The 63,585-nt window shown below is 37.9% G+C and overlaps 1 protein-coding gene and 1 pseudogene across 1 annotated transcript; both read right to left on the bottom strand.

Annotated features, from left to right (window-relative positions):
- Positions 1–22,375: 22,375 nt before the first annotated feature.
- On the bottom strand, positions 22,376–30,504 carry LOC139718355 (echinoidin-like; annotated as a pseudogene).
- Positions 30,505–38,749: 8,245 nt separating this feature from the next.
- On the bottom strand, positions 38,750–58,181 carry LOC139718383 (melanotransferrin-like). Its single transcript, XM_071629853.1, has 13 exons — positions 57,901–58,181; positions 55,730–55,863; positions 52,768–52,888; positions 51,779–51,994; positions 50,487–50,613; positions 48,957–49,137; positions 47,914–47,997; positions 46,527–46,686; positions 45,251–45,415; positions 42,512–42,799; positions 42,103–42,265; positions 39,610–39,877; positions 38,750–39,203 (listed from the first exon to the last, which is right to left on the bottom strand). Exons 1-13 carry the CDS (start codon positions 57,989–57,991, stop codon positions 38,925–38,927), a joined length of 2,277 nt encoding a protein of 758 aa, XP_071485954.1. The 5' UTR covers positions 57,992–58,181; the 3' UTR covers positions 38,750–38,924.
- Positions 58,182–63,585: the final 5,404 nt, after the last annotated feature.

Genomic DNA, 63,585 nt, shown 5'->3' with positions numbered 1-63,585 from the left:
CCCCCATTTGTTTGTTTTTGTTGTGTTTTCAGTGTTCTGGTCACTCAATAAAATAATGTTCTTGCTTTACTGCTTATTTTTCTCCCAAAGATCCCCGTAAGGTGTGGGCGAGGGATGACCAAAGCCTAAATCATAAAACAAACGATGCAAGGGATCCATTTGCATAAAATCGTAGGGAAAGGGATCTGATTGGACTAGGAGCTCTGATGAGTGAAAAGTATTTATAATGACGTTAATGACGTCATCTGCCGAGTGTCCCCGAATGATGTCACTGCCGTTATTTTGGGGAGTGGATTTCTTGTGGCGATTTCCATGCTCATTATAGGCGTCCAGATATCTTGTCATCATGCTTCGAACAGTTAGGAGTCCACTTTCCTTCTGCGCGAACGAAAATTCTTGTTCTTTTAATTTTTCTGCATCAGGTGTATTGTGTGACCGTACCTCCCTCCTCCGAGACCGTCTCTTTTTCGTCTTTTCCCCTGCTACTTCTCTTTCAATCTCTCCTTCTTGTCTTTCCTCGTCACTTATCTGCTTTGTTGGAGAGTCTGAGCTAGAGATCTCCTTCTCTTTCCGAGCCTTCATCTTCCTTCTCCGATGTCGATGATGACTCGCGTCTCCTGACTCGTTCTCGATTTCAGTCTCGTGCATCTCTCGTGAAGGACGTGGAGGAGGAAGAGTTGTGAGAGTTTGGCATTCTTTCTTGGTTGAGGAGTTTAAACACCTCGCCTGTTTATTCTGTCTCTCAGATTTATTCCCCTGTTTAGAAATGTTGGACTTTTGACGGTTCTTCCGATAATTGATTGTATTTTCATCGGAGTATCTGTCATTATCAACAGTCCGTTGCCTGGGATGGCGCTGTTGATGAAGATGAAAACAGAAATTGATAAATGTTGTGTGATTATTTTTAATTTCACTTTATTTACTTTTTTGACCTCTGAAGGTCTCTATTACATTGATGACTTTCGAAAAAAAATTCAATCATCACTGCAATACCGGTACTTGTTCTAAAGCTGTAACACAGTAATACAATAATATTTTCAAATCATTTTACACACGGCGTTAGGTATAATTATTACATGAAGCGATTTTGATGTGATACAATAATCAATTTCATGGAAAGGTTACATAACTTATAACCAGATTAATGGAAGTATAGGTCTCTGCGCAAAGGACTGATATTTTTTTTCTCTTTCTCTTTCATGCATTTTACCTTATATTCTTTCCTGTCTTTGCATTTCTGAATTTCCAAAGAATTGGTTTTTTTCGGCAAAACATCAGTTGGCCAGTCCAGCTCTGCTACTTTTCTCAGACTGTTGAACAAACAGAAGAAAGGGGAAGAAACTTAATGAGCATAATGCACAAAAATAGGCAGATGCTATAAGTCTATTGGTCCTATGAAAGCAACGAGTTATGAGCTCCTTCATCTATACCAATGCAAATTATGAAAATAAACAAAACACGAAATATATCTTCCGTGATTCTTACCTCTCTTCAATCTCCTTCTTGGTCAGGGCTACCGGGTCTCCAAGCTCGGCCTGCACCGTCTTGGCCCAGCTAATGGCGCCCAACTCTGTTGAGATCGGCGCATCGAAGTCGATGATGGCGTTAAAATCGACTGGCGGCAGTACGCCGGATCCAGTGCTTGGTAGAGGATTTGTCTCATCAGTTGGTAAATTGGTTGCGGTTTTATTCGGTCGAGAAATTTTGGACTGTTTTTGGGCCTTCTGACTGATGATCTCATTTTGATGGGAGTAAGTGTTATTATCAGGAGCCCGATGACGGGGAGGGCGCTGTTGATGAAGATGTAAAACAACGGGTAATGTGGTGAATTTCATTTATAGTTGTTTCAACTAATATCATGTCTTGAAAGTGTTCTCAGTGTGATACAGGTTATCTCTTACTTATTAATATTTAATTTTCGTTACAAACTCAATAGAGCAAAACAATATCAATTTAATTCACTTTTTCCTTCGGTTTCCTTCGGTTTCAAAGGCATACTCTGAACTCCGACACACTATGAACTCAATACAAGACATTATGCAAGGATATCTAATTTTAGGCAGTTATTACAGTAGGCCTATGACATGATGCAATTATTAAGGATTTCAATGTCGGCATTGGCAGAGTGAAAAAGAAACAGATTAAGTAACTTTGGTTTACAATGATGAAGTGTTCTTGCACCTTATTTCAATGTCAGTGTGTTTAAAGCCTGTTGAATGCTTTACCTTTTGCTGTTTCCTGCATTTCCGTTTCTGAATTTCGGAAGAAGGGAAATCTTTTTGCGCGACCCTGATCGGCCAGTCTATCTCTGCAAGCTTTCTCAGACTGTTGGATATAATGAAATGACATGGAAATCTGTTTTAACTCTGTCCAGATGGCATGTGCAAGACATCACAAAAATAAAAAGTAACATTAATATCAAGATGAAATTATATATGGAGAAGACCAAAAAAAAAACAAAAAAAAAACACAAACAAAAACAACAACAACAACATATAAGATAGTAATGAAAAGAAATAAAATAAAATGGCTGCTTCCACTGGTTTGAACCATTATTTTTCTTGTCTTGCAATCATATTTGGATATTTACAAGTTAGGGCTTATACATGTATTGGAAATATCTGTCCCTGTGTATCTAGCTGCATGTCTGGCAGTGCAAGATAATGTGAAATTCACCACATTTGTATCCACTATTTGTCTGAGCAGTGGAGTGTAAAAGGACAAATTATCTCAAAGGCAGCATGATAATAGATTCATGTATAAACCAAATGTAAACACATTGTTGTTTTAATTTAATGTTTACAAACTAGCACAAAACGATCTATTTCTTAGTCTTCAAGTAATTACAGCATACTACACTGATTTCTTACCTCTCTTCAATCTCCCGCTCTGTCAAGGGTGCCGGGTCACCAAGCTCGGCTTGGACCGTTTCGGCCCAGCTAATCGCGCCGAACTCTCCTACGATCGGCGCATCGAAATTGATGATGGTGTCGAAATCGAGTGGCGGCAGCATCCGGGATCCAGTGCTCGATGTAGGATCTGTTTCATATCCGAGATTAAACAGAAAGTAAGATTATTATTATGTCAGTATTATAGATAAAAATCGAAGGAAGCAGGCAGGATGATAAGCGACTATAGACACAAGACGAAGGAGAATGAGATAAGAGACAAGATATAAGAGAGTGAGTGATATACTAGAGTAAGCAGGGATCTAAGGAATCGCGCATACTGCAGACTGTGGGTAGATAATGTGCATTGAACTCGCGTGTAGGCCCTATACAATAACATGTGTTATAACCAGATATTTCAGCTAAGTTTGGCATATTGACTATTCATGTAGTTTTCACGACTTCCACATCTCACCCTTTGTCGCTCCTCGTGAACTAGTCAATGTGATGACTTCCATTTTCGTCGGTTTGTCGATTCGAAATCGAAAACAATGTTGACCATCAGAGTCGAATATCACTCTGACATTCAACGTGCACATGAGCAAGAGATTTCTATGTTGCTATCTCTGGTTGCTATAAACAAAGGGAACTGTAGAGCGCATGTGCCGTTGTGGAAGGAGGCGCTGACGCAACAATAATTGGAAGCGCGTAAACGCGCCTGCTGTGAAAGAGTGCAACGCGGCTGTTGTCAACGAATTTGACCTTCCGAATGAACTTTTTACGAAGAGTGAAATTTCTATTAGTCATCTGATTCAGTGGATCAGTAAAATGTCATTATCAATTTGACATCTATAAGCTCAAGTGAACAGCTGCATGTGTCTTACCTCTCAAGTTGTCGGTAATGTTTATTTGCAACAATTCTCTGTTTTGCAATAATGCACTGGTGTATAAGATCTGAATAAAAGCTTTCTCCATTGGCCTCATTCCAAAACTGTACCAAAGGTACTTATCTGTTATTACAAAAAACATATGGGAACCTATTACAAAGTACTTCAGAAGTTACAAGTGCACTGCATTCGAATTGTAACAATCAACTGAAATATATGGAGATAATGTGATTGATCAGAAAAATAAGTAGGCCCTACAAAATTGATAGGATTGATTTGCAAATCTAAATATTTGGTTACTATAGATCATAATCATTAGAGAAATGTCTACAGGTTTGTTGGTGTAAGTGTATTTAAAGCGATTGCAAAAGTCGGCAATACAACTATTGATTTGGGCGTTGTCAAAATTTCATGTATGATAGTTATATACTTGAGCTTGGCTGCAAGTTGCTGTGGAGAATGATGACAGTTCCGGTAGAAAACACAATTTACCTGGAAGAAAGATATTCCGTCCTGAAGAGCGAACATTTTGCCTCATTTTATATTATCGATGTTATAAGCGGTTCTTTGAATTTTAGCTGGAAAGACTTAAACATACATGCATAAAGATGTTTTTTAAGGAGTCTTTATGTTTGAAGTGATTTAATTGGAAACCAAAGTTGATTTATTTGGAAGGTTTTTCTTTTATTGTATGTGAAAACATTGATTATTGTAATGATTTTCTTTTTCGACGTTTTCATCTTGACAAAGTTCAAATTCTAATTTATTTTAAATTATTTACCGAGTTGGAGAGTTACAAACAAATCAAGCATTTTATTTTTCTTAAAAGAATTAAGAATTACCACCGTCCCCTTAATGGTGTTCGACAGATTAATCTCGTACACGCCAAACATGGTTGAACCAAGCAGGTAATCATAACAGACCTAACCAACGGTATTTAGTGTATATACTTCAAGTTTTTCTCAGCAGTTAGAAACGTTATGGATTATGTCCTCCATAAACATTATAACTATAAGATCGTGTACAGGCCTAGATATGTTTACTATTTTCAGTTTATTCAGGTTGAAAGCATAAACAATCTAATATTTGGACACTCCTAACAATTGCCTAAAGTGTCAATTTCCCTATCAAATCCTTCTTCTGATTATGGAAAGTGATTAGTACTCATGAAAATTCTATGACGGCAGCCGTTCAGAACAGATTGGAGACAATCTTCAGAAGGACCAGGGGTAGACGAATGGACACTGCAATGGGGAGGTTTTCATCTGCTTCATACAAACTTGCTCCAATCAGCCCACGAAAGCCACAACCCTCTAGCGTCAACCTATAATCCTCATCCCTCTCTCCCCTCTCTCTCACTCTCCCCCTTCCTCTCTTTCTCCAGTCATTCTCTAATTCTTATCCCTTACAAGTTTACTTTTCAACAAACCATCAGTATTCTCTCTATTCATAAAAACCATACCATTATACATTGAAATTGTTTACATTCAGGATGTCGGCTTAATGATACAAAATAACCAAAGGACAGTAACGAATTCGGGGAAGACGTCGCACACGTCAATGATCACGACGCCGTCAAGGAGAGGCAAACTATAGGTAGATCAGTGATAATAATATAATAATATTAAGGTCTTATTTACCCAGGGTAGCCTCTTCAGTGTTACCACTGCTCTACCAGAGGGCCCTGCTATTATTATTACCCTAGTATTGCCAGGTACCCATTTGTACACCGAGAGGGACATAGTGGGTAAAAACATCTTGTTCAAGGAAGTAAGCACTGGGCGGGATTCGAACTCGGGTCCTCCGCTCGGGAGTCTTATCCACCAGTGCCGTACAACCTTGCCGTATATAAAGAGAGTCTGGCCAACTCGGTTTTCGGCTCATGAGTTTTGAAGCCTGTGATTGGTCAAAACGGGTCCCGTGATCTTTGTGGAGCCATGTCGTTACTAAAGTGCGCTCATACGCAGTGCTCATTGTTAACTACCCCTTTGTATTTGGCTCGGTTATTTTGTTACGTCTGAGCGTACACGCTAACCCTGTAACGCGTAATACGCGCGGTAACGACATGGCGTCCAATTTAGTAGTTGGCCAGACTCTCTTTATACGGCACTGTTATCCACCAGTGCCGTATATTAATATACGGCACTGTTATTCACTATGTCACAGCGCCCCCAAATACAAGGTTGAAATCACAACAAATCAGAAATCATAACTCTCTTGTCCTCATCAAAGTTTGATGTGACCCCGAGAAATAATCTCGTCTTCTGTCTCGAGTGGCTAAGAGTAATACATTATCGCTTACTAGTAATTTGCAGAAAACACAATGTAGTGCAACATGCACTCGGCTTCGCCTCGTGCATGTTTCACAATTGTAAATACCCTTGAGTACGCTACATCTCCACTAACGCACTCTATCCTGTGCATCATTTGTATAGTAATACCCTTGGCCTTGATGAATTGCCACATGATATAATTTTGAAAATGAAGTGATAAAACAGGTTTATTCTGTTAGATTTCTTGGTGTAACTGTAGACAGTAAGTTTTCTTGGAAACAGCATATAGATTGTATATGCCGCACAATTTCTAGTAACATTTAAAAAAAAAAAAACGTTTCCGCAAATATCCTGTGCTTTGCGGTAAATGATTCAATTCAATCATAGTTTATTTCCAATCAACGAAAATCAAAAACATAGTACAATGTATACATGTCATTAAATGATATTGTTCAAACGCTTGCAAAAGATTCATGTAATATACGAGACAAATAATAGAACAACATATATGTACAATAATAAAGAGGAACACTGCACAAATACTACGTGGGCGAGCGGAAAATAAATTCGATCATGGAAAATAGTGATCCACTAAAAAGCAAAGCTTGTCGGACGTGGATCGCTAGATAAATAATGAGTGAATGATATACTATTCTATAACAATATACATGTAGTTATTTTGAGATACACAGGTCGGGAAAAAAATATAGAATACCAATGCTATAGTGCCCGGACACTGTTCATTGAACCACGTGTACCGGGGAAATATGACAAGGACAATACATTCGTACACACATTCAATTACCCACACGCATATACACTGTTGGACGCGAGACAGTACCGAGAGGAGAGAAGACGGTAACAATATACAAGTCTACGAAGAACAATAGACGGGAAAGGAAAAGGAGAGAAGAAAGAAGAGAGGTCTGCACACAGAACACGCCAAGTGCTGCGACATCAGGACAGGTGAAAGCTCAAACATAAATTATAGCAATTTAAATTATCTAAGATTATAAGTAGAAAGTAAATGTTTTCTGAGTTTATATTCAAATGTGACAAATTTGGGGGAATCTTTTAAACTATTATCTAAATTATTCCAAAGTCTGGGTCCGGTATAAAGAAATGTATTTTGGGCATGTGCGGTTCTCATTAACGGAAGATGGAATTCGTCGGATCGTCGCGTGGGATAGTTATGAACATGACTGTTTCGATGAAATAAATCGTGGAATATTTTAGGTAAAAAGGTACTATTGTAATTAAACATAAACTGACCAAGTTGAAACACATACAAATCATTTACTTTTAATATTTTATGGTCAGAAAACAAAGCATCTGTATGTTCTCGGGTATGTAAATTAAAAACAATTCTAAGCGCTTTCTTTTGCAATAAAAGAAGTTTATCAAGTAACATCTGATATGTATTACCCCAAGCAAGAATCCCGTAGTTTAAATAAGGGAGTATCAAACTAGAATAAAGAGTTAATAATGCAGATGAAGGAAGATAATATTTCAATCTATTCATTACGCCAATGTTACGTGAAATAATTTTACATATGTTATCAATATGATTCCTCCATGAAAGCTTGTTATCAACGCAAACACCAAGAAATTTAAAAGAAGAAACCTCTTCTAAGGGAGTAGCATCAAATGTTATATTGCCTGGGAGGCTATCTAAAGAATTACTAAAAAGCATAACTTTTGTTTTTTGAATATTTAATGACAATTTGTTTGCGTATATCCATTGTAAAACCTTTATCAATTCTTCATTGACTGTTCTTATTAAGATATTTGGGTCAGGGTGGGAAAAAAAAAGATTAGAGTCATCCGCGAATAATATGAATGATAGTTTCTCCGAGGATCTATGAAAATCATTAATATAAATAATGAATAACAATGGGCCTAATAAACTCCCTTGTGGAACACCACATGCAATTGTTTTACTTTGAGAGTCAAAGCCGTTGACATGTACAAATTGGGATCTTTCTGATAGGTAACTCGGAACCACTCCTACATAGGTGTAATTAATAAAGTAAAGTTTTGTTTTCCTGTTAAAAAGTTGCTAATGTTATATTCAACGTTAATTTTACCTTATTTAACGTATGGAATTATAGTATGGGGAAATACACATTCAACTTATTTGGATAGATTATTTTTTGTTACAAAAAAAAGCACTTTGAGTAATATGTAATACCTCCAAATGAAGGGTTTGTTTGCAAAAAGCGATAAATCCATTTTTGAAGATTTTGAAGTACGATCTTTGTCATAAAGTACAAAATAATACCTTTTAAATGATATATTGATCACTTCATATAAAGGTATATTTTTTAAGTTATGGTCAAAAGAAGCAAAAAATTTCTTATTATTCTCTTTATTTTTCTTGACCTTTAATCGCAAATATCTCCATTTGGCAAATATGGACTTATCGGTTTTTGCAAACAAACTCTTCAAATATTCCCATACTGACGGATTATTTGTGGAGAATACGGTTTTGAAAGTAAGGGATTTGTATTATTATTACCTTGGTCAATTTATGTACAGTTTGTATAATAATTCACTTCCCTTAGTTTTTGAAAATATGTTTAATAAGAATAAAAATATTCATAAATACCCCACTCGTCAAACAGATGAGTATCATTTGCCCCTTACCCGAACTCTATTTACAAAATCCACGTTTATTTACAGTGGCCCAAAATTTTGGAATTCCCTTGGGAAAAATATAAAAGATTCCATTAGTTTGAAATCATTCTCTAGTAATTTAAAGAAATATTTGATTAGCTTATATGTACCCCATGATTAGTTTGACTGTTTGGAATTGTTGTTCTGTTTTCTTCACCCTGCATCGAGAATGCTGACCTGCCCTTCGCTCTCTAGGTCTCTCTTCTCTGTGTGCACAATGTATGTGGATGCATACATGTGTGTGTACGTGCGTGTGTGTGCGTATGTGTATGTGTGTACGTGCGTGTGTATGCGTATGTGTGTGTGTATGTGTGTGTGCTTGTGTGTATGTGTATGTGTATGTGTATGTGTATGTGTGTGTATGTGTGTGTGTATGTGTATGTGTATACGTGTGAAAGCGTATACTTCATGTAACCATACTTAGTACTTTATTGTGTTATAAAGTCATATATAATTAGGTATTGTAGTAATGTAACGTAAGTGAGGGGACTGCAATCTACAAGTTCGCTTTTTAGCAGCCCCTCAATTTTCATTTCCATGAAGTTCTTTTAAGGACCAATATGTATTATTATGTTCCAATACATGTCATGTCAAAGTCTATTACCTGTGTTTGATTGGAAATAAAAATAAAAAAACATGCATGTGAACATGCATGTGTGTGAAATGAGTGGCTGTTTATCAACCTTGTATAGTACTAGAACAGAACTGCGAGTATTTTTCAAGGCTGTCATCAAATTTCAGCGTCATTCCATGATTCAAGTACAAGGGACCCGACTTGTATTTGACGGCTGAAGAGGGTAGATTTAACCTAAACAGATAACTCTGGAAGTCAGAAAGAGGCACGGCTACTGGCGTAATTCTTGCATGTCTTGCATAAAATGATATCTGAACTGGCATTTGGTAAGCAGAACGAATGAGGACGCACTCTGTTGAAATCAGTTTTGCATAGCAAACCTCTCAAAATGAAATGTGAGATTGACGTTATTATCTTTTTTTTCTCTCTCTCCCTCTTTCCCATGTCCCCCTTTATAAACCCTAGCAAGCCCCTTGCCCTCCTCTGTTAGGTCCCCTTAAATATGCTTGGTACCCATTTTAGTTAATTTTCTGAATCAAAGTCTGCACCTAAACAAACTCTAAAGTTCCCTCAATAAATGACAAACTTACTACACATCTTTTACACACACACACACACACACACAAATCCGGATATTCCGCTTAAAGTGTGCTCCATATTGATGAACTTCAATTCTAATAATGCAAAAGCTCCCTCGAATGGGAGGTGGATACCCCACCTCGTCTGACCCTCCCCGTACATATAGGTCCCGCTCTATAGACCATAGGGAGTTGACAATTTTCCAAATGTTCAATAAATCTGTGCATCAAATCGTTATTTCAATTATGAAAAGTGCAAAACTGATCCGCGCCCCTGAGATATGTATGTATGTATGTTATATATACACACACGTACACACACACACGCACACACACACACACACACACATACATATATATATATATACATATTATATATATATATATATATATATATATATATATATATATATATATGTATATAAAATAGCATACATAAAAATTACTTATGTTACAGGCCGGCAGTGCATGACAAAAGTTATAGTGCACGTAAAATACAACGATTGCAGACGATAACCCACTATCGATTTGATATCGGTTTTTGCTCCCTCATTTTAATCATCGAGTACTTGAATCTCGCACCTTATCAACGCGATTGCGCCACAACCGCGATATGCTTTGCATGCTCGATATTACCGCTATTCTCAATTCTCGCAGGCAACTTATCTGTGTGGGACTAGACTTTCAGCGGTAGATTTAAACATGGAAGCTGAAATGAACAGGTTCGCTACTTTTAGAGAGACTGATCTATATAAACAGTATCTTAGACAATAAGGACACAAAGGATGCCATCAAATACGCCCTACGAATTTTGGACTCCTACTGTTCTGAAAAAGGAATCAATCCGACGGATATTACTGAGCAAGTCAACCCAAGATTTGTGCCGCTTTCTCCGTACATTCTACGCGGCAGCGTGTGGTGTGTACAGTATACGCTAAGCGCTCTTTGGTCACGCTACGCTATGAACTTTACTACGACATTCACAACACACTCTCGGAATCCGCATGTGTAGCAATGGGGCCTGGCACGAGCCTTGTGTTTAAATCCAGTAGATTCCTAATCCTACAAAACATCATCTAGTCCTGGTCCTGGACCCACAGTGCAGTAAGTAGGGCATCTAACGTGTTACTGTTAGTGTTTCTGTTAAATCCATGGTAGACCTATTGTAGGGTCAAGTGTTAACTACACTGTATAGCTCTGTCGCTCGTAAAGTGACGTACAGTACAGTGTACGTAGATCTAGTATAAAAACGTTAGACCAGGGCCCCTAGGGCCCTAGACCTAACCTATCATAGGGCCTAGAAAACGTTAGATATAACCACGTAGACCCTGGACTCTATAGTTGAATTTGGATCTTCAGGATTTTGTCTACACAGGTTCAAAGAAACTGGTATTATTGCTTGTGTAGACACGTGTAACTGTTAGAAATGATCTAGAGTATAGGCTGCCTAGGCTTATCTTGCCTGGGTATGTATGCTATTTTATATATCACATAGTGCATGACATCTTATTGCACTATAACAAGTACCAATATATATGTATGTATTATATTTGTATTTATCAATAGTGCGATGAAGATGCAGTGGATTCCACACACATTCAAGTGCCATTGCACCTCTATGCATAATAAATAGATATTAGAAATATATATACCGGAAAGAAATGGTAAACTTCATGTCATTGGTAAAACAGAAATGGTCGAGTGAAATACAATCCATTTCATAGCTATTCCGATTTCTCACTCTTTCTTTTGTGATGCAAGTCCTCATCAAGATGAAAGAAAATATGCATATTCTTCCACTCTTTTTCCTCAAACATTCCATGATGATATCAATGGGCGGATTCAGATTCAAATCAAACTTTATTTCTTATACACTTACAAAAATGATGCTTGTCCGAAATCTAAGAAACCACATATATTGTTCAAATTTATGGTATCAATTTATGTTGCCTACCAAAAATACCTGTATTTGATCAACAATCGCCAATTTCCTCCATCTTATAAATCAATACCAGATTAGATTATCTTCTCAAGGGAGGTTCTGCAAGCCGGTATATATCATAACGTCTGTTAAACTGCGTTCTAACATCGTCTGCTGCGCTAAACAAAAAGACCCCCAAAATTACAGGGAGAACATATCTCGTCAGTAAAGCGGAAGCAAAATATTCAAAAGTTATGAATTCTTAAAGTTTCTGCCACAATGCTGGATAACAAGATTGCTACACTTAATCATGTTTATGATGCCATTATAGACAACAAATTAGGAAATATAAGGGAAATTATACACGAAGCTTCGGTTTTCATGAAAAGTACACATTCCATCACCTTTTTAATTGTTACTGAGATAAGTACAAGTATTCCCCCCCCCCCTGCTTTCTGAAAGAGGTAAATCAAGTGCTCTTTCATTATGCTATAGAGGAACGAATGTAAAGTCTGTTGAGACATTCAAACAGCTGCCAAATTTCTACGTATGCACAGAAGAATTGGGCAGGTGCATTTGTGCCTCATCGTTCGGCGTTCGATGCCGCCATCAGTTCGTAAAGTAATCTGAAGATTCGTCATTGACGCTGACATCATATCGGATATGTTTCACTTGTTTATAATTCAATGAAATGAAACTTCACCTTGAAGTTAAAGCATGTAAAACAAGAGTCAGTGCCGTCCAGAAATATGTGCAAGAGTGTAAATCTGAGTTTTATGTCATAAAAGTGTGCATAGTTACACAATAGTCATCCCTGTGTTTTTACCATAACCTCTACCTTTATACGTGTGCTGGGATGGTGAAAGATGATTGCCACCATAGAGACGGAATTCTTACTCGGAGAGTGGCTGTTTATTGTGTAATACACGTCTACCTTTCTGTGATGCAGATCCAGTTTGACGCACACTTCAAGTGTTTTTGAGTGGCGATATGGAGCATGGGATCAAAGGGAAGACCACTACTGTGACTATTATCACTCGAACCTCCATGATTATTTAAACTGGAATTCAATGGTGGTAAGACATGTCGGCCCTGGAATTCCCCTTGACTTCCTTACAAATTCTGGAAATAGGGTAAAAGATCTGAAGATTTTAGTCAGATTTTGCGTTGGTTCTTGGAATCTTCAAAATGATATGGTATGATATGATAAAGGAGACGAAAATAATAGTGAGTAGGCAAGGTGGAATTATATCAAACAGAAAATAGATGATGGAATAGTCGGCGCAATTACTGACGCAAAAAAAAATAATAATGACGCAATGAACGACGCATATCACTAATGCAAAAAGCTGACGCAATAATTAACACATTAGATCGCTGCATGGGTCCTACAAATCAAAAGGTGAGCTTGCAGATGTAGTCTCCAAGTCTTGTACATGTGCCATCACCCCAGTCTTTGGCTGTATCCGAATCGCTTCCTGTGTACCAGATTTTGCCGCAGTCTTGGTCCTCACCGCGGTAGTTGTCCGGCTGACCAGCGCGCCAGTTGGTGTACGGCGTCGTAGAACTGGACTGGTCAGTCCAGACCCACTCGCCTTCGGTGCTTCTGTCATTGTAACCAGTCCAGAAGCCCTAGTGTAGGCGTTAAGAATTCAAAACCTGTAAGTTAGCCATGATTAGTTGTGAGCTACGATAATATAGATAAACAGAAGAAGATCGACTTAATAGTTCGGACGAAGGGCCGAATGCATAAAACTAGCAATTGCTTCAAGCACAAGCACAAGCACAAGCTCGTCTAGTAAAAGGTTCTACCACCTATACTCCATCCTATTCCCACATGAATCTGTATCACATTCTTTTATATATACCAGCAAAATGTTGTAGTGCATAAAGACATTGTTACTAAAATTAGATCACACACACCTCAATTAGGCCTATTAACATATGAAAATATGTCTTCATAACACAATATGAAATTGTGAATAACTGAACAATAACATAGGTAAGTTTTTTTTTAACACAAAAAGTTTGAACCCAGCATAAATAAAAATAAACTTACCTATATTATTGTTAAGTTATTCACAAGGTCAAATTGTGTTATGTAAAGGTATATTTTCATATGTTAATGGGCCTAATTAAGGTGTGTGTGATCTAACTTTAGTAACCATGACTTCATGCATTACAACATTTTGCTGGTATATAAAAGAATGTGATACAGATTCAGCAATTGGGAATAGGACGGAGTATAGGTATAGGTGGTAGGACATTAGGAACAGGGTAGGATAGGATTTTATACGATTAGGATTAGGGTACATTAATCCCAGAAGAGCCTGTATAATCTCATAACTATTATATTCTTTTAATACCCAATAAAAAATAAACATTGGACGTTCTTACCAGGTTTTCTGGACGTTCTAGACGGATATGAAAGGTTCTCTAATCGTACTGGAACGGGTCATAAGACTTTTTAGACGTTCTTAAAACGTTTTTGAACGTTCTAGACGGCTTTCAAAGGTTTTCTGGACGTTCACAGAACGTCCAAAGAACGTTTTGAGTATTCTTAAAAGGTGTTACTGACGTCTATAACGTCCAAAAGGTTTTCTGCAGGTCCTTAAAATTTCCGAACGGTTTTTTATTGGTTTTTTAAACGTTTAAAAAACGTTTATAGCGTCCATTTGAAACGTTTTAAATACGTCGAAAACCTTCCACAAATAGACGTTCTGAAAACGATTTGACAAAACGTCCAAATGTTTGCTGGGTTATGGTAATATAAGACTACTGCACTTACAACCACTGATAAATGAAACGTCTCCATGAAACAAAATACAGTCAACAGTATAAAGTTGAACAATAAAATAATTTCACCCTTAGGAGAGATTTCTGTGACAAATTGAATTATAAAAGGTACTCAGTATTTGTTCTCAGACTGTACTCCGACCACTAGACCCGAAACAACATAGTATACAATCATTTTCTAAATAGCATCAGTGAAATTACACACTGATCTAACATCGGGATATTAACTGCAGCAGCTTTCTATAATAAGCTTTAGGCCTAACCGCTTTCATGCCAATTAGCAATTCAAACAATTCGTTTGGGATGGATGAAACACTGTATGTTCCCCTGTCCCACCTGATAAAACATAGAATATGACTATCAAATGCGGTACAGATCTACTGGAACACGGCGTCTTTGTTATATTGGTATTGCACATTGCATGGGACGGGAATGAAGGAAGGAAGCAAAATTAATCACAAAGCATAAAGACCCATATTTATAGGAATAAATAGGACAGTATTGACTCATTTATTCCAATGACATTGAGCTTTTCCTATTATATAGTTTTACTTGTCGTGGGATTACCTATACCCACACGAAAAACTTTATACTCAAGGTTTTCCCAGCCAATTTTATAGTATGATATTACATCTAAACCCTACTTGGCTTACCCATGCAGGAGTTGGAACCGTATTTCGCCAGTAATTGTAGAGGTAAGTGTTTTCTGCCTCGCTCAGCACCGACGTCAAATGACCACCGAGACTGACGCAGTGGTTCTCCGCTTGTTCCCAGGTTTTCTTCACCAGGAAGAGCCGATAACAGGAGCCATGGAACCCAGTCCAGTACTCCGGACAGCACCCACACGCCTGACCACCAACGACCATGTAGGACGCCAAGACCACGAGAAAAGCAATGGTCAGCTTCATGGTTTCAGGTTTCGAGAAACTTCTTAGCTTTCTTCTGTAGAATGAATAGTACAACAGAGGAAAAATTGAAGGTACTAATCAAATTAAGAATAAAGACACCCAACATATTCCCAAGTAGGCCTGCATGTTCTTGGCGTAAATCTTGTCCTAGAAGAAAAAAAAATATTCGAATAATCAAATCCATGTTTCTCAAAAAAAAAAAAAAAATAGACACCTCAAGGCATGTTACAAGCAAATAAGGAATGATGGGGGAAGGGATTTTTTAAAATCTGTTTGTCTTATAGGCATATGTTATCAATAATGGTAATGGTCATACTCTCGTTGTTGCTATTATTCGGACGATCACGATGAAAATTGCAAGATAATGCAGAAAATACGACTAAAATAGAGCAGAGACTTTTGTATTTTGTAATAACACTCCTTAATGGAACACCTATCGTCTTTATCAAACGATCGTGAAACGTGATGAATTGAAAGGAATGGTCGAGACTGGTGACGACTAGTTCTTTCCATAGCAGTCAGAAATGTTACAAAACATCGCTACTAAATTTTAATGATTATCATAACCATGTAACCTTTACGAGTCATCCTTCTCATTTGTAGGAAAACTTGAGCTTGCTTCTCCATGATTGACAAAGCCAACGTAACAAGCCAGGAATATATACAGACATTATACGAACAGGATTGAGGCACAACGATGCTCTCATCTGGAACGCCAAAAGGTCTATTTCAAAAGATCGTTTGGAAGCCTATCATGTTAAAAGATTTTTACAATTCTCAGTTCACTGAGACTGAAAGAAAGAAAGAAAAAACAAAAACAAAACAAAAACAAAAATGAGTATCTGAACGCTACATAATAGCCAGAGTCACTTTCCATTTGAATCTTCCTTACTAATCTGATAATGAATATCTATATAGCGCCCATTTAGAGTCAAAGCGTTCACACAATTACAACAGAATACAACTAAATCCACAATTCTTCTGATCATGGCGATGAGGTATTGCACGATACTCACGAAAAATCTCTGAAGACAGCCGTTCATAAGGTATTGAAGACAATCTTCAGAAGGGCCAGTTGTATTGAAGAATGGACTCTTGACTAGTTTGCAATCTTTTTTATACAAACTTTTTCCGATCAAACCGTGAAATCTACACCCTGTAGCGTCAATTTAAGCCTCCCACTCCTTTTCCCCTTTCTTTGCTTGTACTTGCCGTTTCAATTATTATTCATGATCCCTTTCCTATAGAGCGGCTTTATTTTTCAACATGATATATTACATTCCTATAAGGAACCTCAGATTTAAGATGTTGGCCCAGGTTAGTATAACACAAAACCATCTCAGGGAAGGAGATTTACAAAGGTATAAGTAAACCCGGAGCGGGAAAGAAGATCCAAGCTTGATTAATAACTAAATCAAAAATCACTGACCCTCTTGCCCTCAACATAATGTTATATTCTGGCCTGAATTCTTTCTGAAGTTACGATGACAAACAAGTTTGTTTTATTGGGGACTGCGATCAGTATCTTTTCTCCTCTTCTTTTTTTCTTTTTTTTTTTTTTGGTTTGGGGGGGGGGGGTTGGGTGTTTTTGTTGTGTGTGTGTGTGGTTTTTTTTAATGATATCAACTTATTTGCTATCATTTCCAAGGCTGTCAAAAATGATAAACGACGGGTACTTTGATAATTTGTTTTTCCTGACTTAAGCATTATCAGAGCCCATTCCTGAATTTAGTTGTATAATTTAGAGTTCGTGCTGTAACGTCTAAATTTTTCTGGTAAGCAGAGTGGGTGACGACGCCCCCTGTTATCGCCAGGACTTTATTTTTTCACAATTAAAGCTTGAAACGATTTTACTGTTTTGTCATTGTTCTCTCTCTCCTATTTTTGCTTAGACATCTCTACTGCTTCTAGCACATCCTTCACTCCCTGAAATAGTTAGCAGTTATTTTTCTCTTGATAACATTGCAACAAATCAATACGTATTGCACTCTAAATGTGTGCAGTAGCGAGTCCTATAAGATATGCTCCATTTTATCAACGTATATAATTGGTATCACATTCTATATTTCAATGATATTGGAATTTTGAGACTGCAGATTGATCATGAAAATCAAATTTGAGTGAAAGACTCAAAATGACACAAAATAAAAAGGTAGGTTTTGAAAAATAATGTAATTTGATTCATATCTATTATATTTATTATTTGATACCTAAAATATATGCTACATTAAAAATAACGAATTAAGAACACTATTTAAGGGTCATTTACAACCAGTAATATCGGACAGAGCTAAATCGTATCACAATATGTGCAATAAACTTTGAGGAAAAGTCACCAAATTTGGCTGAAATTGGGTCAAGGGTTGAGGAGGGGTAAATGAAATATGGTTGGGGGCAAAGTGTGCTCCCCCTTGGGTTTTGTAGGGTTAATTCATAACTGATTATATTTCAATGACTCATTTTTCTTTTTTTTTTCCTTATGTGGGGTCGGCCTCGAATGGTAAAAGGTCGAAGTTTCTTATTCCCTTCCACAGCCTTATTCTCTTTCTGAGTCACATGTTTTTAATGTTTATTTTATGTGAATGATTGCGCATAATTTCATTTCTAGCGTCAAATTGATCGCATTCTATAAACAAAAAATGGAAAACAGACTTGAAACATTAATCTGTAAAAAGCGTGGCAGTGGTTCGTCCTGGAATCAATCAGCGATACGATAATTTACTCAGTATTACTTTTTCTTTTTGATAGTTCTTGTGTCAGGGCGCACTCTAAGTCCACTTATCTGGATGAGCGGTTGATTGTTGAGAGGCATTTATTTACTGTTTTTTCTTCTTCCAATGTAGCTCAATGTTGCGACTGCTCAATATCGTCTGATTGGGATTGGTATTGATGTTATTTTCATTCAACCACTGTGCAATGTATTCTTTTAGACTTAAACTTTAACATTTTTTTTTCTATTTTCTCGATACTGTTTTATACATTTTCACTGTAGATTTTCACTGTAGATTGTACATATTGCATGTGATATCTACCTAAATTTATGTATAAATGTTATGGTTTGATGCTGAAATAAAATGTGTGAATACTATTTCATTCCGTGGTTCTGGATTGGTTACAACGAATCTAAATAACATGTGCTTCAATAAGATACATTTACAATTCAATTTAATTCAAATCACATTTGCAACAGAATATCAAGAAGACTATGAGAAACTAGAACTATTACAGCACACATGTTTGTTTGGTTTTTTTTTTTTCATTCATGAGCCCAAATCTTATGAGAATAACCTTTTGAAATCAATCCGACACGCACCTATAATATTGGCATTTTCAAATTGAGCCTTAAAAACTTTCTCTTCAGTACTCATTGATATTCTTTAAGCATTTGTAAAATAATGATGATGATGATAATAATAATGATAATAATAATGATAATAATAATAATAATAATAATAATAATAATAATAATGATAATAATAATGATAAGTGATAATAAGAAACCATTTTTATAGAACGCAAATTACATTCAGGTCTCTAATAAGCGCTTTGAAAAATGAGAAAAGACAGATACATGTGTAAGAACACACAAGACAAAGGAAGAAAATTCATATCAGCCTAAAACACATCACTAACCAATTCACAGAAAAATAACAATTACTTTACAAACAAATGGGACTTCAATAAAGACTTGAACTGATCATGTTTGCTGTATTGTTTTTCATGCATACGCAAAAATCTTTGAAGAAGAACCTGATTCCAATATCTCTACGACAAGCACCTAGACAATTGGCATTTTCAAATTGAACCTTGAAAACTTTCTGTTGCGGCACAAATTGTCGCCCCCGGCACAGGGTGACAATTAGTGCAGGGAGTGACGGCACAAATTGTCGTCACTGCACAAGTTGTCGCCAGTGCGCTGGTGCAGTTCCAAATATTTGACCTCAATGGCGACAATTTGTGCAGGTAAAAATGTTCCTATGGTATGCTTGGGTGGGGTTGGTATGACTGGTAAAATAAATGTGAAGGTGTGAGGTGGGGGGGGGGGGGGTTGCATGATATGTGCTGTATATGGTGTGTAGGTGTGTATATGTGTGCGCATTAAAAAAAAACCATTGTCATTGTCATTGTGTGCATGTGTGGTGGTTGTATAGTGGTAATGGTTTGTTTGTCTGTTTGTCAAAGTACACACTATTCTTTTTGGAAACACACACAAATATGAACACATATTACAACTTCTTATGCAATCTTGAAGATGACAGATGGAAAATGTTTATTGGTGTAAAGCAGCAGAAAATATGATGCAATATCATTGATTGCATGCGTTTGCAGATAAAAGCAAAACAAAGACAATTCACTAAAAGATGTGAAGCAAAATCACGACTAGGTATTACAAAAATTTCCTCTTGACAACAGTGTAAGGAATGCAGTCATATTGAAAGGATAAGATAGAAAGAAGATTAAAAAAAGAAGAAATATTTAATTCAGTTAAGTACTAGTATACGTAATCAGAAACCAACTCACTTGAATCTGCACCGCGGTATACTTTCTGGAGTAGGCATGAGTAAAGATGACTAACACACAGAAACCATGCCCTACCAATGATGGTTTTAATCATCCCCGATGGTTCACTGCGTGGAAATATTGTCTGACATGTCTGACAAAGTGATTTAATTACAATATGTTTTCGAAACTTCCATGATACACAAAGCTTCGGTTTTCATGAAAAGTATACATTCCATCGCCTTGTTACTGAGATAAGTACAAGTATTCTCTCCCCTCCCCCCCCCCCCGCTTTCTAAAAGAGGTGAATCAAGTGTGTTTTTTTTTTTCATTAAGCTAGAGGAACGAATGTAAATTCTGTTGAGACATTCAAACAGCTGCAAAGTTTCTACGTATGCACTGAAGAAATCCACAGGTGCATTTGTGCCTCATCGTTCGGCGTTGGATGCCGCTATCTGTCCGTAAATAATCTAAAGATTCATCATTGACGCTGACGCATATTCGATATGTTTTTACTTGTTTATATATTCAGTGAAATAAAAACTTCACCTCAACTTTAAAGCATGTAAAACAAGAGCAAGTGCCGCCTAAAAATAAGTGCCAGAGTGTAAATATAAGTGTTATGTCATAAAAGTGTATATTGTTACACATCCCTGTGTTTTTACCATAACCTCTACCTTTATCAATGTTTATACGTGTGCTGGGGTGGCAAAAGATGATTGCCATCACATAGAGACGTTATTGTTCTCATAGAGTGGCTGTTTCCCAGCTAACATTTGGACGTTTTCTGAACGTTCTTGAAAGGTTCTAAGTTTGTTATTATGATGTTTTGTCAAAACGTTTTCAGCGAACATCTTTTTGTGGAAGGTTTTCGACGTAGATTTCAAATGAACGCTGTAAAAACGTTTTTAAACGTTTAAAAACAAATAAAAACCTTTCGGATTTTGAAAGGACCTGCAGAAAACCTTGTGGACGTTATAGACGTCAGTAAAACCTTTTAAAAATATTTTAGACGTTCTGCGGATGTTTAGAAAACCTTTAAAAAACGTCTAGAACGTTCAAACACGTTTTAAAAACATCTAAAAAGTCTTATGACCCATTCCAGAACGTTAACAGAACCTTTCATATCTATCTAGAATGTCCAGAAAAACTTTTAAGAACGTCTAATGTTTGTTTTTTATTTGGCATTTAAAAAAGTATAGTTATGAGATCATACAGGCACAATCTGGGATTAATGTACCATAATCCTCATCTTGTATAATCCTGTCCTAACCTATTACTAACAGGTTTTCCTCTGGAATGATGGAAGGAATGTTACATCTTCCGACCTGGCCTACCACCTATTCCCAAGTGCTGAATCTGTATCACATTCTTTTATATACCAGCAAAATGTTGTAAAGCATGAAGACATGGTTACTAAAATTAAATCACACACATCTTAATTAGGCCTATTAACCTTATGAAAATTCCTCTTCATTACACAATTTGATATTGTAAATAACTGAACAATAACAGGAGAGTTTATTTTTGACGCAGAAAGTTCGACAATCCCAGCATAAATCTGTAGATTTCAATGTCTTTTATCTATTTCCACTAGCTTTCAAATCTTACCATTTTCTTATTTGAATATTCATGAATATGCATGAATATTCATGATATAAGAAACCAATGACGAACACGTAGCGGATCAAATAAACACGTTTTTTAAACGTTCATTAAAGACGAAGTCGACGTAGAAGACCGAATAAAAACGTTTTGTAATGTCCATTGACGTTTTCAACACGTTTTCCGAAAAACCTATGCTTTGCGGTAAATGCTAAGTCCCAACTTTGACGTTGTATGTACGTTTTAAAAAAGTTCATTTTATACGAAGACGTACGGAATCTCAAAAAAAAAAAAAATAAACGTTTGGGAAACGTTCTGAAAACGTTATGTGCTTGCTGGGTTATTGTGTAATACACGTCTACCTTTCTGTGACGCAGATCCAGTTTGACACACACTTCAAGTGTTTTTGAGTGGCGATATGGAGCATGGGGTCAAAGGGAAGACCACTACTGTGACTCAATCACTCGAACCTCCTTGATTAGGCCTATTCAAATTGGAATTCAATGGTGGTAAATTGTCGGCCCTGTTCCAAAATTCCCCTGGACTTCCTTACGAATTCAGGTTAAGCGTACATATAATACGGAAATAGGGTAAAAGATCTGAAGATTTAATTGTAGGCAAGATGGAATTATATCAAACAGAAAATAGATGATGGAATACTGAGTATATAGTCGGCGCAATTACTGACGAAAAACAAAATGACGCAATGTTTGACGCATGTGACTAACGCAAAATCTGACGCAATAATTGACACATTGGGTCCTACAAATCAAAAGGTGAGCTTGCAGATGTAGTCCCCAAGCTCTGTACATATGTCATCATCCCATTCTCTCTCACTATCCGAATTGCCTGATGAGTACCAGATTTTGCCGCAGTCTTGGTTCCCAAAGGAGCTGTTGTCCGGCTGACCAGGGTGCCATTTGGTGTACGGCGTCGTAGAATTGGACTGGTCAGTCCAGACCCACTCGCCTTCGGTGCTTCTGTCATTGTAACCAGTCCAAAAGCCCTAGTGTAGGCGTTTTAAAATCAAAACCTGTTAGTTAGCCATTATTAGTTGTGAGCTACGATAATAGTAATAGACAACAAAGAAGATTGACTTGATAGTCCAGACCTAGGGCCGAATGCATAAAACTAGTAGCAATATTGCTTCAAGCACAAGCACAAGCTTGTCTAGTAAAAGGTCTAGCTCAAGCATTATGCATAACATTTTGCTTATGCTTATACACTCTATACCTTTTGCTTGTTGCGTTTTAAACAAAAGGGACGTCATGCCTGTGCGAACACAAGAATAAGAAACAAAAACATTTCCTGACATAGCAAATGAGCTATGAAATGACACTCATGATAAATGCACACACACAGACGCACACACAGATCTTCACACACACACGTATAGCTGATTCCCATCACTGCTTGTAGTAGGCCTATCTGCCAAGTCGCACGTGGAGAGAGATCTACTTGTTCTCTGTTTACCTGTTTCTCATTACATTTTACGTGCTAACCACTGTTTTTTTTAAAGAAAAAGTTTCTTACAGTACTTAGGAGGAACTCCTTGTAGATTTATACCACTCTTGCACAAGTTTGGTCTTTCTTTCATTGATTATGAAATTGATACTTGAAACATACCTGATAACCAAAAGGTCAAGCTCATTTTACAGAGCTTGGATAATCGTAAGCAATTATTAGTATTGCTATGATATAGCAAGAACAAGCAACAGGTATGTTTTATGCATACTTTTTTAAGCAAATGCTTGTTCTCTAAGCAATTGCTTGCGGGCAGCAAGCAATTTTATGCATACGGATTCAAATAAGGCTAGCACAAGCAATTGCTACCTTTTATGCATCCTGCCTAATCCTTGCTGGCAGCAAGCAATATTTTTTTTTTTTTTTGCTTGTTGTTATGCATACGGATTTAAGCAAAAGGCTAGCACAAGTAATTGCAAGTTTTTATGCATTCGGCCCATTGATTAGGATCCTATCAATCTGTATCAGTATTTTTACTCTTTTTCCGGGGACGTTTCCCGGTTTTGATTTTATTTCAATATTGTAATGTAAAACAATAAAACAGAAAAAAAATGACAAGAAAACAAAACATAAATCCCAGCGATCCGTTGTACTTCATCTCCGTTCGATTTAAATATTTCTCACGGAAGAAATCAGAATTCTTGCCTTAACTTGCCAGGGTGGCTACTTTCCTGTTCTAGAGTTCTACTCAATCGCAGAGTAAAAGTTCCTAACTGAAACATTCAGTGTTAGCTTTATCAAACGCCGAAGAATAGAATGAAATTCTTAAAGGTAATGTTTACCTTTGAGAGCAGTGATTTGAAAAAAAAAAAATGTTTCAGTTATTTCATTTGATGCATAATGTGCAGGTCAGGTATATCACAAAACTTCCTACCATATAAACATTTCCAATAAAGCCTAAAATATACTGAGATATCACTATTTTTCTCACTAACCCATAACTAGACGGTTTAGTCTACACAGAAACAGTTATAACTGTTATTTACATTTTGTATATTTTGCAATACTAAACATTGACTATCGTAGACCGATTCAATTTGGATGACTTATTCACCTACCGCCGCTAGTGGCGCTATAACGGTCGCCATAACTGGGGGCCAACCACACAGGGCCAACGGGGGCTTCCAGCTGCGAGCTAGCTACCCAGCGAGTTGCACTTGCAGCTAAAGCAGCTTAGCGTACCCATCGCGCATAGTTAGCCGGGCGCGGCCGCTCCGCCGCGGCCGGCGACCGCCGCGCTAATATTGTGATTGTTTACTCACTGTGGGAAAAGTCATTCAGCGGCTTTTAATGCCTTTCTTTTGGACAAATTGAGTGATTCAGATATATTGATCTACTTTAAAAGCTTCAAAGGAAGGATCAGGAAAACACATTGTGCAGTTGTTGGGTGCACAAATAACAGCAAAAATGGAAATGGAAGCTGCACGGCGCAGTGTGTGAAATTCAGACATCGCTGACGCATGATAGAAATTAAGGCAAAATTAAAGACAATTAAGTGAAATACAACGGTATAAAAATGCACAGATTTCGAAACAAACTATAATATGCCTACTAGATTCTCTATTTGATTAGGTTATCACTGCATATTCGTAAAATATGTTGTTCATCTTAGAAGACAAGTTTAGATCGAAGAATTATTTTGATAATTCACTGATTTTTTTTTTTTTTATCCTTGGTGTCCTACTTGCCAAAGTTAGAATACACTTCCTGGCTAGACTTTATTATTATGGCAAACATTTTACAGCCTACACTACAGCTAAATGAATATTTCAAGATGCGTTAAATTCTTAACGTTTTCACTTCTTCAATGTTCAGCACTGAATTGACCATAGGCATATTCAATTTTGGCCTAGAACTCTGAATTTGACTTTTGATAAAGTGATACTTATAAATATTAAACCATGGATGGTAGCAAACATCCGTTTCATAATCATACTAAGAAAGTACGATATCAAAATCACTTTTGTAGATTATAATATTAGGCGTTAGCGTGATGTTATGCAAGGTTATTAACCTTATTAAGCCCAAGCTATTTTGGCTGCAAAAAGCTGCAAGGGGGGGGGGGGGCACATTGTGCCCCCCCCCCCCTATATAACTTTTTTATTATTTGATGTGTCATCGTCATATTTGGCACGTGGGTAAAGTAACTCATTATACTCTACATGACTGTAAAATTGAATTTTCACAACGTCACCCATGGAGGGCGCTATTTACCAAAATATAAAGAAATACATAGGAAATATGCTAAAAACATGATTTTTCTGTATAATTTCTTTATCCGAATTATATATGTCTTATTATAGACCAATCATTTTCATATTTGCCACAAATGATAAGCAAGTGGAATTTTATTATTTGTTATGGTTGAAATTTCTCAAGGTCACCACATGGGGGCGCTATTCATATCAACATAGTGATACATTATTAGACCTGGGATGAAATGTTTGAGATGGGTACATGTATAGTTATGACATTTCATATTTGCATAATACTGGAATTTTGAGATTGCAAATTGATAATATGATAAACTAACGATATTAGAGGCATAACTTGGGTGAAGGAATCAAAATAACTCCTAATATAAGGGCAATCTTTAGAAAATATTATTGTTTTCAAAACTTATCTCTATTATATCTATTGTTTTATGCCTTTGTCACATAGAAACAAAGGAAATAATAAGAAACACTTTCCAGGACCATAATTACTTCAAATTTTGCTCCTTCAACAAATTTCAGCCAAGAAACACCCATTTCATACACTGTAATGCTGTTCAAAGAAATGGGAACAGAAAAAAGATGCAAAATCTGACTGACATGGTTGTCAGTTTATGAATGCCATGGCAACCAGCAACACCAAATATAGCTAAATTATATATCAAAATGTTTGCAATAAGATTTTCGGAAAAGTCAATAAATTTGGTTGAAATCGGATTAAGGGCGAAGGAGTGGCAAACGAAAATCTGGTAGGGGGGCACAATGTGCCCCCCCCCCCCCCTTGGGCTTTATAGGGTTAAGACCTAAAACAGTAAAAGTTTTGGTTGTAGACATCAGGCGACGTAGTTTTAACTTAAGTTTAGGCATATTATACGGCCTATAGAAACGCCTAGATTTGTATTCCGTTTGGTTTACTTAGTTAGGCTTGCCTGAAGTTATCGACAACCGAAAATGATATAGGATGTAGGGATCTAAGTCAATAGGTCTAGATCTAGTCTGGACTCTTGCCTAGATTTCTAGACAAGATCTAACGTTAGACAGATTCTACCCTGCTGGCCCGACACTCCCGAGTAAAGGCAAAAGCCTGCCCTAAAACGGTTAAGTTAACTGATAGCCAGTAATTTATTGCGCCATATCTAGCTCAAGATTCTTATTCATTGTTTGTATTTGATTATATCAGTTAACTTGTCAACAGCCTAGGCTTATTTGCAAGACGTCTGCCTTCGCCTAGCAATAATTCTCCCAAGCGGTTTTTATTCTCTTAAACAAATGTGAATATACAGGGCTTATACGCGAGTACCCAAGTCATCGCCAAAGAAATGGAGTCTACAAACATTCACGGATCGTACCGATATTTACCTCGAAATTCAAGTTTTGGCTACAGCCGTATGTCATCTACCCATTCGCTCATATAGTCGGTATAAGTTGTTTAATTTTATTTATTTCTAATTAGCTAGCGAAAAAAAAAATGTAGACTCGAGTTGTCACAAAGCCAGATGCGTCGATCGCTGCCAGCGCCAGAGATAGCTAGCTGGCCGGCTGGCGCCGGGTGGTAAAAACACTGGCTGCCGCTCGCTGGCACCCTTGCCACGCACGCAGGGCGCTTGTCGACCCGGCCTGTTTGGCCCCCAGTTATGGCGTCGCGTCGCCTGAAGAGGGCGCACTTCCATGAACAGTCGCTTGAATCGGTCTATACTGAGTAACTTATTGCACTGGTTGTTTCCATCCCTAACTCGAAATTGCAAAACTGGGTTTTTGTCTCATGTGCAAATGGTAAGCAATGCCTTTAAGGATCAATTAATCAGTTTTTGATAATAATTTTATTAAATACTACTGCACTTACAACCACTGATATTATGAAACGTCTCCATGAAACACATTACAATCAACAGTATGGAGTTGAATACTTTCACCCTCGGGAGAGATTTCTGTGACAAATTGAAGGTACTCGGTGTTATAAAATTTTGTTCTCAGACTGTACTTCGACCACTCGACCTCAAACAACTGAATACAATCACTTTCTACTGCCATTGAAATTACACAGTGATCTAACATCAGGATTTTAACTGCTTTCTATGATACGCTTTAGGCCTAACCGCTTTCATCCCAATCAACATTTCAAACAGTTCGTTCGGAATAAATGAAACACTGTATGTTCCCCTGTTCCAGCCGATAATATAGAATATGATTCTCAAATAGGACCTACAGTATTTAAAATCAACTGGAACACGGCGTCTGTGACAGACGGGAATGAAAGAAAGAAGGAAGCAAATCTCAAAACATAAAAAAACCAATATTTATAGAAATAACAGGACAGTATATTGACTCATTATTCCAATGACATTGAGCTTATCCTATTACACTGTATATAGTTTTACTTGTCGTGGGAGTACATATAACCATACGAAAAACTTTATACTCTAGGTTTTCCCAGCCAATTTTATAGTATGATATTACATCTAAACCCTACTTGGCTTACAAATTCAGGAGTTGTAACCGAATTTCGCCAGTAATTGTAGAGGAAAGTGTTTTCCGCCTCGCTCAGCACCGACGTCAAATGACCACCAAGACGGACGCAGTGGTTCTCCGCTTCCTCTCAGGTTTTCTTCACCAGGAAGAGCCGATAACAGGAGCCATGGAACCCAGTCCAGTACTCCGGACAGCACCGTACGCCTGACCACCAACGACCATGTGGCTTGCCAGGACAGCGAGAAAAGCAATGGTCAGCTTCATGGTTTCAGGTTTCGAGAAACGTCTTAGCTTTCTTCTGTATGATGAATAATACAACAGAGGGAAAATTTAAAGTACAAATCATTTTCTGTTTTATTCATGTTCCAGATTCCACATTTCATACAAGTTTTATATTCCACTTTATTTTTAAAAAGAAATGTTTTTAACACCATGGTCGGATTGAAACAAAATTACACAAATGCATGAGGACGTATAATTGACGTGTAATATGAGGAACCCACTAAAAAGCAAAGGTTGTAGGATGGGGGTTCCAAAAATATAATATAGGCTTTTAGTACAGTATATAAATTACAAAAATGACGTAACATGCAAAAATACAAAATGTCGAGAATATTCTAAAATTTACGGAATGCACAAAGTATTGTATGATGTTCATGATTAGATTAAGAATAAAGACACACAGCATATTCCCAAGTAGCTAGGCCTACGTGTGCCTTGTCCTAGAACAACAACAACAAAAAATATATTCGAACAATCAAATCCACATTTCTCAACGATACAGTCTGTACCCCCCCCCCCAAAAAAAAAATACAATCGGATTTCGCATTGAAGACTCCCAATATGATTACACTGTCTAAATGCTATACTTCAGGGTCTTAGAATAGAACATCTCTATTTTGAAGAAAACCCTAATCAATTTGGTTACGCGGTTACAGAGAAATGTGGCTTGTTGTAAAGCATGTCATGAGTCTGATTCTTGCAAAGTATAGCACTTGGATGCTCTTTGACTGTGAACACAATGGACAGAACTTGGAGGGAAGAGATTCCTGACAAGCTCTACAAAATTCCTCATTTTTCTTTAACCACTGAATCAAATCGAATGCGATTTTCTGTAAGATGTGGACAATGAGTTATAGTTTCATACCCTTCAATTGTATTTGGATTGATTCGCTATCTTTAAAATTATAAATGCGGATGGTCCCGTTGTATTTTTTTTTTTTTTTGGGGGGGGGGGGCATATGGTATAATAGACACCTCAAGGTATGTTACAAGCAAAGGAATGAAGGGAAGGGACTTTTTATCTGTTTGTCTTAAAGGCAGATGTTATCATTGATGGTATTGGTCATGCTCTCATTATTGCTATTGTTCGCCGATCACGATGAAAATCACAAAATAATAATGCAGAAAATACGACTAAAAATAGAGCAGAGCTTTTGTAGTATAATAATACTTCCTAATGGAAATATCGTCTTTTATCAAACGATCGTGAAACGTGATGAATTGAAAGGAATGGTCGAGACTGGTGATGACTAGTCATTTCCATAGTAGTCAGAAATGATACAAAACATCTCGACAAAATTTTAATGATTATTATAGCCATGTAACCTTTACTAGTCATCCTTTTCATTTGTAGGAAAATTTAAGCTTGCTTCTCCATGATTGGCAAAGCCAACGTAACAAGCCAGAAACATATACAGACATTATACGAACAGGATTGAGGCGCAACGATGCTCTCATCTGGACCGCCAAAAGGTCTATTTCAAAAGCTCGTTTGGAAGCCTATTATATCATGTTAAAAGATTTGTTACAATTCTCAGTTCACTCAGACTGAAAGAAAGAAAGAAAGAAAGAAAGAAAGAAAGAAAGAAAAAACAAAAACAAAAATGAGTATCTGAACGCTACATATAGCCAGAGTCACTTTCCATTTGAATCTTCCTTACTAATCTGATAATGAATATCTATATAGCGCCCATTTAGAGTCAAAGCGTTCAAACAATTACAACAGAATACAACTAAATCAAAAATTCTTCTGATCATGGCCATGAAGTATTGCACGATACTCACGAAAAATCTTTGAAGACAGCCGTTCAGAAGGTATTGAAGACAATCTTCAGAAGGCCAGTTGTTTTGAAGAATGGACCCTTGGCTAGTTCTCAATCTTTTTATACAAACTTTTTCCAATCAGATCATGAAATCTATACACCCCTCCACAGGGATACCAGGGATGAGTTAGATTTTCATGACTCGGCATCTCGGCGCGCGAATGTGCACGCGAGCGAGGGTGTGGGAGGAGTTTTTCCGTTCCCCCCTCCCACGGTAGGGAGCTTCTTCAATTTTTAGCTCTTAATGGTGAGATCAGGTGCATACTTGATATATAAGTGACTATTTTTTACTTATTTTGAAAGACAAAAGGGAAATATACCTACAACTATCATTTTAATCCTTTGAGCTATGCTCAGTAGTTATAAGCCCAAGCTGCAGACTTCGCTCGATACGTGAGAAAAATGGGTGCCATGCGTGAGATCGTGAGACGGCCCCTAAATGCTTGAGTCTCACGCAGAATGCGTGAGACTTGGTATCTCTGCCTCCAGCGTCAATGTAACCCTCCCACCCGCTCCTTTTCTTTCTCTTTGCCTGTACTTGCCGTTTCAATTGATCCCTTTCCTAGAGCAGCTTTATTTGTCAACATGATTATATACTATATTCCTATAAGGGACCTCAGATTCAGGATTTTGGCACAGGTTAGTGTAACACAAAACTATCTCAGGAAAGGAATTACAAAGGTAAAGTAAACCCAGCGCGGGAAAGAAGATCCAAACTTGCCCTCTTGCCCTCTGACCCTCTTGCCCTCACAGATGATTTTATATTCTGGCCTGAATTCTTTCTCACGTTACGATGACAAACAAGTTTGTTTTATTGGGGACTGCGATCAGTATCTTTTCTCCTTTTTTTTTTTGGGGGGGGGGGGTGGGTGTTTTTTTTTTTCTTAAATGATATCAACTTATTTGCTATCATTTCCAAGGCTGTCAAAATGATAAACGACGGGTACTTTGATAGATTGTTTTTCCTGACTTAAGCATCAACAGAGCCCATTCCTGAATTTAGTTGTATAATTTATAGTTCGTGCTGTCACATCTCAATTTTTCTGGTAAGCAGAGTGGGTGACGACGCCCCCTGTTATCGCCAGGACTATTTTTTTTTTTCACAATTAAAGCTTGAAACGATATTACTGTTTTGTCATTGTTCTCTCTCTCCTATTTTTGCTTAGACATCTCTACTGCTTCTAGCTCATCTTTCACTCCGTGAAATAGTTAGCAGTATACTTTTCTCTTGATAACATTGCAACAAATCAATACGTATTGCACTCTAAATGTGTGCAGTAGCGAGTCCTATAAGGTATGCTCCATTTTATCAACGTATATAATTGGTATCACATTCTATATTTCTATGAAATTGGAATTTTGAGATTGCAGATTGATCATGATATTATGATTAACAAATTTGAGTGGAAGACTCAAAATGGCACAAAATAAAAGGGCAGGTTTTGAAAAATAATGTAATTTGATTCATATCTATTGTATCTATTGTTTGATACCTATATATACCACATTAAAAATAACGAAATAAGAATACCATTCCAGTTCTCTTTTTTTCAATTCTCTTTCTGAGTCACATGTTCTTAAAGGCGTAATTTACCATTTGCAGATGAAATGAAAACCCAGCATTAGTGCTTCAAAATAGGTCTAAAATGTGAGTTAGGGATAGAAACAACCGATGTAAAAATTTAGATTAGTATGATCGATGCTTGTTAAATGCACAAAATGTGAACAACGGTTATAATAAAAATGTTTCCAGACTAAACCGTCTACAGTTATGGTTTAATGTGAAAAATAGTGATATCTCCTTATATTTTAGGCTTTATTGCAAAAATGTTAGATGGTAGAATGTTTTGTGATACAGCTCACCTACACGTATGCATCAAATGTGATAACTCGAACATTTTTAAAATCACTGCTCCCAAAGGTAAACTGTAGCTTTATTGTTTATTCTATTGGAATGTTTGCGCATTCATTTCTAGTCTCAAATTGATTGCATTTTTTAAACAAAAGTGGAAAATAAACTTGAAACATGAATCTGTAATAAGCGTGGCAGTAGTTCGTCCTGGAATCAATGCATGTAAATCAATCAGCGAGACGATAATTTACTCAGTATTACTTTTTCTTTTTGATAGTTCTTGTGTGAGGACGCACTCTAAGTCCACTTATCTGGATGAGCGGTTGATGGTTGAGAGGCATTTATTTACTGTTTTTTCCTCTTCCAATGTAGCTCAATGTTGTGACTGCTCAATATCGTCTGATTGGGATTGGTATTGATGTTATTTTCATTCAACCACTGTGCCATCTATTCTTTTAGACTTAGACTTTAACGATTTTTTTTCTCGATACTGTTTTGTACATTTTCACTGTAGATATTCACTTGAGATTGTACATGTTGCATGTGATATCTACCAAAATTTACGCATGTCATGGTTTGATGCTAAAATCAAAATTTGTGAATACATTTTCATTCAGGGGTTCTGGATTGGCTACAACGAATCTAAATAACATTTATTTATTTATTTATTTATTCAAGATTTCATGCGTGTTCACAAAATGGGAGTGCATACAAAATGTATGCAAGTACATCTCTTATAGCCAAGACAGAATATATACGATAAGTATACATTGATAAGAAGCAGTTACAGAAATAGTATACAACTCTAAGAGAGCTACATTATTCAAGGTAACGAACACGCAAAGGAAAATCGTTGCAACCCCCGGGCACACAATATATATGCTTGCAAATAGTTTAAATGATGAGTTGGGGGGGGGGGGGGGTATTTACAAAGAGAGGAACATGAGGGGGGAAAGAAGAAATGCATGTGTGGTGCCTATTTGTCCTGACATTGACAAGAGAGAACAAAAAAAAAGTTTAAAGTGTCAAATCATTGTAAGCAAATTATACTGATTAAATTGCTCATAAATCCCATTCAAATGTCGATTTCAGGGGAAATATATGATCACAGCAAGATTAATGGTTAATGGTACCCAGGAGTTCAGCGTGAAGCCGATAATAGAATACGTTTGATCGACCTTTTGAAAGTAACTATTTTTTTTTTTTAATTACGAACATGCTGAGGTAGCGCATTCCAGACATCAGGACCGCTATGTCTGATTGATTTATAGGCTAGTGCAGTACCAGGGTTCACTAAATGTATATCTGATGCTTGTCTCGTGGGATACGAGTGAACTGCACTGTTAAGTTGAAACATTGTCGAAAAAGAGACAGGTAATAGGTCTTGCTTAGAACGAAACATGAAGAGGGCAGTCTGTAGGAAATGTATATCATCTACTTTTAAACATTTTAATTTCAAGAACAATGGGTCTGCATGTTCTAGGAAACCAGACCCTGTACATATACGAACAGCTTTCTTTTGCAGCCAAAGGATATTATCTGTCAAACTCTTTGACGTTGCCCACAGAATATTACAATACGAAATATAAGGTAAGATAAGAATGTATTATAACATCAAAAGCACATGTTCTTCAATAAGATACATTTTCAATTCAATTCAATTCAAATCAAATCTGCAACAGAATATCAAAAAGACTATGAGAAACCAGAACATTATAGCACACATGTTTTGTTTTGTTTTTTCATTCATTTATGAGAATAACCTCCCGAAATCAATCCGACACGCACCTATATTATTGGCATTTTCAAATTGAGCCTTAAAAACTTCCTCTTCAGTACTCATTGATATTCTTTAAGCATTTGTAAAATAATGACGATGATGATAATAATAATAACAATAATAATAATAATGATAATAATAAGTAATAATGATAAACCATTTTTATAGAACGCAAATTACATTCAGGTCTCTAAGCGCTTTTAGAAATGAGAAAAGACAGATACATGTGTAAGAACACACAAGACAAAGGAAGAAAATTACATATATCAGCCTAAAACACATCATTAACCAATTCACAGAAAAATAACAATTACTTTACAAACAAATGGGACTTCAATAAAGACTTGAACTGATCATGTTTGCTGTATTGTTTTGCATACATACTCAAAAATCTTTGAAGAAGAACCTGGTTCCAATATCTCTACGACAAGCACCTAGACAGTTGGCATTTTCAAATTGAACCTTGAAAACTTTCTGTTGCGGCACAAATTGTCGCCCCCGGCACAGGGTGACAATTAGTGCAGGGAGTGACGGCACAGATTGTCGTCTCTGCACAATTTGTCGCCAGTGCGCTGGTGCAGTTCCCATTTTTTTTTTTACCTCAATGGCGACAATTTGTGCAGGTAAAAATGTTCCTATGGCATGCTTGGGTGGGGTTGGTATGACTGGTAAAATAAATGTGAAGGTGTGTGTTGGGGGGGGGGGGGGCTACATGGTAGGGGGTCCTATGTGCTGGGTATGGTGTGTAGGTGTGTATATGTTTGCGCATAAAAAAAAAATTGTCATTGTCATTGTGTGCATGTGTGGTGGTTGTATAGTGGCCATGGTTTGTTTGTCTGTTTGTCAAAGTACACACTATTCTTTTTGGAAACACACACAAATATGAACACATATTACAACTTTTTATGCAATCTTGAAGATGACAGATGGAAAATGTTTATTGGTGTAAAGCAGCAGAAAATATGATGCAATATCATTGATTGCATGCGTTTGCAGATAAAAGCAAAACAAAGACAATTCACTAAAAGATGTGAAGCAAAATCACGACTAAGTATTGCAAAAATTTCCTCTTGGTAACAGAGTAAGGAATGCAGTCACATTGAAAGAATAAGATAGAACGATTAAAAAAAGAAGAAATATTTGATTCAGTTAAGTATACGTAATCAGAAACCAACTCACTTGAATCTGCACCGCGGTATACTTTCTGGAGTAGGCATGAGTAAAGATGACTAACACACAGAAACCATGCCCGACCAATGATGGTTTTAATTATCCCCGATGGTTCACTGCGTGGAAATATTGTCTAACATGTCTGACATGGTACTCAAAGTGATTTAATTACAATATGTTTTCGAAACTTCCATGATTCATTTTCCAGATGTAAACTTCCTTCTTCTGCTTCTTCTTCTTCTTTTTTTTTTTCAATTCTGCCACAATGTCTTGATTGCATCATGAAAATGACGAACATTAAAATTCCTCACTTCTCCCAAATCTCCTTGGTGAGTGGCCTGCCACTGCATCCAAGAGAGATCAGGGAGAGCGAGATTTTGAAAAAAAAAAAGAATGAACATGTCACCATTATCAAAACAGTCAAAAATAATAAAAACGAGAGAAGATACAGCGACCGAAGGTCTTTGAACTCTGATTTTTTGTTTCAATAATGCCTTTCATAAAAAATGTAGTCAGCCCTTTGCAGAATTCGTCGCGTAATACCCAAAAGCTTTGCCGCAAAACATCATTTCCAACCGGTGAATGGTCCTGCCACTGCAAGCCGGGGGAATATGCTTAGCTACAATGCCCTAACTGTATTGTTTCTGAATGCAATCCACAGAAAGCTGGCGAGTTGCATGCAGAGTTATCCCTGTATTTTACTGTAAACCATGGATGTCTACCAATGATTCTCACAACTCACGCATTAAAACATATTATTTCAAAAACATGGTCGGAGTAAGCTCTCCACAACTGCAAATCAACTTGTAAATAAAAAAGAGTCTTACATGTAAGCCAAAATACGAGAAACAAGGGGATTGGGATGGGGTGTTGGTCAAAATCAACCACTCTGGCATATCTTTGTCAGTGCGCAAAATGAAAACCATTCTACCTTCAGAACTTAGAGCACCGCAGGCAATATTGTATGGTTATGAAAATTGAAGACATTGATGGACAGAGTGTTCTTTGAGAACGGGAACTGATATTGGCACTTATTTACTGTGGTCGTTCATGTGAGTGGTCCTGCCACTACATCATGAACGATACAAAATACAAAATGCATATCATTGGGGAAAGAGCTCTCAAGCCATTAGGAAAACATTTCATTTTTTTTTTCTTTCAGCACAAAATAAAAACATATAAATATTTATTTCTAAGGAGATATTTTAGAGTGCTGCGGTAGCGAGCATTTCTAACGCTGCATCTACACAGCAGCACTGTCCTTGGAAAACTTACTCATTCGGTTTTCCACATTTCAATAAACCTTCGTTCACGTCAGCAAAAGTAGCTCATTACAATGTACTTTATATCCAAATCTTTTAAAGATTCTTCACAACCAGTATGAGAATGCATTATACGTGTCGGAAGGCAAATATGAAATTATGTAGTACACGTGGCATTGTCCACAGTAATGGTAAATATCGTAAATATCGACTGTCTGTTTGTTGAAATAGCTTAAAAATGCACACAATTGTTACATTTTACCTCTGAGAGTGAATATTATTATAGCACAACAGTAGCGAGTACTTCTAATACTGCATCTATGTTTTAATCAACCCATACCTTTAAAACAAAGTAATAACAACCGGTATGTAACACGTGTAAATTCAAATAACACTTGAAAGTATACGTGAAAAGCTTTATATTGTTTATAGGAAATCTGGAGCTGCTGTGTAATGAGAACTGAAAGCGTATTTGTTCCAACAACAAAAACGACAAAACTTTGAAGTGGTTACTAGTACATGTACTTCTATTACACAGTGCCAAATAGTGACTGACCTTTGGGGCTGTCGTTTTATCGAGAACACTCTTCTCATAATTCATTAACAACAGCACTTTCTGATGAAATAAACCGCTCCCTATATACCAAAGGAGTGATTTAGATTAAAACAAAACACACAAATGCATACATAACTGAACGATAATAATTTCACAAGTTTAAAAACCATTTTTTTTTTTGCACTTTAAACAGTGGTTTGAGGTATTTTCCAGTGACTCGAGCACTTCTAGTACTGCATAACATACACATAGAAAATTTGGCACAATATTTCAGCTGATATGTAAGGAATACAATGTAATCTGGCAAGTGTTGAGAACTTTGCATGCACAAACGGAAGGCACAATACGTATAACAGACGTAAAGCATGTGGAGGGATGCTTTTTCTGTGCTTTGAGAAAAGAAGTGGGGGATTGGTTGAAGAGGGTTACATTCTTTATGGCGCAAGGTGTGTACAATCGATTTTACTTCAGATATTAAATGCTTACCAGAAGTGAATGCAGAATGTTCATGAAAATCACATTCAGTTGGTTGGTAAACCTTAAAAACAGAAAGAAAAAATGGCTGGTACCCTGTCCTCTACATTGCAAATGCACACATTATACGTGGCGGACTTACATCGTTTTTATGACACTTTCATCAGACCGTTTTTAATAAACTTCAGTAAATTCATATGAAAAGAAGGAAGGAAGGAATTTATACTTTTGGAAGGAAACATTACATTCACATTAACAGGCAGCAGTTTGCTTCATTATTCATATTTTTACGAGAAAAAAATTGAAAAACTAGTGAATACTTGGTAGGTTTCGACATGAATACCAGTGTTGAAAATTGGGAACAAAATAATCAAACGATGGAGCAATATTTATCTGCTGCTCCTGTTTGATCATAATTCTTCTTGACTTTTTGTCGGAATCAAAATTGCAATTCAAATATTTTAGCTATTCAGTCTTGCATTCCAGTGCTAACCCTAATTTGACGAAGTACGACTTAGATAATAATAATGATATAAAATATTTATTAGCGCTTAATACAACATGTTTCTAAGCGCTTTACAATGCTAAACAACCAAACATACAAATCAGCTTAGAATAACAAATGATTTACTACAAATGCATACAGGGCCTACATAATCATTAATTCTGCTCTAAAAATAAATGAGTCTTAAGTTTCTTTTTGAAGATGTCAACGGAGGTGGAGGTCTCAATGTGAGTAGGGAGATGGAGATGTGCCACTGACTGCTCTCTAATATTATTTCATTCGCAAATGACACTCAATTACGATTTTTCGATATGATGAACTAATTACTGACTGAAAACTCTTCGAATCTTTTACTGTAAATACGTAATTATTCACAAATCTTCAAAACAGATGCTAAAACATTTATGACAGGTAGATTCCATCTTCTCTGATAATTAGACAAATTGCAACAAAAACTGATGTTATTTGACTCTTAAAGCTACAATTACAGCAAAAGAAATCCATCGCTGAGGAAGGATAAAGCATGAAATGCAAAATGAAAATTACATCTGTGAGGCCAGGAAATCACTGTCGTTGCCTTTTCTGTGTGTCATGCTTACAGCCTGAAGCTGTTGTTCTGAATTCTTTATTTTCCCTTCATTTCTTTTCACCATCCTTTGCGTGGCAAAGGGATTGATGATGGAAAAGTAGATCATCACAGAAGGCACAGCGACAGTGATGACGGCCCAACCACCCAAGTGTACATAGTTAGAATGAAAAGACTTGAGGGAAACTAAAACACAAATCCCAAAGTCCAAGTTTTTTTTTTTCGTAACGTTAAGGTCTGTTGAAAGTGACATTGACTCATGCCGACAATCGTTCAATAGGTCATACATTGTGACGCATCTTACGCCGACGACTGGCAACAAAAGTTTTATCCACCACGAGGCCGACTGGGAATGAGTTTTCATATTTTGGGGGGCTAGGTAACGCTTAAACCATAATAGATGTACACTAGCTTCAATTAGAGTGTCTATTTTATCTCTAACCTGTCTTCATTTTCCTCATTTTTCGTTGTCTTCATTAATGATTCCTGATAAGAATTTTATCATTTTCCCTTCTCAATTTCTGCAAAGAATGTTGTCAAATTCAAATTTCAACAATAGAGGTTAGTCCTCTTACACAAGAGATAGAAAGACGCAGGAAATGTTGATCGCGGGCACGGTAAATGCTGTACATAGACCTTTCCCCATTCCCATTCACTCTCATACATATTTTGTCCGGTGACGCAAAACGCGTCCCCTGCCTTATTACTCACTTTTTATTCATCAGATTGTAATTTATGAATTGATCGACAAGACTGAAATTGAAGCACTACCCCCAAAACGTGAACTCATTCGAAGCCAGAATATTTGCAAGAGACGCTCTTTTACTCTCGACGGAAAACGCCCAGCCACAGAGCCTGGAAGAGCACGGCCACAATCGTCACGGCGAACGAAAACTGTGCTGTCCTCTCAGCTCCACCAGTTGCGCAGTACAAAGCGTCTAGATCAGAGAGGTACTCTTCACTCAGCCACGTGTCGTACGTGTCGCGGTCGCCGACATGCAGGAGACTTTCGGTCGAATCCTTGAAGAGCAGGTCACTGCCGCCGAAATCTGCCGAATCGAACATCTTGAACTGGTTTCCAGTGTCACTGCCAAACTGTGTCTGCAGCCGTTTCAAACACAAAGGGGAGGAAAATAAAAGAAAATGAAACAATGTGAAAACATTTACACACAACGGATGATGGACGGTGGATAGTGAATGAGGCATAGTAGCTCACTCGAGCCAATTGGCTCAGGTGAGCGTAAAAACTTACTGAGATACAGCGTCAGAAAAAGTGGTGGCAGATCTGTTTGAATTCTCCTCCAGCTTTAGCAAATGAGAATTTTCCGTTTTGCAATCAGGTCAGTCTGCCCATGATAATGGTGACTTCTTTCGTTATGGTTGCTTGTTATTCTTGACGAATTCCTGTTGATTTATCCCTCAAAAGCCAACTTCTCTTTTTCAGTCGCATGACTTGCATGCGTAGAGATCATGAGGACACATTCCGGAATTCTTGAAAACACTTTACCTGACCCTGGTTTAACAGGTTCCAAATCTCTTGCTTCTCATTGTCCGTCTTGGTGATGGCCGTCACCACAGTGTGGGACGGAACTTTGGCCAAGTTGCAGGTCATCCACTGGTCGACTGGCGCCCTCGTTCCATCCAGGCAAAGCAGCTCGTAGTCGACGCTGCGGAGGTTGTCGTTCCAGCCGAGGCCTGGGGCCTGGAGATCGGTATTATCGGGGACGGTGGTATGCTTCACAAAGGCAACGTCTCCTGCACTCTCAGCCAGGCATCTGTTCAAAACGAGGAAGAATGAAAATCCCAGGATAATTTAATCATCTTGATCTGCCTTCTCCAATACCCACAGCGTGAAATTAGCATGATCATCTGATGGCCGTGTTATTGTGCTTAGTGGTGCATCGGGTGAATAGTAATTTGTTGAATTGTTAAACAATTCGAAATGTAAAAGGAAACGATGATTTTTTTTCTCTCACATTATGAAATTATTGATTCTTGTTGTATTTCCTTGAGTTTTTTTTTTTTTTGGTAAGAAGAATGCTACATTAAGTAATTGTTTTGTCATGGGACAATAAAATTTTGTTTTAATGTAAACAGGATTGAATTCGTTTTCTAATAGATTTGTCGTCACGTTTCTGTTTCCAACCACTCACTGATAGCCAGACGAGAATATTAAACTCAAACTTCTGCTATTTTATAAGATAACATATTTACTAGCTTCTATTCTCTTATTTTTTTTTTCAACGAAATATGACAATACAAGGTACAAATAGAGAAATAATGAAAAAAGTAGAATTTTTTGGTGAGAATGCTCGTCCAAAATCTTAATCGCCAAAATTTCAGTTTATGAAATTAGATTTAGATGTTCAGGACGTTGGAAAATTGCACCTCACAGAGGATGCTACAAAATGTCTTGGTGCTTATGCTGAGAAATGTTTGGAAAGAAAATAATTTACCGTAACCTGCCAAGGTATAAGGTGGAGAAACACATTTTGACTTATGTAAAATGAGAAGATTAACATCGTATGAAAAGGCTACCACTATTAAGCAGACATTATCTCTCAATTAGTCCCTGTACCTGGAAATAATCTAAAGTTTACTTAACTGGGTTTGTAAACAGATTGATATGTTCTTCCCTTGTAAAATTCCTTAAGGGAATTGGTAAAACGCATCGTATGCTGTATAGCGCTGGTGAACAAACGTCATTCAAAAAGTTTGAATATTATCATAAAGAATGTTTTCCACTAATATATTTTTCTCCAAAGACAAAATCTAAGATACCACGAATAACACATGATTTATCTAGACTATGCCACAAATCTCTTATTATATAAAAGACATCGATCTTCAAAAATCAACAGTTTTTCGGAAAGAAAAATAAATAGCAAAAAGAGAGCTATTTTGAGTATTTTAAATACAACATCTAATATATGATCTAAATGTGATATAATATTAATGTGGAAATTGATAAACAATTTTTTTGAAAAAACAAACAAACTAGAAAATGAGGATATGAACATTGAATGATGAAGTTCTTATTGTCAATAAGAATATCAACAATACGCGCAAGATATTTTCTGTTGGTATCAGTGTGAAGCTAAAGAATTGAATAGAATTTCGACAGCTCATTAAAGGGCCCCTGAAATCCAAATGCATGTTGATTTGTGTTGATTTATGATACCCTCAACATCACTTTTGTGGTAATACGAATATCTAGAACCACATTCCATATTTTTTCAACAAGTTTTCTTCTATTCTTCTTCAGATTACTTGGGAACGCCCACAAAAAAAAAAACAACTTTCAAAACCAATATTCCTCAGATGACTTCCTCTGTCAGTCATTGCTAATTGAAGTACTGAAATGTTTAACAAAAGACTTGGAATGCATCTTCCCCTCGATCGACTCAGCATAACTTGCATGTTTCTGTGATATTATACTCTCTAAAAAAAATCGAGTGAAAATTTTCACTCTAAAAAGAGTGAATACAAAAAAGAGTGAATTTCGAATGAAATTGGAGTGAATTTTGAGTGAAAATGTTCATTTTCACTCATTTTGGAGTGACGTCAGGGATCACTCCAAAATCTTCGAGTGATCCCTGACGTCACTATATCCCATTCGAAATTCACTCTTTTTTGTATTCACTCTTTTTAGAGTGAAAATTTTCACTCGATTTTTTTTTTAGAGAGTAATGTGACTAACAAAAGACAAGGTATATCTCCAATCAAATACACTGGAAGGATTATAAGTGTCTATCTTTGAATCTCCCTTAATCTTTATTGTCAAATATGCTGAAAACAACAACAATAACAATATTTTTTAAAAAATATTTTTCAGGAGGTTAATCCGTAGATTGATAAGGCAAAAAAAAGGGGGAAAATATAGAAGAAAAACGTGATGAAATTACTAAAAGGAGAAATAGAGTTATATCAGATTGGGCCACTGTGCATTGAATATGACTTGGGAAGGAAGGGGCAGACATGGGGCTCGCAGCACACCCACCTAAAAGCACCGGAGTAATCATAGTAGGGCTCCACAGCACTCCTCGCGCAGTTGTTCTCACCCTCTCCTATGCAAAGGTCGCAGAGACTGGACGGGTTGTCACCGTTCGGATCATACGCGGACGACTTGGCACCTGGGGCGCAACTCTGCTCAAAGAAATTCCCTGAAAGCACACACACACACAAAAGATTGTGTCGATTCGTATCTGGGTTGCTGACAAGATTTGTTGCAACCTACTCATAATGTAATCATGTTTTTAATGCAGCGATTGAGTCGTGATGCAAAGAAATACACTCATTTGCAAATCAGAATTCAGAACAGAGTGTTACCCAAAGATAATCATCATAAACTGGAATTCCGCTTTCTTCAGACATGTCGAGTTAGAAGTGGTTGATCCTTTGACACCTACCTACAGCTTTGGGGACATTGCAGGCATCATCAACCACAATGTCGCCTTGCTTGATCAGCTGACCGACGGGCACATTCCACCCCGACGTCTTGCCGATGCCCGTGTGGCAGGAGAGTCGCTGGTCGAGGTCGTCGATGCCGAACTGAGTGCCAGTGCGAGCAACGGCCACGGCCCAGTAGCTGGCGTCTCCATCTCCATAATCCTCTCCAGCGACCGGTACGATTTTTTCCTCGCGTCCACCAGTATAGAGATCTCCACCATCGACAGTTATGACATCAGCCTCATCAGCTGGAGAAGAAGGAAAATAGAAATAAGGAGGTAAGTGTCTCAGGCAAGAAAGAAATATTGCAAAAGCAGATTAAGACTCGGACTCGAAGCCAGTGGCGTATCTAGGGAAAACGGCGCCCGGGGCAAGCGCGAAAATTGCGCCCCTAATTTCTGAAAAAGTGTTCAACCCCAACCCCATCCCGGTTGGCCAAGTCCACATGATATGCTTTTTCAAGCACTTTAAAGGGGTCTTTTGAGGGTGATTTAAATGTAATGAATTGTGATAAATTTTGGCGAGCAAGCGCAGCGAGCGAGCCGAAAATTTTGGTATTTCAGCTTACAAAACATGGAATTCGTGTCATTTTTTGCTAATCAAATCTTACAATTCCAATCAAGATATAGTCACGGCCTTATAGATAACGATTTACACCAACAAACTGCATGAGGAATTTCAAAAGTACTCTAAAATTAGTACGCGCGAGTTAGCCGAAATTTGTATATTTCCCCGTCATCATCACGTTTTGTTCTTATCTCTTTTTTCTTTCTTTTTTTATAGATTTTGGTGAGCGAGCGCAGCGAGCGAGCCGAAAATTTTTGTATTTCAGCTTACAAAACATGGAATTCTTGTCATTTTTTGCTTATTAAATCTTACAATTCTAATCAAGATATAGTGACGACCTTATAGATAACGATTTATACCAACAAACTGAGGACTTATAATACTAGTACTCTAAATTAGTACGAGCGAGTGAGCCGAAATTTGCATATTTCCGCGTCATCATTACGTTTTGTTCTTATCTTTTTTTATTTGTTTTTTTTTGCGCCCCCCCCCATAATGTTCGAAACCGTTGGCGTCCTCTTTTGATCCAATCGGCGATCGCTTCAGAACGAATGAAATTGCAGCCGCTGCTCCGTGTAACATTTTTCCTGCTTGATATAAAATGACATGTGTGAACACAATAGACATTGTCATTTTGTGCGCGTCATCGTCACGCTTTGTTCTTATCTTCTTCTTTCCTTTTTTTTTATAAATTTTGGCGAGCGAGCGCAGCGAGCGAGCCAAAAATTTTTGTCTTTCAGCTTACAAAACATTGAATTCTTGTCATTTTTTGCTTATTTAATCTTACTATCCTAAGCAAGATAATAGTGACGGCCTTATAGATAACGATTTATACCAACAAACCGTGGACTTGAATAAAATACTCTAAATTGTACGAGCGAGTGAGCCGAAATTTGCATATTTCATCGTCATCATTACGTTTTGTTCTTATCTTGCTTGATTTGTTTGCGCCCTCTTCCCCCCCCCCCATGTTCGAAACCGTTGGCGCATTCTTTTGATCCAATTGGCGATCGCTTCAGAACGAAAGAAATTGCAGCCGCTGCTCCGTGAAACATTTTGCTTGCTAAATAAAAAATGTCACGTGTGAACACAATAGACATTGTCATTTTGTCCGCGTCATCATCACATTTTGTTCTTACCCTCCTTATATAAATTTTGGCGAGCGAACGCAGCGAGCGAGCCGAAAATTGTTGTATTTCAGCTGACAGAACATGGAATTCTTGTGTGAACACAATAAACATTGTCATTTTGTCCGCGTCATCATCATGTTTTGTTTTTATCTTGTTTGATTTGGTTTTCTGCCCCCCCCCCCACCCCACCATTCTCCCTCCCCCCCCCCCTTTTCCGGGCGAGTTTTTTTTTCTTCTTCTTCTTCTTTTCTTTTTTCTTTTTTCTTCTTCGTTTTTTTCTTTTTCTTCTTCTTTTTTTTTCCGTTTTTTTTTCGTTTTCTGCGCCCCCAAGGAGTGGCGCCCGGGGCACGTGCCCCCCTTGCCCCCCCCCCCCCCCCCCCCCCTAGATACGCCACTGCTCGAAGCATCTCTTAAACCAGAGATTCTCCCACCTTCATATCCTAGCAAACTGGAGACTGGAGAAAAAAATGTAAATGTAAAAAAAAATAATTAATAGCGCAAATCACGAGGGCGAAGTGTGAGGTCCGTTGCGGGGATTCACGGTCCCGTTTGAAGGACCTGGAACCTATAGGGTTACACATGCTCTCTGGTGCTATCTTAGCTTTACCACTAACATAGCTGATGACAAGATCTATACGTTGGGTAGTATGAAGCTAAATTTTAACCGGGAGAAAATACATCCTACGCGGGAGACACACATCAAGAGCGGGAGAAATTCAAATTCACGTTCACATCATTGGAAAGGGGTTGGAGAAGGGTACTCTTTTTAATTTTACATTAAAAATATCTTGTACACTGCACTTTGGATCACACAGAACGGGTTTTATATTAGAAGATTTGTGGCACTGAACAACCTGCTGAAGAGCTTGGAAGCCTGGGAAACTTGAGGGAACCTGGAACTTGGGGGAACCCGGGAACCTTGAAAATCAAGGTTCCAGAGTATTTTTTCTCTTATGTACGTACAGATCTGCATTTGCACCATTATTATTCGGACTGACGTACCAGCAATCCTGTCCATGCAGACCGCCGCGCCTTCTTCTTCATAGCAGGCCAGCTCCGGGGTGAGGCCGGCTGCGGTGAAGGCTGCCTTCATGCTGCGACACTTGCGGGTCTCGTCGATGGACGTGGTGCACCATCTCAGAGTGTCGGGTGGACACATGTTCAAGCCTGCATTTAAATGAAGACGATCGGAAGAAGGGGAAAATGGTGGGGGAAGATGTTAGTGGTGAAGACTCCAAGGGGGAGGGGGAAAGAAATTGTTAAAGCTAGGGTAATAACCAGAGATTTCCCCCTTTCATTTCCATTTAGTAAACAACAAAGGCATATCGAATAAACATTCTACCCTGATGTGCACGACGAATTTGTTGGTTGCAGGGAAGAATCTGATGACAAAATCAATCAACTGATGTCACAAGCACAACGTGGAATCAAGAATCATCTGTAGGTATTACACCAAGCTGGAGAGGATGGCGATTGCCCTTTACAGTAACGTGCTTCAATCATGGTTGGCCTAGTCACAGTAATCTAAAAGAAAAGAAGAGAATGACAATGCTGGTGTAACCCATTGCCTCTCACACACTATAATTTTTCAGCAGGATAAAACGTGGTCTACCCCATTTCCATACACCAGTGTACACAGTGGGTTAAAACGTGGTAAATCCGACATGACATAGGCCTACTTTCCTCAAGTGCTGGGTCCTGGCAACGAGAGTTAAAGTCAGTGGGTATAAAAATAACACTGACTTGTGACTTTTTTTTACACGTATTAGATCGCCCAAGCTGCCAGCATTATACACTATTCTCATTCTCTCTAGAGAGCCGGTGTCATATTTAATCGTTCCGGGATCCGGAAATCCAATGTATCGGCCGAATTCAGCTGATAGGTTCCGCCAGAACGAATATACCGCACAATAATCAATCTGCAGACATTGGCAGATAGGTTCCGGAACCGCCGATCCTATCCGGGTTTTGCTATTAATACATAGTAGGGCCTACATTAAAAACAAAATAGTTCACACACGTTTTCATACAGAAAGGAAACAGATATTGATAGTGGAAACTCTAATCTTTCTAATTAAGCCATTTTGTGGGCAGCATAACACAAATTGATATAAATTTAGGCCACGAATGCAGGCACTCCCGTCTACATTTTAGGAACCTGGTATACCAGGTTCCCGTATATCAGTTGACGCCACGGGAACCTGGCATTCCACGTGAAGGAACTGGCATTTGTTGGACAGCTGAATGTCATTCTAGCCAAAGGCGTACGACGCCTCACCGTCGAGTGAGTTGGCGTAGTCCCCGAGGAAGGTCCGGTACGTCTGAGGAATTTCGAGGTTCAGGAGTGACTGGGTGGAATCACTGAATAGCAGGTTGCTGTTCTCTCCGGAATCGAACATTTTGAAGCCATTGGTATTGTCATCGGGGCCAAAAAGTGCCTGTGATAACAGATTCACACACAGGGTAATTACAAATTATCAGGAAGGGATAATGTTTCCCCCTACAGCTGATTCCTTTGTTGTTGTTGTTGTTGTTGTTGTTGTTGTTGTTATTCGATTTTTTTTTTTTTGGGTGCCATTCATGTGCCGAATATTGAGGCCACCTACACTGTGTACGTGGCGATTCTGTAGCTTTTTACTATTTTGTTTAATTTGGTTATTTTTGGTTTTTACTTTTCACGATGGATCAACTAGACGGGCATCAGTGAGTCTTTACTCCTTTGGTCCATTCATTAACACTTTACATTTGCATGTAATATAATGTGCCAATTTACTCACTTGAGCTTGCAAAGCCTTGCCGTTGGCACTGAGTGATCCATCCAAACGGGTGCACGTCACGAGACTGACACCCACGAGTCATACAGCCCACGAGTCATACAGCTCGCAAGTTATACAGCCCATGAGTTATACAGCTCACGAGTCATACAGCCCATCAGTTCGACACTAAGCTAACAAGGCCCACGAGACCGACACATTACGCCCCGCGTTGTATCTGTCGAACTCGTGGGCTGTTTTCACCTGGTGTCAAACTCATGGGCTTTATTTGCATAGTGTCGAACTCATGGGCTGTATGACTCATGAGTGTCGGTCTAGTGGGATGACCCCATCCAAACTCATCTATATTAGATATGAAGTTAACTTGGGTGTAGCAGCTGTGTGGCTCAGTCCAGCAAGAGGGCCATGATGACACAATCTAATAATCTCTATACATTAATTGACTCTTAAGTTTCTCCCGACATCATCTTTGCCCATCGGCAAACGGATCACAAATGCCACATCTTCATTGGTCTTATTGGCTACATATAGCTATATACAAATAATGACTTTTTGATTCCTATTCTTGTGATAGACGACTATCTCCGATTCTTGTGAGGTCGAAGAAGATGCATTTGATCTATAAACTTTGTTGGTTTTGTATGGGGCACCAAGTGTAGCATGACCTCTTTCGTTACGAAATCAGTCATTTTTCATTTCGTTAACGAAATGGTCACTAATTCGTCGACGAAATGACAGATTTCGTAACGATAATAGGCCTTCCGACACTTGGCGCCCAATACAAAATTACGGTCTTTGTCTATGGTTTAAACCATGCTATTGTCCCACCTTCGTGATTTCGCACCGAGCAGTTCTCGTAGCCAGAGATTAATAATTGCCTTGCACACTCACCGCAGCATCCTGTAGTACGTCCTGGAATGCCAAGATGTCTTCCTCGGACGTGGTGCCGGAGGTGACTATCCCGTCCGCAGCAGACTGGCAAGCAAAGGAAAATAATAATAATGGTAATGATAATGATTATGATGATAATGATACTGATACTACTACTACTACTACTACTACTACTACTACTAAATGATGATAATAATAATAACAATAACAATAATATTGCGTTATCCAAGACAGCCTAGCTCTTCAGTGTTGCCACTGCTCTACCGGAAGACCCTGTCAGGTACCCATTTATACACCTGGGTCGAGAGGGACATAGTGGGTAAAAACATCTTGTCCAAGGACGTAAGCACCGGGCAGGAATCGAACTCGCGTCCCCCAATTGGGAGTTGGGAGTCGTATACACAAGGCTCTGGTACTCCACTATGGCACAGCGCCCCACAAAAGTAAATACCAATCTTAGTATCTAAATAACAATCATCTAGATAATGTAATGTATTTCTCATATAGTTCACCTGTACCTCATTTGATACACCTCGATTCTATTTATAGGTGCAGTCACTTAGAGTTTTCGCTTTACCCCCGGGCAGTCAGGTAGCATTTTTTTAAAACGACGTGCATAAGCATAATATCTTGCGGGCTTGTATTAATATCATCTTATATGCGCATTGTGAAATTATACTTTATATAACTTCTCTGACAGAGAGCACGACAACTTCATTTCCTTGCCTTAATCTAGCATAAGTTATGTCAGTTAAAGGGATAAGGAATATAAAACAAATACCTAGTGCTTTTTTTCAGGTCATGGTTAAATCTATTTGCCCTCGGTATTTTTTCAACAGCGTTATGCCCGTTAACTACATTTCGGGGCAAAAAGCAGTGCCGAGTAATCACCTTTTGACAAGGAATTTAACCTTGTATGCCCTCAAAGCAGAAGAAAACAAAAAAGAACATATCCTATTCTGTTCCTTTGACTATCTTATCAATGTCTATTGTAACTTATATCTAATTCTTAATAATTTATTTCTTTTTACGGACACCTATACCTGGGCGAGGCTACATGTGTCCGAGTCATCGATCGTCCCGCGAGTTCCATCTGGGCAGAGGAGGCGGAAGTCGTTGATGTCAAGACCGCTGTTCCACTCATTTCCAGGCGGGAGGCCAGTGTTCTCCTCAAGGGTGGACGGCTTGATAAAGGCTACATCCCCGGCTTCTTCAACCAGACACCTTGCGACACAATCAATGACGAAGACATCAACACAGCAAATACAAATAAGATTATTTTCATGCAACTTGCTGATTACTAAACATGGTTTATAAGGAATCGATGAAGATTGATTTATATTTCAAGTACAAATACTTTTGATTTTAGTATAGATGCCCTAGTTTAATCCATACATGGCATCAACCCTTTACACGCCCACTCAACTAGCTAAACTTTTCATTTAAAGTGGAATTTTAATCAACATTCAGCAATCCATTCAAACTTGACTTGGATCAACCAGCCCAATATTTAGCGTTAAAAAAAAGAAAAAGATTAGAGTTATTTTGCCAATAAGTTGGAGCTGCAGGCACCCCCCCCCCCAAAAAAAAAGATAGGGTATGTAAAAAAATAAAAAAGTAAATGTCGGATTTTTTTTTTGGGAAAAGCCCACATCAGTCACACTGCTCAAGGCGCTATCCTTAGATCATTAATTTTCGTCTTTAAAGCGGTGTGTGTGTGTGTGGGGGGGGGGGGGGTAAAAACGTTCCGCGAGCCCCAGAAAACCAAGAACACAGTCAGTGAAGGAACAGCCATGTGCTCACCGCTCTATTCTGTCATCGAAGATATTCAACTACCGCTCCCACCACCATCCTTGTTTCCGTCCGCCTACCAGTACAAAACACTTTCATCAGCCGCAAGCGGCCGCGGCCACCATGCAACTCAACACCATCAACACCTTCAACAGGAACCCCAACCTGTTACTGCTCTGCTCGCCTCACCACCAGCATGAACGAGTATACCCCAAGGACGATCAACATCTGATCACCCGAAGACGACAAACCATGCATGTTTCCAAAAACTAACCTTTCGGTTCTCGGTCATCGGTTCTCTCAGGACTGCATCATTACAACCAAAGATTTTAACCAATGGTTCATGTCTGGACCATCTCTTTCTCTCGGGGTTTCACTTCCTATCAAAAGAATACCCAGTTCTTTTACGGACTATATCAACAAGGCCTTTCCACCTTTGTATCCCACCAATTCTCAACACAAGAAGACTCCACTCTCCCTCCTTTACACAATTGGTTTTCACATTCCCCATCTCTTCTCTCTACACTTCTTTTCAGGATTTTCCACAAGATGTATCGCAAGCCTCTCCGTGTGAATCTAACCACCATGCAAACTTTAAAAGGGTATTATGACACTGTCAATTTCTTTCCGTGAACACTCCTGAATCTTTATCCTTCGTATTTATTACCTGAGAACCCCCGTAAAGGTAGCACTGTAGAATTTATGGACTCTCTCGGTCTCCTCTCTTGTTATCCTGTTATTATTCCAAACCCTCAGTTTCTAAGCCTGCTCAAAATTCTTACCTTAAGGCCCCTTCGTAGCTGTTGTAGAGTTCCAGGTTCGAGTCTGGAGGGCAGTCCGGACGGGTGCAGATGCCACACAGGTTTGCTGGGTTGGTTCCATACGGATCCCTTGCAGCGGTGAAAGCACCTGCCATGTAAAGTACAGACATTGATGCTTTTTAGTCCTGTTACTGCAGGTGTGACAGCTAAGAGCCTGTGTGCATTGGTCTAGCTGCACGGGGGGGGGGGGGGGGGGGGGGGACTACGACAATGTACAGATCAAGCATGTTCACCCCATGGTATACATTCATTTCATTTTCATTTCATTTCATCAATTCTATCTCCGATCTTATTCCTTCGTGTACTTGTATATTTATCTCTCTCTTTTTTTACTGTATGTCAGTCAATGTGAAAACACAAACAAATACATAAGTATTAGGCCTACTTTCACTTATCATTCCATAATGGCAATACTCCCTTTTGTTGCACGCTGGATTCTCTCAACTATTTACAGTGCTGTCAAAATGGTATAAGTTTGACACATATTTCGCTCTTCTTCCATTAGTCCTAGTTCACTGCGCTATAAAATAGACTTTTGAGATGCATGTATCTATATTATGATAACAAAATGGGGCCACATTATTAATCTGAACATATTCCCAAGATTATTTGTTTGCTTGCGCCACTTCCGTGGTTAAGGGGTATCTCACCGGGCTTGAAACTATAGTTCGCGACTAGTTCGCGACTCCGGATTTGCTAGTTGCAGAGACGTCTCCTGAAAATTACAGAGTCTCCGATTAGTCGCAAAAAATTTAAACAAGTTCGATTTTTCGCCAAGTCTCCGCGACGTATCCGAGACGTCTCCATCAGTTGCGGAGACGTCGCGGAGACTAATCATATCCGCGACTGCTGAGACGTCTCCGCGATGTCTCCGCGATGTATCAGAGACGTCTCAGAGACGTCACCGAGACCTGCTGGAGACCAGAAAAACTGGTGAGAGGTCGCGGAGACATCTCTGCGACTCTATTTGACGTTGTTTGACCTACTTTAGAAACCACGTGACCCATCTGCGTGCTGACATCCTGCCTAGATTAAGTCAGGTGATCCTGCAACGACTCCCTAATATTTTTTTGACACTCTCTCCGCAACTGCTGCGACTGATAAGTTGGAGACGTCGCGGAGACGTCTCCGTTGGTGAGATACTAGCTTAAGAAGCACAACATTTTGTGAACATACGAATGAACATAATATGGCTATCAACATATGAACATATCAACATTTCCGCATTTCAAAATACGTCCCGTCTACATTACCTGGGGCACAGCTCTCGCTGAAGAACTGGGCCACGGCATTGACATCGTCACCGCAGTCGACGGGATCCATGTAGCCTTGGTAGAGCAGGAACCCAACTGGGATGACCCAGCCTGCAGTTCGGCGCACGCCTGTGTGACAAGATTTCTTCCCTTTCAGGTTGGTGATGTTGATTTCCGTATCGTTTACGCGAACCACGGCGATACCATGGTAAGGTTCTGCTCCGAGAGAGAATAATTATACAAATATTATCGAAGACTCACATATGCACATTGTCTGCGAAAACAATTCAAAACAAAACAGAAAAAAAAAAAAAACGGTAGAGCAAACACACCCAAATCTTTGACGTTTACCGTCGATAAGCAATTAAATAGAGTCCAAGGCATGCATACCAATACTCTCATTCACTGTTGTGCCCAAACGTGAGGTTAACAATGCGCTCCTATATGATACAAACGTTTAAACTTGCCTCGATCCTTATGTAGCACTCTTTGCTGTCATGAGCTGTAATAATGGCAGCGATCTGGGGGAGATATGCGATCTACAGGAACCTGCATCATACAGTCCCATAAACTTGGTGCTACTGCAGGAAAATCCCGCACTCTAAATTGCACCTAATGGATGCAGCTGACATGGCAACGAAAAATACATGAATTTTGGGCCAGCAGTCACCTCCCTTGATATAGTCATAGACGGCGCATTCCTTCCACCTATGTAGTCCAGTCCAGTAGTCCAGTCATGTGGTTCACATGCTGGTTGTAGAAATTATCGTACTGTAGCGCTTCAAATTATGTTAACACTTTCAACCTGTGCTATGACACTGAGGGACTTTCACATCTTCATAAGAAAAAAAAAAGTTTTTTCACAAAATGAATAATCAAATATAGGCACTTTTCACAGCTGTACACACTCTGAATTGTGGGGATAAAGTCACCGACAGAAGTGAGGTTTGTATAAAGTGTGAGGTCATTGTGAGTTTAATTCTTCTCACCAGAAGAGTAGACTTCTTGGACTATGGGTACTAGGCCGTAATACCGTCCAGCATCGTACAGGTCGTTCCGGTTTAGGGTGATCAAATCCGCGCGGCCTTCCTGGATTGCCTCGTAGCAGTACTGTTACAAAGAACGAACATAAACGTCATTGCGAAGGTTCGATAGTAGGCACCTTCTCCATTTTCGGATTTTGACGTACGTTCGGAATAACGGACCCTGTTTGTAGTTAGATTGACGAACCGTCAAAAGAACGACTTTACGGGGTTTTTCGGATTAACGAGCCTTCCGATTAACACCACAAAGTCACTAATTAATGCTCTCATTAGTGAATCCCTTTTCTATTTCGAATCAGAACAAACAAACAAACAGACAAACATCTAGGTAGAGTTAATATGTGTGTTTCGGAATGAAAAACCTTCGGACTTATACGCCACGATAAATGTTCTCATTAACGAATCCTACTTCATTTTTGGATTAACGAACATTTGTGTGTAGGGAATTATTAGTATAAGTCATCTGGTGGTGTGTTTCGAAGGGTCAACCCTAATTGTGAATAACTTGCCTTATTTCACTTTTGGATTAACAAACCTTTGAAATAACGAACATATATTGCCCATTAATATTTGATTAACAAAAGCATTGCAAGAAAGCATAAAAGTTACACACTGTCTCTATAGAAGGTGCATTCCAATGCAAACGAACATTGTCAGTTACTGATTATGATTAAGAAAAAAAAAAAACCTGTCCAAGGAAGTTGCATTCCAATGCAAAATTACCAGGAGGAAGATCGCACTAATTTCTATTCCAGATCTTTGATATGGCAAACACAATTAGAAGGTATAATGCCTGAAGAGATCCTTGTTATTTGATTGGTTGTTTGACATTGATCATTCGGCCCATTTCACTATGACGTTATCATCCGTGCAATTATAGCTCTGTGCAATTTTGAATCTATACGATTTGCTCCATTGCACGCTCGCTGAGAGCCCTGCACACTACAAGTGTAAAACGCTTGCGTTTGCAGTGTGTGTAAATGAAATATTGAAGTGATGAAATGTTTGATCCATTCAACTCGGCTGCGCCTCGTTGAATGGATCTTTTCATCTTTCATCTCGTGAAATATTCTGTCCATTGCACTCATCAATATTCATTATTTGTATAGCAGTCAATTTTACCGTCTACCAATGTCAATGCTATTTGTAACTTTTTTTTTATTTTGTGAAGCGATAATGAACTTAACCTGTTCCATCTTATGTTTTTCCAGTAGGCATGTATGTTGGGATTTCTTTGTACTTAAAAGTGTACAAATAAGTTGGCAAACCTGGCATCACATTATTGTCATACTGTAACCAACCTATTCAAATATGATCCAAAAGTCAAAATCCTTCTAAATCATTACATCATTTATTTCCATTTTATGTATTAGAGTTGTTTGGTCAGTATATACATCGCCTCTTCTAATTCATCACATTCCAGGTAAATGCGGTTAGTCAGGTTCCATTTCTCATTTCAACTACAAAATGTTTTTTTTTTTTCTTCCACATACTCATCACAGACAACTTGCAGAGGATAAGTGGAATGATATCAAAGATAATGATTGAAAAACAGACAGTTTTCATGTCTTGGTCCTTGTTCGATTCATTTGACGATATGTATACAGTGCTCAGTTTTAGCGGTAAGGGCGGGACCACTAGAAATTGGCGTCAGGCAACCAAATTAATCTTCTGGTGGCCCGATCGGGCAACCAAAATTTAAAATGGATTATTACTTTTACTGTTATATCGGGCCACTATCATTTTTTTGCGGGCAACCAAACCACAGATGTATAGCGTTTGGTTGCTCAAACGGGCTATACCAGACCAAAAAAAAAAAAAAGATTTGATCAAGATAGACTGTACTGATAGAGAGCCGGAGAATCTCAACTTCAAATACCTTTGCAAAAATAGAAAAACATTTCCCCCTTATTGAAGAGTTATATTGTGCTTGATTTCCAACCTAGACTCCCATCCATGACTTAAATATTAATATCAAAGACCAAAAACTTGTCTTCTCTAAACAGAATTCATTAGACCAAATTTACCCAGCAGATGTCAGATCCCATAGGATGGTATCATAGGTGATCAGAACCCAAACTTTGAACCCATTCTTCGGTGGCACATCACGAGGTTGTCAATCAATTAACCTGTCAATCATTCACTGGTTAGCAAAATCTTCATAGCCTATATCTCGTTGGCACAATATCTTGCATGAGAAACTAATCTTCCACGATTGCCAAATTGATCAGATCTGTATCTGCCTCTGATACTTCGTCTTTCGATCAAAGTTTGTGTACTGTTCTAACGTGAAGGGCCGAGATCTATTGTCTTCTCAAGTTCTGCGTAGGAGGTTTTCTTCTCCTTTTATAATGTGACTACTATCAAAGGACAATAATTCCATCAGACCAATTTGAAAGTTAGTCATAGAGAAGAAAGAGTACTTTTAGTTACGCATATGGCAAACTCAACTTTGCTCATGTACTTTTTCAAGTAAATGATTGTGTTTGTAGGTATATATAGTTGTATTAGTGTTTGTACTTGAAGTGTATTTTTTTCCGTGTTTTGATATATCATTTGATATTGTTTGTAATTCTTTTACATTCATACCATAGATGTAGTATTTTGGGTACGTACCTACAGGCAAATCAGCCTAATTCAACAAAACTTTTATCAAAATAAATGAATAGACAACTTTATTAATAAATAAATAATTAAAATAATCAATGAATAAAATGAATAGATATTAATGAAAAATTGATAAGAATAGATGAAATTAAATCAGTGCATACTTATACACATGAAATAAACAAGTAAATAAGTAAAAGAACGTTTGGATTAATGAATACAATAAAAATGGATGAATAAATACAGAAATGACATAAACATAAAACGTAAATAAATGAATAAATAATACCTATAATCTTACCTCGAGATCTGTTCCGGGATAACAGACGACTTCGAGTTCCATGTTAAAGGTCTGGAAGGCGTCTTTCATCTCAGCGCACTTGCCTTCTTCCTCGGCCGATATGGTACACCATCTCATCTGGGTGGTAGCTGCCTCTGTGGGGGAAAAAAATAGTGAAGTCCCTGATCCACAAAGAAAAATAAAAAGTTCTTTGCTCTAGGTCCGCACATGCACACCCGTATGTGAGAGAGTCACAACTCATGCACGCCTGACAGATCCCGCTTAAATAATTCATTCATTCAACGAGAAGAGCTGGGTGAATATCATAACCATGATAACCCTGTTAAGGGGTGTTGCCCCATGTCCAACTAGATCCCGGGAAGACCAACTATATAGTGAAGCTGCCTACGCTGTCTAGCTATCTTCTCATACGGAAAACAAAACAGAAATAGAAACACGTCTTTGCTTTAAATGCAGGCTGGTGAAATAGATTTCATTGTTTAGTAGTGAACATCTGACAATGAAAGTGATTGCCATCAATCTTTATTTTGATTTCTTCATAGAAATAAGACAATAATGTTATATTCAAGTTCCGTGTGTTTGGTTCTTCAAATTAATGTTTCAATTGAAAAAAAAATGGGACAAACTTTACTCAGCATTCAGTCTACATGCCGCTGATATCAGAAGCATGGAATTTAATCAAGTTTCACTGTCTCAGATTTGCACACCAATTGAAGAGTAAATAATCAAAGATTCTCGTAAAAGAAATAAAGAAAAGTGTCTTCTATCTTCCTATAAATTGCACCAAGATAATATGTGAATGTCATAACTTTATAAACAGGCTTAAAAGTACAGCTGTAGGTTGGTGAGTACTGGATGAATACACCCAGATGGTTACGTTTTGCTTATATGAATTTCATTAGCACTTACATCCCTGAGGAAGTGGGAGGCCCCCGAAAATTCGGATTTTGAATTAAAATCAAGGTAATTGGCATTTAATGCATTCCTCTATTTTTACACTATTATCAATATATATATATAACATATATACACTCAACAAAAAAGTACGTTCCCCCCTAGCATTTTTGGATATATCTCAAAAACGTATTTTACCGATTTTCATAAATCAAACGGAAATGGATAAGGAGTTTTATTACTCATTACACGAGTGGCAAATCATTGCCACCAGATATCATTATTGGTGTGAAAAAATGCATTTTATGTCAAAATGCAAGGAAACAAAAGTTGCACTTTATGATTTGCAATGACTTTTACACAAATTATCAAACAATCACTCATGATTCTGAACATTTAGGCATGGTTTATTGCATATATTCTCTATCTCTTTCTTTTCATAAGTGAAGTATCTAATATTTGATTATAAATTATGTCCACCACCAGCTTCAATGACCAGCCGGCATCTCTTCCTCATACTGTTAACTAAAGTTTGTACTTGGCGCTGCTCAATGTTGACCCATTCTCTGCAAGATGCGCTGAAATTCTTGCAGTGAAGTGTCATCTTTCACCTTCTTGCTCGCTTTCCGCTTAATGATTATCCCAAAGATTCTCTACTTACAGTCAGGGGATCTTGCAGGCCACTCCATACGTTCGATGCCATTTCCCTCAACAAACTGATCTACAACTTGAGCGCATGACGCAAAATGGCCATAGGCGCATTAATGTGATCAACCCAAATTGGAATTACAAATCACATGGCTTCTACCAACATTTTCATATTGAAAAGTCTATTGTTTAAAAAGTATGCGTAACATCTGTTTAATAGGGAAGCACATTGTACCTGAATAAATTCCTGAGAATTACACAATTTTAAAAGGTCATTTGCTATTTACATAGGAAATGTATACAATATGCTTCATATCGCCAGAAGTGCAACTTTTTTTCCAGTGCATTTTGACATAAAACGCGTTTTTTTTTTTTACACCAATAATGATATCTGGTTGCAATGATATGTCATTCATGTTACGAGTAATGAAATTCCCTATCCATTCCCGTTTGAATTATGAAAATCTGTAAAATACTTTTTGAGATATACCCAAAAATGTTAGGGGGAACTTACTTTCTTTGCTGAGTGTATACATGCAAACAAACATGTACAAATCTATTTGTGTAAATCAGCAATAAAAAAAAAAAGATAAAACGATATAAAAAGGTAGAAATAGTGGGTTAAATACCTGAAAATGAGGAAGCTGCTACAGCGAAAAGCAAGATCAAGGCAATGATTGAATCACGGGAAGACATCTTGACAAATTGATAGTAGGTCATCTCTCTCCCAAAGTTTCCTTAGACGGATGGTTGTGCTGCAGCTTGCCTTTATGGCGGTCGAACTGATGGCGCGAAGCTCTGCAGTAGAAGCCGTCCTATCCAACTTGATGTGATCATGTACCTCGGCGATACGTCCTATTCAGCGAGGCGATGAACCTGTGCTTCTCCCCTTGATTGGGCGGGCGGGGACAGTATCTTCTGCCACGTGCGTGAATTATACTAATATGTACTTCCGTGAATTACCAGTTTTATAACGAAACGGTTGCGCGGCAATGTCCAATCACTGAGGTACTAGTTGGTTCCTACTGGTCCAATCAGCTTCGCCCAATCGATAGCTTAATACCTGTACGCGTTGAAGTAAATAGGAGTAGGTCCCGACTTCATGCTAGATAATTATGTAAATCTCGTAGACGAAATAAAGCAGCAGGAGTTACAGGGATGGTACAGTATTGGTGGAGATGAGAATTGGGCTTATAACCTTTTGGCGAGATACTAAGAAAACACTTATGAAATAGTACAGCGCATACCATTCTAAGAGGAATTCAATGTTTATTTGATGAAAACCGGGTTTGGATCAATGGCTGAAACATCAACAACAACAACAACAAAAAAAGAAAAAAAAAGAAAAAGAAAAAAAGGTAAAACAAGCGATCGTAATTAAAGGTGGGTCCCATACTTTATTAGAATTGCTCTGTTTTGGATATCTCAGCCATTTCAAATGAATTTTCATCAAATAAACGTTAAATTCCTCATGGAATTACATGCTCTTTCATATTTCATAAGAGGTTTACAATTATCTCACCAAAAAAATGTTAGAAACCTGAAGTTAGGTGTCAACCAAAACTATACGATCCCTTTAAGTGGCGCACTTTACCAGAAAAGCGAGCATCAAACTGTTCTTTCTTTGACATTATAAATAATATCCCAAAACATGGACCATGGATAACTAGAATATGGGAGTATTCAATTACATTATCTGGCTATTAAATACCTCAGAAGTCGAGTCCCACACTGGTAACAAGAATCGTTATCTAAACCCCTCCATCCCTCCCCGCCAACCCCCCCCCCCCCCCCCCCTTCCCGGCCATTCGAGCGAGGTTAGGCTGCACGTATGCCAGAGATAACTTGTGTTTGCCAATTGTGTTCGACGGGATTGCATAACACTGGACTTTGGTACCCTTTACTCTCGACCACACGCTTTGTGAAATATGCTCAATACCACAGATATTATACAAATATACTTGGCCTTGAGAGTTTCTTGTTAACCCTAACTTACCTGGGCTATTTAGCGAGCTTGAATTCCTGGGGGGGGGGGGGGGGGCATTACGGCCCCCCTTCAGATCTTGGCCGTTGATCGCGCGATCGCCGCAAAATTTTGCATTAACATAAAGCCGGATGTAATCTACAAGACTGTTAAGTTAAATTTTCAAAAAAATTGCATTTTCTATTTTAAATTAATTAATTATTCAAATATATGCAAAAAACCTCATTTTCGTCTGTAATTGGCTTATAAAAGCTTATGGAATGCTGATTTTTGGTGTAAATATTCCTAGTGACATTCCGAACATTTGTGTGTAAAAAAAAAAGCAGTATCAAAATTAATTTCTTATGTTTTTTATTGTTTTATCAATTTTTAATGTATTTCATTGTTTTTTCGAACTTTTGTTTTTGTTGTTTTTTCAGCAGAATTTGTCATACACATATTTTGAAGTATAATTATACTAAAACAAATTGATTTCAGCCATTAAAATAAAAAATATGAATCTTTATATGAATTAATTGAAAAAACACAATTTGTATTGACTTTGTACACAAAATCACGTTTTTGAGCAATTTTGGGGTTGACGAAAATTTTTTGAAAGGGCGTGGCTTCGGAACGGTATGCCCGGGCGCGACAAATTTGGTCTCAAAAGTTGCGCGAGACTTGAAAGTAAAAAGTCAGCGAGCGGCGCGGTCAAAAAATTTTGCGCGCCGGAATGGTCACGGAATTCGTCGAGGGGGGGGGGGGGGGGGCATTATGCCCACCCCCCCCCCCCCCCCCCCCTTCCCAGGTAAGTTAGGGTTAAAACTATGGGCAGAGGTGACTCCAAAGGAGTACTATTCACTGAGGGGCGCAGCCCCGAAGTGAATAGTACTCGTTTGGAGTCACCGAGGCCCATAGTTTTAACAAGAAACTCGAAACTCAAAAATTTGAATAAAACGTGAAAATCATTACCGGTATACAGCTGTATAGGCTTAGCCGCACTGCGGCGGCAGCGCAGCGCCTGCAACACGCAACAGTGCGAGAGATCACACCAACACTCTAAAATAGTTCAAAATACCTATAATCACGTGAAGCTCTTTTAACCAATCAATGGAAGACAAATTTTTGATCCAAAATATAATAGTTTTCTACACAGGTATGAACGTGACTTTCCCCGACACTGTAAAGGAAGCGTCTTTCATAATGTACAGAATTATCATGTAGAGTCTACCACGACAAACTAAATCATGGCTTTATACAGACAAGTACAAGATTTCTTTACATATCAGCAAGTGTATTTTTTGTAGTATTACGTCTATCCATCTGTAGTTCTCTCTCCCTCTTGCTCTACAAACACACACACACACACACACACACACCGTTCATTGTGCTATTGTAATAAAATATGTAACTCTATGGTGTCAGACTTTGGCTTTGACCTATGACCTTAATCTTTGACCTATGACCTTAATTAAAGTCATGAGGAGTAATATCTGACCTGCAGACCAAATTAACATACACAACTTAACTACCAGAAAGCATATGAAGAGTTTGTTCGCAGAAACCGATAAGTCCATTTTTGAAGATTTTGAACTACGGTCTCTGTCATAAAGTACAAAATAATACCTTTTAAATGATATATTGGTCACTACATATAAAGGTGCATTTTTGAAATTATGGTCAAAAGAAGCAAAAATTTTCTTATTATTCTCTTTATTTTTCTTGACCTTTAATCGCAAATATCTCCATTTGGCAAATATGGACTTATCGGTTTTTGCAAACAAACTCTTCATATTCTATGAAGAGACAGAAAGGCAATTGTAGTACAATAATCATAATCAATCACTTTTATTTGTACTTAATACATGATAGAAGTATCTCCTAAAACATTAGTTACAATGCTATCTGTTCTCTCTCATAAATATTTGAAATAATCATCTTTGGAGAGGATAATGACAAGGAGGATACATTACACAGCTGATGATTTTATGTACATGTACTGCACAGAAAAACTCTATCATATTTAAAAAAAAAACAATCCATTTACTTTTTCTATACATCAAAGAATGTACTTGAGGAGGCATAACGGTAACTTGAAATCGCATGTTGTGTCTGATATTTTCCCATCTCTACTCGCTCTGAGTCAAGTTTGTACGCAGTACATATCAAATGCTATGCTCCATTGACATTATGGAGTCACAGCTGTTCTCGAAGTCCAAAGTCAAAACATGTTGATTGAGTGCGATCGACAGACAGCACAGAGTTGATAAAGTGATATTCAAAGATATTCAGGAACCTCGTGACATAGAGCTTAAAGGTCCTATTTACCTTTGGGAGCAGTGACTTAAAAAAATTTTCAAGATATTTCTTTAGATGCATATGTGTAGGTCAGTAGTATCACAAAACATCCTACCATAAAAGATTTTTGCAATCAAGTCTAAAATAAAGGGAGATATCACCATTTTTCTCATTAAACCATAACTGTAGATGGTTTATCATAGTATGGAAACATTTTTATTAAAACTACTGCTCACTTTTTGTATATTTAACAATACTTAACATCAATTATACTGGTTCAAATTTTCACATTGGTTGTTTCTATCCCTAACTCACATTTTAGAGCTATTTAAAGCACTAATTCTAGGTTTTTGTTTCATCAGCAAATGGTAAATTATGCCTTTAACATATATGCAAGAGAAGTCATGAATGCGCATCAGGGAGGCTGATGACTAAAGTCCAAAAATTTATCAATTTATACAACAGCTTTCTCTTTCATAGCAAATCTATACATCCTCATTACCGACAAAATGTTTTGTGTGCATATAAAGATGAATCGCTACATCATATCTATTGGAATAAATCAGATGAAGTCCCCCATTTTGGGCTCTGAAGTTAAAAAGAGATTAGCAGGTACGGTACAGTATGATAATTTGTAGTTACCGTGGCAACATGCCTCATGCTCACAATTGATCGGTTGTTGTCTTCTTGCTGTGGAGCAAACTTATAAACATTTACCATGTTTACAGCGGCAGATACACGTTTTCAGTTCTTAGAATGGTAGTTTCACATTACTTGTACAATGCATAACTTTTAGAGAATCAATATGTTATAATCTCACCTGTTTGAATGAGTCTGTGAATTTCACATTAAACCACTAGAATTACCTCATGCATGAATGATCTCCATGATAACACAGAACAGTAAAAAATATAAAAACAAAAAGGAATTTTTTTTTGGTTTATAATTACATATCAAAAGAGAGGGAGAGTTCAAATGAATTAATGGTAATATATTATTCCAGGATCCTAATCTATTTCGAAAGACATACGTGTTACAGGCTTCAGCATCGTTTTCGCTAAAAATATACAACTTTCAAAAAACAACAATAACAAAATTTCTCAAGAAAAAAAAAAACAGAAGAAAGAATCCAAAGGCTAACATTATACCAAAATAGTATTCTCCATCTGTACAATGCAACTGCAACATCAGCACAAGCAACAAAATTATCAATTTGTCAAAGGTTTGTGCAATACTTGTTACATAATAATTGCAATCTGGCATTAATGATGCAATCTTAACAGAGACTCCAAACCCTCCCGTTTTCGAGAGGAGATCTCTCGCCGAAATCCCTTTTTTGCAAAATCTCCCATTCTCCTGCCCTGGCTCTGTGTCTCCCGCTTGAAATGATTTCTTACTTAATATCATTGTATGGTGAAAAAATAAGCCTTAGATAGCACGAGAGAGCATCTAGAACCCTAGAGCAAGGAACTTCGTGCACATCAAATTGGAGTCTCCCGTTTGCGAGGGGTTTCAGGCGGGAGAATCTCCCGATCAGAAGGTGATTGGGGTTGGAGTCTCTGTCTCAATGAAGTTTTTGCTCTGAAAATCATAAAACTAAAGCTGAAAAGTTTTGTTTACATGTTTTCACTTGTTGCAATTTAATACACAATGACCTTCACCACTCAAATTGTGTATCCCATGGCCAGGAAATACGTCATCACACTGTGATTTTTCAAACAACGTCTATAGCATTGGTCATGATCCCTGACTATGCTGCAGTGTAGATGGCATGATCTCAATAGGATTTCTTAATGATACACAAGATTGGATTTCACAAGGGAAGCTAAGCTGTACAAGAATAGCAGTACACACCACCCACATTATGACACACACCCAATGGTTACAGTGGCTGGACCAACAAGACTAAATTTTTCAGATGCCATCGATTGTGAATCCACTCTATCCATGTATACTATGAACCTTCACCTCTCTATTTATGTATTAATTTTGTCTCTTGGTATATTTCCACACAATCACATCAATTTGTGTCCATATCTGCCTCCATCTACCC

Source organism: Diadema antillarum, unplaced genomic scaffold (genome assembly GCF_040938485.1).
Source record: "Diadema antillarum isolate AM-2024a unplaced genomic scaffold, OU_Dant_1.0 scf00000093, whole genome shotgun sequence".
NCBI lineage: Eukaryota > Metazoa > Echinodermata > Echinoidea > Diadematoida > Diadematidae > Diadema > Diadema antillarum.
Note: the sequence above shows the minus strand (reverse complement) of the source record. Positions and strands in the feature narration are given on the sequence as shown.

What these genes read in the sequence shown, in the direction of transcription:
- LOC139718383 (XM_071629853.1), bottom strand. Translation starts at nt 57,991, where the DNA reads ATGACCTACTATCAATTTGTCAAGATGTCTTCCCGTGATTCAATCATT. An exon ending in ACGTACTACAGGATGCTGCG is followed by an intron (nt 46,687 to 47,913) that starts GTGAGTGTGCAA and finishes CTGTTATCACAG; the next exon opens with GCACTTTTTGGCCCCGATGA. An exon ending in CTGCATGGACAGGATTGCTG is followed by an intron (nt 42,800 to 45,250) that starts GTACGTCAGTCC and finishes CTTCTTCTCCAG; the next exon opens with CTGATGAGGCTGATGTCATA.